Source organism: Dreissena polymorpha, chromosome 4 (assembly GCF_020536995.1).
Source record: "Dreissena polymorpha isolate Duluth1 chromosome 4, UMN_Dpol_1.0, whole genome shotgun sequence".
NCBI lineage: Eukaryota > Metazoa > Mollusca > Bivalvia > Myida > Dreissenidae > Dreissena > Dreissena polymorpha.
Window position 1 is genome coordinate 34,721,255 of NC_068358.1, and position 72,089 is coordinate 34,793,343.

Sequence of the window (72,089 nt, forward strand, 5' to 3'; positions counted from 1 at the left end):
TTGACCTTAGCCGCTAGGATTATGGGTGTTGAATGTGAAGCAACCCCAGATGATTGAGAACAACTATGGCAAGTTTAATGGCTCTGTCTCAATCATGTGTTAATGGAGATTAAGCCCTAAAGCATTTTTTCAAGATTAAAACGGCCATAACTCCGTTATTAACAGATGGTGTACAATGCCATTTGGCGTGCATCATCCTCTTATCCATATATATATATATATATATAATCATACTAAGTTTCAATGAAATCCGCCAAAGCACTTCCAAGATATGGCTCTGGACAGACTGACGGAAAGGCTGACAACGTCAAAACAATGTCCCTCCGCCTATGGCGGGAGATAAAAACACAAATATTTTAAAATTTAATCTAACTGGGCCCATTACACTGTTCAATATTTTTTTTTCTATCTTTGAGAGTTTGAGTCAGATTTTTGGCTTATTTATTTCTATGCGAAGACACAAATCTGATGGAAAAATATCAATTGAAAAATGGGAATAATTTATATACTTTTGCACTAAGTAAATGGGGCTGAATTTCTCTCTCCCAACTGAATAAATACTTAGAGCAGATTATCATTAAATCTCACAAGCAGGACTTGTTTTCCATTAGCTTCAATATTCTAAATTGTTACAAAACAAATATTTTTAACAAAGAACAAAACATGGACATAAATGTTCTTACCTGCATTACAGTTAAAATAAATTGCCGTTGAGTTTTTCAAAAACAAGTAACCTTCTTTTTTAATTAAAAACGACCATCTGATGACATTGCAATTCACAAACATTGCCTTATTTCCTTTGTTCCTATTGTTTCTAGATAGTTGACAGCATCATTAACAACATACAAATGATAAAAAAATGTTATGGAGACCTTGTAGTGAAAAGTGCACTTTTAACTAGAGGCATGTAGAGTCACCATGTTTTTCTTGTTAATTATGACATTGGTCCAGACAAGAATATAAGTTAACAAATGACAAGGAAAACAAGAGAGCCAGCACTGGCCTTGCTACACTCACCTGATTTAAAAAGTTAGAAAAGCGATATCTAAACACTACCATAGTAAAAGGTTGAATGAGGTAAATTGTTTTATAAAGCAGAAGATGCAATATAAAACAAGATTTTGTCACAGTAGTGCCAAATCCCAGCTGAAATGTGTTTGTTTGTATGACAACATTTTTTTAGAGAGTAGAATAATATTTGTAAAACATGGCACCTGAAAAGCTGAAATATTTACTATGAAATTAAATGAAAATAATAAAATTATAAAAAAATAAACAAGGGCTGTTTGTAAAACATGCATGCCTCCCATATGGGCTCTCAGTTGTAGTGGCAGCCATTGTGTGAATACTTTTTTGTCACTGTGACCTTGACCTTTGACCTTGTGACCTAAAAATCAATAGGGGTCATCTGCCAGTCATGATCAATGTACCTATGAAGTTTCATGATCCTAGGCGTAAGCTTTCTTGAGTTATCATCCGGAAACCATTTACTGTGTCGAGTCACCGTGACCTTGACGTTTTGACCTGAAAATCAATAGGGGTCATCTGCGAGTCATGATCCATGTACCTATGAAGTTTCTTGATCCTAGGCATAAGCTTTCTTGAGTTATCATCCGGAAACCATTTTACTGTGTCAAGTCACCGTGACCTTTGACCTAGTGACCTGAAAATCTATAGAGGTCATCTGCGAGTCATGATCATTGTACCTATGAAGTTTCATGATCCTAGGCGTAAGCGTTCTTGAGTTATCATCCGGAAACCATTTTCTGTGTTGAGTCACCGTGACCTTGACCTTTGACCTAGTGACCTGAAAATCAATAGGGGTCATCTGCTAGTCATGATCAATGTACCTATGAAGTTTCATGATCCTAGGCGTTAGCATTCTTGAGTTATCATCCGGAAACCATTTTACAGGTTCTAGTCACCGTGACCTTGACCTTTGACCTGAAAATCAAAAGCGGTCATCTGCAAGTCATGATCAATGTACCTATGAAGTTTCATGATCCTAGGCATAAGCGTTCTTGAGTTATTATCCGGAAACCATTCGGTGGACGGACCGACGGACATGTGCAAAACAATATACCCCATAATAATTTTTTTTTTAAGGAAGATAATTCAAAAAGTACAGCCAAAACATTAATGGTTCATGTTCACTGCACTTCTCCTAGTTGCCATCTATTTATATTTCTAGTTTCAAGTAAATCCCTTCAGTAGATATAGAGTAATGCTTCGGATATAAAAATACTTTGAAATTAAATAAAGGGAGATAATTAAAAAACAAAGATAGAGTTATAGTTCTTAGTCACTGCACTTCTCCTACTTCCAGCTGTTTATATTTCTAGTTTCAAGTAAATCCCTTCAGAAGATTTAGAGTTATGCTCCGGACAAAAATTAACTTTGAAATTAAATAAAGGGAGATAATTAAAAATTAAGGTAGATAGAGTTATGGTTCTTAGTCGCTACACTTCTCCTACTTGCCAACTGTTTATATTTCAAATTTCAAGTAAATCCCTTCAGTAGATATAGTTATGCTCTGGACAAAAATTTACTTTGAAAATAAAGGGAGATAATTAAAAAACTAAGGTAGATAGAGTTATGGTTCTTAGTCACTGCACTTCTCCTACTTGCCATCTGTTTATATTTTAAGTTTCAAGTAAATCCCTTCAGTACATTTAGAGTTATGCTCTGGACAAAAATTTACTTTGAAATAATTAAAAAACTATGGTAGATAGAGTTATGGTTCTTGGTCTCTGTGCTTCTCCTAGTTGCCATCTGTTAATATTCTAAGTTTAAAGTAAATCCATTGAATAGATTTGGAATTATGCTCTGGACAAAGTTTCGAGGGACGCACAGACGGACGGACACACGCACAGACGGAGAGGACCAATTACTATATCCCCTCCGAAAAGATTTTCAGCGGGGATAATAAACAGTGTCAAGTTCCAACAATTTATCTGCCTTGTCACATTTCGCTGTGCTAAACTGATGTTTTGATTTAAAAACAATTAAGGAAAAGTTGTTAACCTCAAATAAGACAGATTCACGTATTGGCCATAATGCATCAACATCTAGTTGAAGTCAAATTACCTTTCTAAAAAATTATCCACACATTTTGTTCATGAAAAATTGAGTGAAATCAATTAAGCTGTAAGAGGAGTTTAAAACATACCAAACTTTGGGACTATATATATATAAGGTCTTTCAACACAGTCTGAGTGTGATCCACCAAGTAATTACAGAAGACTTGAAAGCACAGGGACTTTTGTTTAGACAGAGGTGCAATTCTTGATGACTCTGACTTCTTGGGGGCATAAAACAACAACAGCATTGTAAGGGGAAATTTATAAGTATTCGGAAACAACATCAACAACAATATCTTCACTAAATTTTGAACACAAAATATTGCAGTCAACAATTAATAATTAGAACTGTTATATTAAAGAGCATACAAGTTGTGATTAAAAAGCAAAACTTAAACTTAAGAGCTTAAATATTAAAGATGGATTCTACAAGTTGTCTCTCTGGATTAAAATATTTCATCCTAATTGTGTTTACCATATTTTTAATGTAAAAGCGTTCAACATAAATTTCTTGACTTTTGCATGAGATTCTGTTCTAAACACTAATACAATGTTTCAAATATATACTACATGTATGTTTCAAACATGTATGAAACATTACTAATTACTGCTAAAACACATACAAAATTCATTGCTTCTAAATACTTAATGCCAAACTGGATAAATCGGTGAACCTTTAACATAACAATAGGGTTAAAAGCATACTAAGTTTAATTAAATGCACGCTTATTCTGATTCTTTGAGTCGCCGACAAATTTCCTCAGTGAATTGCGAGCATTTGGATTTCCCTCCCAGATCACCAGTCAGGGTCTGAAATGAAATAAGATATATGTATGCATTAATCAAACTAATCAAGTTGAAAATGTCTGAAAACCTGAAAAAATTGCTGGGGGTCCATTTTTTATGTTGAAGTTATTTTAAAATCCTTCAATATTTGGCGATGTCATGACCAAGACATGAATTTTCATGTTGTTTTGAACAAATTGACCTTTGAAGGGCAATAACTCTAAAAAGCCTGGTTATTGTACTGAGTCTTGTGTTATATACATTTTCAAAACATTTGATGACCAAAAATTAGTTAGAGTTAAAGAACAGAAATCAACAAACGGTCATATTTTGAGAAATTACAGGACCATAAGTGACTGGTGAGATTAGGCTGTGTATTTAACAAAAAGTTTGGTTATGATCAGATGAAAACTTGTTGAGTCAGAGAGCAGAAGACAGGGCTTGGGGACTGAAAGATTAAACGACAGTACAGAAATTATATGCCTCCCAGGTCCCTTCGAGAGCAAAACAATTTAGGGTGTAGATGTGAATCACATGCAGATTTTTAATAGCTTTACTTGTATGATAAATTATTCTGTGTATGTCTTTGGCAGCAAAATGGCAACAGTATGCTTACACGAAATAAATAGCAAGCTGAAGGGTAAACTGAGCAAAAAACCCTCATGGCTGGTTGATGAGATATGTTAAGATGACGATGGCATATGACCATTTGTATGACAGTAAACATTCATAATCAAAGTACTGACAGTACTGGTGTGACAATGCTTTTGAAGAGGATTGACATATTGATCAATTCGTATTGATTGGTACGAAAATTTCGGATACAAAAATTATGCCAAAAAAATTGGGTACGAAAAAAAATTTGGTTACAATATATTCGAAGCACAATTTTGGTAGGAAAACAATAATAAATTTGTGTACGGGCAAAAATTTGGGTACGAAAACAAATTGGTTGTGAAAAAAAAGTTGGGTACGAAAAACGTAGGGTAGGAAAAAAATGTGGGTACGGGGAAGTAGTACCCGTGGAGAACTTGATCCATTCAGCGAAACTGGAGGCGGGTTACATTCTCGATCAAATATAACAAGAAATATCTTTAAAAAGATATTCAATGTGTATTTTCTCTACCACTTATCTTAAAAAAACGTTCTGTTACAGTAAAACGTGTGTGGGTTATAACATTATGTTTCAGCATATAAATTCAAAACTTGACATGCTCTTTAATTCCACCATGCTCTTTAATTTCACATGTATATCATACCAAACTTTATATTTCGTTGTTTCCTTTCCTAAGTTACTGATGCTATGTGTATGGACGTGATTTCACATGCCCATGTGCATGGACATATAATTTTTCACTTTTGATTATTGTTTTTTTTCTTTAATTCGATAAGCTTAGACATGTTTGCTCGTTAAGTACGGCAATAATTTCATGATGATTCCCGAAAGGAGGTATGAGCATATAGTCGTAAGAGCACTTGAATACGTGAGTTCGCCCATGAACACATGGTAAGGTTAACTAAATCTCCGCGATATGACCTAATATGTGTTTAAAACAGCAAACAATTTCCAACATACAAATGAATTATCAAACATAGTATGTGCACTGATGTGGCTCTGTAATTTCTGTTTGAAAAGTTTATTAAATATGCAAAATGAGAAAGCACGCATAAGAGCGAGTTTCACAAATGTTATACGGCTATTATGCTGTTTATATACCATAGTCGCTACAACGTTTACAAATGGCAGGTTCGAAATAATTCGTTTTCTTTACACTCATGATCGCGTTGAAAATTAATTATACACGTTTTAATTCGCAATGTATTTACTGAATCACGACAATGTCAAATACAATACAGAACATGCATAGTTGTTTCATTGATCTATTAACATATAATGGATTGAATATAACTGATTTAAAATTAACGTTTTCAAACTATTATTAAATCTTTTTCCCAGAATATCTGTCCTATTTATAGCTGAGCTTCCTATACCTTTATGAATGATAATCAGCGAGGTATACCAATTAGAAAAATCGAGCTATCTCAATTGGACTAGCTTGATCTTTTACATAGGTTGCCGTTGTGAAGAATTTTTTCTTGGTACGATAACTTAGACGAGCTGCTTCGCAGCATCGTCAAAAATTGTATTCAATATCTGCACGCATATGACAGATTTTTTGTTACTGTTATCGTTTGTAAGTTATACCTCTAATGAAACATAAACACAATAAACAATCATTTTTATGAAAACAAAAAAGATGATGAAAATAGAGGCTTGGAGAATAAATTAAGTGAATAAGTTTCGTTCGATATTATTTACTAAATTTCTACACATTCACATTTTTTTTCATGCAAAAATTCCAAAAATACTTAAACTAAACGCAAGCGTGTTGCTTAACAAAGCATAACTTGAGCATGATCATAAAAAGAATGCAACAAGATACTGAAATAATTGTGTAATCCCAAGCTAGGTCCGCATGTTTGCTTCATGCACAAACAAATTCTGCACAATATCACCACCCAAACTCAAAATATTGAGCAGCAAATATTTTTCTATTTTAAGTAACAGTGACATTGATTCAACTGCTCCAAAATGCAAATCTAAACTAGGTCTGCATGCAAACACAATTTCAAAACAATAACCACATAAACAAGAGCACCGCATAACAGGTGCCTGCTCGGCTGCAGGTGCAGTTGTGAATAAATGAAAGCTTGTCAGATTTTTTTTTTTTTTTAGAGGTCACAGTGACCTTGACCTTTGACCTAGTGACCCAAAAATGGGTGTGCAATGTAGAACTAATCAAGGTGCAGCTGCATACCAAGTTTCAAAGTTGTAGGTTGAAGTACTTCGATTTTAGAGCCAATGTTCAAAACCTTGACAAAATGTAAAGGTTTTAGCACGACGTGGACGACACGACACAACGAGCTGGCTATGACAATACCTTGGGTTTTATCCGAAAACAGTCAAGCTTAAAATCAAGCTATTGAGAGAAAAAAGCTTTTTTGAAGGTTTTCTCATTGCCAGTAAGGGAAACTACCTAGGTCACTAGCTGCCATGTTTTTCATATGGACAAACATTTTATGAAGGTTTCATGAGGACTGGGCCAGCAATGTGATGTCTTGTGTTCACAAGCCTTTTCTTTAATTTGACCTTGTGACAATATTTTTTACTTACCAGACCCATTTTCCAACAAGATATCTGTTGGAGATAGGTTGTTACCAAATTTCATCAGCATGGGAAATAAATGTGACCTCTAGAATGTTAACAAGACAAAAAATAAAATTCCGCGAAAAATGCCAGACAAAATATGATCACAAACATCATGCTCAGGTGAGCTTAGAGCACAAACATCATGCTCAGGTGAGCTTAGAGCACAAACATCATGCTCAGGTGAGCTTAGAGATCAATACAATTAAGCAGTTCTCAGCCCACTTAGTTTTTTATATAATAAAGAAATCTCCACTAAATAATGGAAACAAGAAACCGTCGGAGATGAAAGATGCTCCCCAAATGTTTTTTGTGTCACAATATTGCATTTTATATTCAGATAAAAGGAAACGTCTTGAGGGGCATAACTTTGGACGATATAATACAATGGATGGTTTAGAAACTTAAAAATTTCAAAGGGCCATAACTCTCTAAATAAATAATCTAACCAGAACCCATAAATAACATGCGCATCTCCTCAAGGTAGTTAAGCTTCCAATAAAGCTTCATTGAATTCCAGTCAGTAGTTGGGGAGAAATAGCCCGGACAAGAATTGCACTATATGTACAGTTTATAGAAAATTTCAAAGGGTCATAACTGTGTGAAAATTTATGCGACCATAACCGGCTGATAATATGCACATCTCCTGTTGGTAGTGAAGCTTCCCATAAAGTTTCATTGAATTCCCGTAATATGTTGCTGAGAAATAGCTCGGACAAGAATTGCACTATATGTACAATGGAAAATTTCAAAGGACCATAACTCTGTGAACAATCATCCGACGAGAACAGGATGATAATATGCACATCTCCTCTTGGTAGTGAAGCTTCCCATAAAGTTTCATTGAATTCCTGTAATAAGTTGCTGAGAAATAGCTCGGACAAGAATTGCAATATATGTACAATGGAAAATTTCAAAGGGCCATAACTCTGTGAAAAAGCATCCGACTAGATAATATGCACATCCCCTGTTGGTAGTGAAGCTTCCCATAAAGTTTCATTGATTTCCGGTCATTAGTTGCTGAGAAATAGCCCGGACAAGAATTGCACTTTATGTATAGTTAATGAAAAATTTCAAAGGGCCATAACTGTGTGAAAAATCATCCGACCAGAACCGGCTGATAATATGCACATCTCCTCTTGGTAGTGAAGCTTCCCATAAAGTTTAATTGAATGCGGTCATTAATTGCTGAAAAATAGCCCGGACAAGAATTGCACTATATGTAGAGTTAAGAAAAAAATTCAAAGAGCCATAACTCTGTGAAAAATCATCCGACCGGAACCCGCTGATAATATGCACATCTCTTGGTAGTTTTGCTTCCCATAAAGTTTCATTGAATTCTGGTCATTAGTTTTTGAGAAATAGCCCGGACAAAAATTGTGCACGGACTGACACACGGACAGACGAAGCGGCGACTATATGCTCCCCCCAAATATTTTGGGGGAGCATAAAAACTAAGGCAACTCCTTCCAAACTCCCTTTCATTTTATAATATTTTGGGGATACAATTTCATTTTTTATAAATGCTATAAATTTGGGTTCTGCATAATTACCGCTTTAAAGAACATAATTTTTGTTGAATCCACCACTTATATGAGAGAACATATGATAACAACAAAAATTCAATAAACAATTAAAACATTTAATTGCGTTATATCTGCCTTAATTTATTCATATTAAGTGGCATTTATAATAATTTCATAGTGTACTTTTAAATGTTAAAGTTTGAGTTTCATAAGGTTCCCTTTAAACAATGCATTTATTGAGGACATTCAAACCATATTTTGCATTCTTGTCAGGTCTGAAAAATGATGTTGAGCCACAAAGTGACACATGTTGTGTTTCATATGGTCACAGAATACCACAACTGTCATTTCAATTACAAATAAATGGATTGTTGTTGCCTAAAAGGCATTCTTTTCAACATTCCATTATGCAAATTATAAATTAATACATGGAGGATAAGAAAAGATACTCTTAACTGCAAAAACAAATAGAACTATACAAACACATGCCCTAACTGTTCAAGATAAACAGTCACACAACAGATGGACAAAACAGCAGCTAAATGTATGTGCGCTCATTGGAAAACAACATTTGAACTGCGTTATTCGACGATGGGTCTTATGCTATATGCATCAAGCATATCATCAGATCAGCCTGCCCAACCTTGCGTGACTTTATAGCTGCCAGGGTTGCTCCAGAGATTGCCCTGACACTGGTTAGGAGATTTGGTTGTGGGCAGTGCTTTCTACAGGCCATATCTGCGCTTGAATATTGAAATCAGAGTCTCTAGAGTGCTTGAGATTTTCACATCAATTTATTTTTTCAGTAACTGCAACTAGACATTCTGGCAATTCTGCAAGCTCTGTGGATGCCTATCTTCTCATGTATCAATGTGCTGCTGTTGAGGTAGTTTCAGCATCATTATTGCTCAAATCAACAAGGTCGATTCAGTTGGAAGTACCCCAGGCATCTTATCCACCAATTTATACATAAATCAGCTTCTTTGTTTTCATTGCCTAATCAAGCCCCAAACATCCAAGGCCCAGTGCATTATACCTTTTACAATTTGGCAAAGTGTGTGTCATCTGTCAAAAGTTCTCAAAACAATGATTTTGTATGTAAGTAAATATATTGCAATAACTTAAACAGTTTGCCGAAGATGTTTTTAGGAAAGGAGACTTACTTGAATAAATGAAAATATTGATACATGTTTGTATAAGAATTGATAAAATGCAATTAGAACCAAACCAATTTACACAGACAACACAAAATATAAATACTTTTGATCATTTAAATACAAACAAATGTTCATTTACAAAAACATTTATTTCACTTTTTCCTGATTTTAAGAAATGAATTGTATATGCACATGAAATGTAAATTAACGTTTAGTTTTTGCTTAGTCATTGTGATGGAATTTGAACTGTGCACAATGCGCTCATATCGCGTCAGGCGATCATTATCAGACGTCTATTTGATCAAAGCTTTAAATAGTAACATAAATTATGCCAAAATCCATCTAAAACTTGTGTTTATGACATTCTTGAGCACTATTATCGTCAACATTTACCACATTTGCTTTTATAAATGGAAGCCAAGATTTGACTGGATTATTGGATAATTAATAGATAACTCTAAAATGTGCCTCAGGGAATCGATTGAGTTGGTAATAATATATCTATGTGGAAAAGGGTTAAAACAAAGACCTATAGATAACACAGATTGGAAACTTCGCGCCTTATCAGGCTATCTCTCGGCGGGGTCACGTGGTCGAGAAACCGATAAGTACACTGAGGATCAGCAGACGATTTATTCCATGAATCAATCGGAGTAGTCCGGAGATAGCCGGTGTATCACGATTGCGATAAGATAGCGACGCGTCAGTAGCAACGGCTACGATTATCAAGCAAAGTTATGCGAAAATGTTACGGCGCTATGAAAGGCGGTTGTAACTTGGTCAATAATGATCCGATTTTTATAAAATAAAGTTTCATAGAAACATGAGTAATTATGTTTTTTTTTTTATAAAATCTCGATTTCATTTACCTACAATAAGAATTTATAATGCCGCGATCGTTAAAGAAAAAGCGCTAAGAACTTCCAAATCGCGGCGAGAATGCTGTTGAATAGTTTATTTGAAAGGCTTTTGTTGATAAAATATTCTTGTATAATTTGGTATTTCAAACAGTTAAAACCTTATAAAATATTATTATTTCAGAACGGATAGATATATGTGGACACATAGATCTAGGTCTCTGATTAAAACAACATTACAGTATAATAAATGCTTTGATCGACTTATTTCAATATTGATTGTGTAGATTTTTTCAATTGTTTAATTCTCTTTTAACATCTTGCCTCGCATAAAAATCTTTCTTCAACGATATGGGATGAGAAATAGAAAAGTTTGTCAAAAAGAAACAAACCACTTTGGCGACAGGTGTGAAAAATGATTGAATGGAATAACAGTATAAAATAGTACAAATTGTACAAAGGCAAAATCCTTTAAAATACCTCATTTTCGTCTACTTTTTATAAATCATACATAGATTAACATCTCACCTAGCATAAAAATCTTACGTTATCAGTATGTGATGCTTAATGAAGATGTTTAAAATAAAATGCTTCGGGCCTTTCAATTTTTCAAAAATTATCGAAAATGAACGAATCCAGTGTTCTCTTTCAAATTCCGATTAATTAATAATAAATTACATTAATAACTACCAAAACCTTAAGAATTATCAACACAGAAAATAAATACTTATATTAATTCACACAAAAAAATATTCAATATGTCTTTTTTCAGCGACCGACTTTGCTCACTACGCGAAGTTTGTAACGTTACGCTTTCAGACATTCATTGCTCTGCAAACTGACAACCGAGCGCTAAAAACACTAATTAACACATTAAGATTGTTAATAACAATATCAATATAATATAAACTACCAGATCATGCTCAGAATACCCTACGACAACAAATATTAACGACTAATTAGGAAGAATAATTGATTGCTTTATAACAAAATGGCCGACAGTAGCTGGAACAGGGAAGAATCTACAGGTACACCGGCATCTCCAAAATCAATGTCACGTGACCCGCGTCCGCTGTTAGATATTATCGCATATCGCTATCGCGAAGAGGAGAGTTTCCAATCTGTGTTATCTATAGGTCTTTGGTTAAAACAAAGAACACATTTATTGTTATTGATCACTTATTAGCTGTTTTGCTTTTAGAGTCATTACACACTAAATACCATTATTTTAAATGAAAAAGTGCAGTACACTTCACTAGCTATGTGCACAACTGGTTACTACCTGGACAGTTAAATGCTTAAATATTTAATATTTCTGGTAATTTTATTATAACTTTTTATGTTATTATTACCGTAATTACTCTATGTTTTCGGACACTTAAAAATAATTAATTTTTTTCGTGTCCGAAAACTTAGATACGAACAATATTAACAAAATACAGGTGTCCGAAAACTTAGAGTCGAAAATGGAAGTGTCCGAAAATAGCGTCAATTGTATCAACGACTACCGGTAATAGCACGCGCTTGTAAAATACCATGCCGTATAGTATAAATTACAGTTATACATGTTTGCACTGCATTTTAAATAATTGTAAATGCTTAATTTATTTGACAGAAAGTTACTTCAAGGTTGTACCTTGACCAACGAGTTCAAAAATGAGCATGTGATGTACCGATACACGCTTGTATGAACCTGTAATTAACGCAAATAAAAAAGCAAACTATGAATTCTTTGTTTGTTCATTTCCGATAGTTGTTGTGTAACACCTTCCATTGTTTGTAAAACTTGTAATAGGGTGCATCACAATTTGATATATTTAGTATTTGTCACAGTTATTTTACTGAGAAGGGGTAGTACCAATGCGGTAGATAATTGAACTGTTAATTGGCACTACCCATGGTAATTGTCATAACGCTTATGCTATCGGGCGAAACCATTGTTTAATACCGGTTTACAAGGTTATTTACACAATAACGCAAATGTAATCGTCCATTGCCCTCAGGCATGCACCCGCAATGCTTTATGATGTTAATCTGGTTGTAAAACCCCATGATCGAAGTGTCATTAGATATCGAAAACAGGTTCGAAATTTGGTAATATAGCGCTGTAAAATATACTGTCCGAAAACTTAGAGACATAAATAACGGACAAAAACTTGTGTGTCCTAAAATAGTCACGAAAAATACTTATTTTTGCTAAAAAAGGGGTGTCCGAAAACTTAGAGTGTCCGAAAACATAGAGCAATTACGGTACTTAATAAAGTCCTTCTGAATCCTTTTGTTTTATAAGCACCTAATTTTTCATTCTGACAAGAAACCTTCAAGAGACCTACACCAGTCAAAAAGGGAAGTTTTGAAAATTTATGAAAATTAAAAAAATGTTCAGCTTTAACATTTGCAAAATGACAGAATTATAACCTTCATGAAAAAAAAAGAGCAAAAAACTAAACAGCACTTGAATTTTTACATTTTTTTCTTTTATGACACTGACAGAATTTAAATCCACTGAAATTTATAATTAAATTGCATAAAATTTGCATATGGAAATAAAGATAAAAAACACAGCATGTTACTGTTATAAATAAAAACATGTAAATGCAAGAAACAAAACCTAAATGAACAAATGAAATGAATGTTACAAAACATGAAGCTCATCTGACTTTGAACTTTAACCTTATGTCCTCAAACTTAAGATGTGTCTCACTCCCTTTCACATAATTTGAATGATTTCAGGTCAAAACTTTTCCCAAATATCACAACACAATTTCCTGTTACAAGAGCTATTGATTCCAAACTTTGATCTGGTTACATAAAAATAAATGGACCTTTTCCCTTTCCCAGAAGTAACCACTGAACCAATTTTTATGATCTTAGGTCAAAGCATTTTGAAGACACAATCATATGGTGAAAACAAAGTCACTGTGATACTGTAAAACCATTAAATTTCGTGTGAAACGAATTTTCGTGGATTTCGTTGGTCCACTGAACCACGAATTCAAGTACCAACGATTATTTATACATTTTTAATCCTAAATCGGTCATTTCCGAATGTCATTTCCGACATTTTCTTGTGTTGTCAGTTATCCGAGATATTTGTTTTTGTAATAGTTACTTCACTTCAGTAGTTCACATTACACTTTTTCTTTTTTTTATTCATCATCGCTAATGTACGTTTTATTAATCATGGTAAATAAAGATAATAAATAGCATTACCGATTGTGAAGAAAAACAAATTTCTTTTACGTGACGTCGTAAAATTAACAGTTTGCAGATTTATCATATATGTCAATATGCGCAAATTAAATTTAAAAGAGACATAACCGTTTTCACACATGTATTTTGGGGATCTTATTACTCAAGTGTTTCTACTAGGGGACAGATTCCGCTGAGAAGTGCAAATATTGTCAAAACAACATCGATGGCAATTAGCGAGCTGGGACCTACAAGTGCGCCGCATTATCGCTCTTATCGACAATTATCGGCAACACTTTCATGCTTCAGTGCACATTAACCTCAAGTCTTGCTGTCAACACAGATTAGCAGATTATGCTTCGTTATTACTCTGGTTGTTTTAATAAAAGTATAATTATTATGGCGGTCAGTCTTCCCCGAAAATTTGAAATCCACGAAATTACGTGTCAACGTATTAGTTGTTTTTCATTAAACCACGAAATTTCATATTGACGAATTTCTATACGTTTACAGTAAGCCCAGATTTGACCTGTTGCTCTCAAAACCAATATTCTGCTTCCTTTCCTCCAAATAAACAATTATACCAATACAGTGCTCCAGCCAGGATTTGAAAGGAGCAGTAGGGCTATTTTATCAAAAGGGCACTTTCAACTGGCATAATTTGTCAAAAGGGCACTTTCGAGCGTGCGGTCGTATCTAGAATGTTCCCTGTTGCATATTAATATTTATGTTATTATTAATTGTTAGAATATATTCTTTCCATTATTATTAAACCATGCAAATTAAATGTCTACAATGCAATAAGAGATTTATAAATTATAATATGTCTTAAAAAAAAAAAAATAATAAAAAGGCAGGGCGGGAAGGGCAGGGTGGGGCTTCTGGAAAGCAGGACGGGGCGCCCTTCAAATAAGGACTAGGCTGGAGCAATGCAATTTGCATAGCTGAAGGTCAAAGAAGTTCTTCAGATATCGCGCTGAAATGAAGGTCTACGGACTGACAGAAGACAGAATGATAATTGCAAAGCAATATACCCTGACTTCTTCGTTGGGGAACATAATCCATAAGATTTTGCTAGAATCCAAACACCATTTTAAGTGTTTTTTTTAATTAGTCTCTATTTTGTTTTGCTTTCAACTAGTCTTCTGTTTGAAAGCTTTTATCCAGACTTGATCTTAACACAGATATAAGGCTTTGAAATCTATGGGACGCCAAATGTACAACACAGTATTGAACATTTGTTCATGTACTTTTGAAGTCAACCTTAACAGCAATATTGTGTTCCAGGAGACTGGCGTATTGCCATAATTTATTCATCACACAGCAGGCATCCTTTGATGCTGACATTTTTATTAGTAAAGGTCTTGTCAACAAAGGACTTTATTAACCATAGATATTCATTGTCCCGGATTCAGATGGCTCAAACAAAAGAATTTATCGCCAATGATAATGAACAGTTAATGTTCAATTAAGCAAAAATCTACTTGCAAGCAACGTCACATTTTATTTCTTATCTTTCGTTTTTATTTGTATGTATGAAAAATATGGCAACAGTGTAAATTCATGCACTATTTGCGTCAAATACAATGATACTGATGGAAAGCTATGGGCAGGCGCAGACAAAATTAAGAGGCATTTCATTACAATACATTGTACAAATTTCATTATCGATGACTAAACACTTGGAAAATGCATGATGCAGAAAGTAACAACAGTTTCACAATATCATTACATGTATCACAAAAAGGCATGTAAAAAAGCCTATGGCATGAGGGTTTCTATCAATTATATATCCGTTAAGATTATCTTTATAGCCAAACAAAATCATCCTGTCAATATGTCAAGCATGTGTACATTTGAGAAATATTGAACATTACCAATTTTATATACAGAGCAATAAAAAAATATTCAGTAGTTTTGTATAAAATACTCATTTTTTATAGTTTTACATGAGGCATAATTTAAATTAGCATTCAATTCAGAGATCCAGACAACTTAATATAGCAATACTTATTTAAATCCTTGATTAAAAGTTAATTGTTGAAAAAAAAATCGTCTATGTATTTCATTGTCTTATTCAAAAAGATATCCAACAGACCAAGAATTTAATTTAAATGGCCAATTAATTACCTTCATCACAAGAAACAGTGTTCTCCATCATTGTGATTTATGTTAATCCATTGAACAGCAGAAAACATGATCAAAAGTTGATGCCCGTAAAATAAGTTTTATTATATGAACATTTTCTTTTGAAATAGTTTTTTTATACGGTGCATTTTCTAAAACAATATTATTATATAAACAAAAACACTAAAACAATCATAACACTCAATTCCATAACATTAAACAACAGCAAAGATAAGACACAACATTGTCCACCATTTTCTAAAAGCCTATTTTACACTTTTTATAATGACTTTCATTTTAAGTATTTAAAGCCCATATATGATGTCATGAATTATCTTCTGAGGAATTTTTACTACCCATGACTTAGGCTGTAAGTGAAAATGGGCACATAGACAATTTAGCCAATACTTACTGGTCAGCAACAGGCCACATTTGGACTATCTTACATTTTCAAGTTACAAGCATTATTAGAATAACTTTTTTTTCAATTAATATTTTTGTACACAGAGATTTTATAACTAAAAACCTTCTCTTTTTAAATTTAATTTAATTAAAGCCTTTACATACAATTGTTGATTGGATCTCTGATAAAACTACAGATTATGGCTGTGAGGAGCAATAAACTTAGCTGTGAGGAGCAATAAACTTGGCTGTGAGGAGCAATACACATGACTGTGAGGAGCAATAAACTTGGCTGTGAGGGGCAAAAAACTTTGCTGTGAGGGGTAATTAACTTGGCTATGAGCAGTAATTAGTTTAAACCTCTTTATTTTAGCTTGATAGCATTGAAAGCCTTAGGCTTAATTGAAACGCTATCAAGTCTGTTTCCTGGGAATAGAACAAGTACTTAGTGTCTATGGGGGAGATCTCAAGAACGCTCTTTAAGTCTGGGTGTGCAAACAATATCATGACAAGAACATACCTTCCCATCTCTGATAACTGACAATGCAGCGGTTTCAATCCTGCTGGCGTAGGTGCCCATCTCCATGTAGCGCAGCATCATCACAGCACTCAGCAGCAGGGCCGTAGGGTTGGCGAGGTCCTTGCCTGCGATGTCTGGGGCTGTTCCATGTACCTGGAACATGGCAAGTGGTCACATGTGCCAACAGTGACTATGACCATGACTTTGAAAAACATAATGAATAATGGTACAGTGATAAAACAAATGGGACGTCATTGAAAGGCCTTTTTTGTTATTGTTGAAAGGTTAGTGCAAAAATGTTTATAAGTGCATTTGTGTACTGGTTTTTATCTGTCAAACCTCTCTGCTATTTTTAAATATCACTATTTTAAACCCATTTATCAGGTACCATCTTGAGTTTTCATATATATTCATTAAGTGATCTTTCAAATTGATCATTTGCATGTTCGATGTATTTCCACACCTATACTGCTAAAAAAATTACTCTTGAATATTGATCATTCTTGATTCTTTATTAATTTAAGCATGACAGTGGATTGTGTTTAGCAGCTTGCCAAGTATACATTGTTGACAAAATACTTCTAAATGTTTAACATTTTATAAAATTAAAAAAATAAATGACATATTAATTATATAATGATAATATTAAACATGTTGTGTTTACAGAAAAAGTTAAAATTGCCTGATCACATTTTGTTGAGAGGTCCCTATAACAACTGTTTTCATTTCATGTATATGAATGGCTATCAATCTAATTAAGATTACATATACATGTTTAATTCAATAATTGACATTTCTCTTGGTCGTGACAACTTGGGAATCATGGGGTTTTACTGTATTTCTTTTCATTAACTGTTCATGTACTATGTTGCAAGATTTTGCAATTTTGTGCTAACTATGCTTCTTTCATTTTTTTTAATGAATCACTTTAAATCAAACTGAATTCTAAATTTATTAAGATTACTATAGCAAGCTGTATTTTGAAGAAAAATTGCAAATGATGGAATAACTTGCATGTCTTGATGGATAACAGATTGATTTTAACAATCAATCACTTTGAACCTTGTGCCCTACAGACAGAAACAAAAAAGTATCACTTGGATTATGCATAATGCATTTAGATGTGCGCATTAGTATTTTCAATAAATGCTGGATAGGCTAACTGACAACATTGTTTTATTTTGCACCAATCATTATGTGATAATTTCGTAATTGTTTCTAAACAGCAAAACCAAAGCTTTGACTGTAAATAAATGCAGTCATACATTATTTAGTCAAATAAAACATATGCATATATCAAGCTTAATTTATTGAAAAGTTTGGTATTCATATGTATTAAAGTATTTTCATTTATCAAAACATGCCTAGACATTTACTTTGTTTCTTAAGCTCAATCTTCTAAACAAATCATCATTAGACATTCATTTCGAGTGGTGATAGGAGCAGGAGACCATTTGAAATCCAATAAAACAAAAACGTGATATCATTTACAGCCACATCAAGAACATACATAAATGCTTGTTTCTCTTGTCATTAATAATGATCACATTTGATTAGGCTGACAAATCAATGCAAGATATGATACTGACAAAATAAATCAAGAACTATTACAGTACAGTATTTCCAATAAGTTCTTATCTCGTTTGTAAAATATGACCAATGGCAAGTCTTCTGTCAATCACTGTTACACCTGTGTGAAGATGATTTCCTTGTGCCTGATGATGGATCAGTTGTCAATTATCTATCAATAGAGCCTTTTGTAATATGGCAAAGTCGAGCATTTTGTGGGAATCAACTGAAGATTATTATTATGGAACCATTATTTTAATAATTAAGATGTTATAACGATTCTAAAATTCTAATAATGGCTTTTAAAAATTGTTTCAGTTCTTCTTTATGAAAGCTAAACTACAATAAATGTGCATACAATTTAATGTTAAATGGAATTATGTAACTGATAACAGTGGAGCCTGTGTCTGAACATGATATAAATGTAGTTCTGATTATAATTGCAAAATATATTGCCATCTAAACAACTTTTAATCATTTAGAACTCATTGGATCCTGCATATACATGTATATACAGTACAGCACAACTCTAAATTGTTGTAACTACACTGATTAATAAATATTATAAAAAAAGTATTAAGTGTACAGATTCATTAGATTATAGTTTATATAGACTGCAAATTGTGTGTCTGGCACAGCTTTTAAATATTATTAAGAAAGAGAATGTAAGTTTGTTTACATATGTATCTACTGCAAATACGCAAACACAAACCCTAGTCAATGGCTGAAACCTGAACATTTTTATACAAACAACAATCTTGGATTAAATATTAATCACAATTTAAACTTTAAAAAGATATGTGACAACAGTTATAAGAGTGCAATTTTACAAGCCAATGTTAATTCTGCACAATTAATTATTAAACCACAACCATGTACAAAAACAAAGCTCAAGCAAAACAGCAAATAACTTTCCAATTATCATAAATTAATATCACAATATAAAAATAACATAATGTATTTGTCCTACTTGGGATAGCTATCATAAATGCTCATTATTTATGAATATATTCAAATTCTGCAATTAAAATCAGCTTTAAATTAATGAACCCTTAAAGATATACTTTGACACTTAACCAGTATTTATGGTTTCATACTGATCAGTGGTAATACATATTCAAACCAGAGTGTAAAAATCTGAAGTCAGAAAACATTTATTTATGACCATATTTATGTACATATTCAATGCTATATCAATAACATTAATGATTCAAAAATATTAACATTAAAATATTGCAAAACATTTGCATATTAAGACTGAGTAAAACAGGCCTTCATTTAGTTTTTATTACCACGGAACTAAGACGTATATTAGTTCATAATCACCCACGACCTGTTCGGAATATATCTAAATCTCATGCAACATTAATGTCACTGTAAATGCTAATTTAATCATCATTGTATGCATTCTTTATTGAACAAGAAATTGTCAACATTTGCAATTAATTATTTCATTTTAATGTTTTATAGTTCTATCAAACATTCCATTAACAGACATTTCACCAAAAATAGAAGTAAACAGGGCTTTGAACTAGTGATCCAAAGGAGTCATCTACTGCCCAAGGCCTATGCACATGTGAAGTATCAAGCCAATTGGTCAATTTGTTGACAAGTTATTGAACAATGTTCACACTTTTTGTGACAGTGACCTTGACATTTGAACTAGTGACCCCAATTTCAATAGGGGTCATATACTGGCAAAGGCCAATGCACATGGGAAGTAACAAGCCAATTGGTTAATTTGTTCACAAGTTATTGATCGGAAACAAACTGGTCTGCCGACAGACCAACCGACATCCAGCAAAACAATATATCTTCTAAGAGGGGCATAATGACTACAAAATAAAGCATAATTTTATTTCTGCGAAAGCAAAGAATTCTGAAAATGCTGAAATCAGTCTTCAACTTTCTCTTTTTATTACGATACTGTAATGACTTTCCCCCTAGGGGTTCGCCCCTCATTTATTACAAATTGCCTTCAATTTTGTAGTGACTAGCCCTGTTATTAACTACTTGGCCCCTCACTATTATAAGTGTGAAAGTATGTGAACATATAATTGAATACCATGCAACATTAATTTTGTAAACATCGTTTTACCTTTTTTTTTTATACTAACACACAATTGAAAGAAAATTATATACATTTTAATTATGCTGCAAATATACACACATCTACACTGTATAATACATATCTACACTTGTCCATTTTTTTCTTAATGTACAAACCCTTATGTAATTATGACTCACCCGAGCAAATACTTTGATAGGAATATGTTGTTAAGTCATGAATTAGATCCAATCAGAGTTATATAGTGTTATTTGTTATTGTTTTGCATGGGCTTTACTGGGTTTGTTGAAACTTGTGTCTTAAAAAAAGACTCAGAATGGTGGGCGTTTGTTGTTTAGGAGTGTCTTGTGATCTAGTACTGAATTGTGATCGAGAACAATACATCTCAATTGATGTGAGAGCCGAAACTTTAAAACTTAAAATTCAAACCATTTTAACTGTATATAAGTTTACTCAATTGCGGTCCTTTTATCTTGAAGAAATAAACAATTACCATTTCAAATGCTTAAACTCTAGCTATGAAAAACATTTTTATTGGTTCTTTAATTGAGATAAAAATATGTTTAGATAAACAAGCATATATGGTTAACTATCATTAACTTGTATCATCATACAATGTTAAATCAAGCCTGTCCCTAGGTGTATATTTTGTTTAAGACAAGTGTAACACATGTGATAACTGCTCACGTTGACAACACAAGTATGGAAAAAAAGACTTGTTGGCCTACAATGACTGAAGCAATTGTGTTGTTTTTATTTATATAAATCATGTGGTATGCTCTGCTCTGCATTAATAAGCTGTTCAAAATCCAGCCGGATTTACTCAATGTTTACATTATTGGTGTTCTTTGAAAGCTTGCCAGTTATGACATCTATTTCCTTTTGACACGCTAGTTATTACCTTTTGACTAGACATTATGACACCCATATGGTTTTATATTATGGTCGACGGGTCTAGATCATAGCTAACTGATAAAATCTGTTCAAATTAGTGAGATGGCTTTAAATTGATAAATTATCATACTTAATTTATATATATAAATATTTTGTTATCCCACTATGGTAGACATATTCTTATTATTTGCCGTTTCACAATAATAAGGGAATGAAACAATTGTATTTTATAGAATTTGTACACATGTCTCTGACATAGCAATATTTGGCTATGCTTGGTAAACTCTCTGCTGCATCAGTATTTTAGGTTATTAGACGTTTTCACTGTACAATACGGAGATATATTTGGACAAGCACGCAGTTTGAAGTCATATTAGATGAGCCATTAGGCGAGTCCAATATGACTTCAAACTGTTTGCGAGTCCAAATATATTACGTATTGTACAGTTTAAATGTCTAATAAGCTTTTTATTCTATATCCCTTCTTAAGCTCTTTGTTTGATTTTAATTTTAATTTTGATTTTAAAATCCTTTAATTGCATCTATGCTATTTTTAAGACAAGTGCCTGTGTGAATGGATCATTGTACATTCAGTACTTTTTCTTGGTAACGGATTTTATCGTTATAAAAAAATTGCGTAGAGTAGTACTCAAATGTCCAATATGGAAAAAATACAGACTTTTTGGATCCAATACCGGAAAATATTGGACGGTCACTTGGTACATATGAAGAATGCCCATTGGATGAATTTATTGGATATAGAATAAAACAAATTATGTGCATGTTTGTTGAATGTGTGATGTAACAAGTTAAATATTATATTGAATATTAGTATACAAAATATTATACGCATTTGAAAATTGTAAACAGCAGAAATTCTTTTGGCAAAAATTCCTACATATGTTTTGGAGCAGTGTCAATATTGAATCAATACCAATCTCATTATGAAATGGCTATGCTAATTGATGATACATGTTGGACTGCGATGCCAGTTGATAATACATAAGAACACACAAAGTTAATTACTCACTGCTTATCTCACTAATAAGACATGTCTCGAATGTTGTATGATTTCATGTAAATAGCGGACTACCATCCGTATTTGTCTTTTGCATATCATGTTACTTAGCTACATTTGGGCATGTAGTTGTGCACAAGATCCCATCGGAAATCAACACGTCAGCATTGGGTGTTCCAATCTATATATCAATACACTGTTCCTCAGTAGAGGGAGGTTAGTTAGAGAGCGAGAGACCACCGAACATAACGGTCACACAATTTGTTATTGTCATGGGGCCAAAAGGCCATTACATTTAACTTACACTTTAGATTATTTTACAAACATTGGAAATGTCGTGATGAAATTAAATCAATATAAACAAGAGCACCGCATAACCGGTGCCAACGCTCGGCTGCGGGTGCAGTTTTGAATTAAAGAAAGATTTTCAGATTATTTTTTTTTAGAGGTCACAGTGACCTTGACCTTTGACTTAGTGACCCCAAAAATGGGTGTGGCATGTAGATCTCATCAAGGTGCACCTACATATGAAGTTTCAAAGTTGTAGGTGGAAGCACTTTGATTTTAGAGACAAATGTCAAGGTTTTAGCACGACGCATACGGCAGACGGCGGATGCCGGACGACGAGCTGGCTATGACAATACCTCTGGTTTTCTCCGAAAACAGCCGAGCTAATAAAAAAATATGAACATTGAAAAGGACTTAAGTATATTTATTATTATGTGTGTCAAAGATTATGTCACAAATGATAATTAAACAGCCTCCAACACGTACATGCTTTTATACTTTGAACTCCATTATAATGAGTACACTGCATTTTATTTGCAGTTCCATAAACAATTTCTATATTATTGCAAAATACAATTTGTATGAATGCTTTATAATATAGTGAATAGTTTGAAGACAATATCTTGAGTACAAACAAAGTATTATGCTAAGATATATATCCTTAACCAGGGACCACAATAGAAATGTATGATGCTGCTGGTGCTGAGGGTTTACAACTGCAATTTTTCTGCATATGTCGTCACGAAAACACCGTAAAATATGCGAAAATGGAGACATGTTGCATGAGAGGATAAGCTACAGCAAAGGGAGGCAATTCGTTAAATATTCACACCCTTGCTTTTGAGAGAAAGTTGTAGGCCCCATCCAAATTCTACATGTAGCTATGCCACTGTGGGAGTTGAAAAGGGGCCAATACCTGTCTATAATTTATATGAAGGTGTTTGTTATAAAATACCACATCATCGTAACGTTAGTACATTATAATTTAAGAGAAACAAGCTACAATTCATATGCACAATATAAGACAAATGATAATTAATTTTGCGATTAAAGGGAAGCTACTCTCATTTGCAGACAACTGAACAAGTTAACAAGTCAACGTCTTGATGAAATTATTACCAGATAATGTGCTTTCTTTTCAAGTTATTATTTATGGTTATGGCTCACCATCCTGGTGGCAACACTTTTAATGAAATAAAGATCTTCTGAAGCAATTTAGTACATGTTTCAAAATTTTCAAAAAGGGGTGTGATTCTAGACAAGACAATTTTCATTGAAGTGAAGAATTGATTTGTAAGCTTTGTAAGTGTTTTCGGTTGTAAATTCAGATGAATTGGAAAACTATTGTTTGAAAAAACAATTTTAAGTTAAATTCAAAACAGTTTCAGAGGTGAAGCTGTTAATACAAATCTTTGAGGACAACGTTTATCAAAACGGCTCAGCATGCAGCCCTCTTGAATGAACTTAAAACTTAAATTTTAAAAATCATTTCTTAAAACCTGAAGTTAAATATTTATAACCAGAAAGTTCGAAGAAAAGATGGCAGGGGATCTTCAATTTAATTAAGGAGTTAATTTTAGACGCAGGGAATACAAAACGACACTTACAGATTCAAAGATGGCACCAGTTTCCCCAATATTTCCGCTCGGAGTGACACCAAGGCCTCCTATTAAACCCGCACACAGATCACTGAAAATCAGAGAACATTTTAAGAAACTTTTTCACAGATATTCTTATTTAAAAAAAAATATAACGTAATTTGCTAGCCAAAGTATAATGTCTTAAAAAACAGTAATCTAAAGAAATGAACTTCTATGGAAAGTCATTAAATTATATCTCATTCAATAAAGGAATATATTTTTCAAAAATGCAAAACACAAGAATAAATGCTAAAATTGAAATCTAAGTTGTAATCACAAAACGAATTATTATCAATAAATAGAATTAAAACATGATAAAAACATTATATCATTAGCCTTAGTCAATCATGAAAATTTCAAGATGTTAATCCGAGCATTATGGTTAACGGTAGCACAGGCTAATCAGGAACGACACTTTCCACCTAAACTGGATTTTTGCTAAGAAGAGACATTCTTTAAAAAAAAATACTTAAAAACGGAAAGTGTCATCCCTGATTAGCCTGTGTGGACTGCACACATGCATTTAACCCCTTTTTCACAGAGCACGGCTCATACACATTATAAACTTATTGGCTAGAGTATGATAAAACCATGTTTCAATCCTGAGTCCTCTCACACAGAAGTAAAACTCTGCATGTTATTATTTTTAGGACTTTTTTGTGCACGAACCTTAAAATATCTCCATACAAGTTTGGCATCACTAGCACATCAAACTGTGTAGGATCTTGTACCATCTGTAAACAGGGCAATACATACAGAGAATTAGAATAAGACTTATTGATAACTTTAATACATACTAAAAATAACAAGACTATTGCCAAGCAATAAAAGTCCCCTACCGGCTCCACCATTGTCAGAAATTCCACCATAGTCAGAATATTTTTTTGTTGTTGCCATAGCAACCAGAATTTTTGACGTAGGAACAAAATGAAATGACATGCATAATGTCCATATTGCCATCTATCCATGTTGGAAGTAATATTAAAAAAATATGAAAAACTTTTAAAGTTATCGCAGGATCCAGAAAACCACCATTTTTAGCAGTATTTCTAGTCTATATGTTGCCATAGCAACCAGAATTTTTGACGTAGGAACAAAATGAAATGACGTGCATAATGTCCATATTGCCATCTATCCATGTTTCAAGTTTGATGAAAAATATGAAGAACTTTTAAAGTTATCGCAGGATCCAGAAAAGTGTGACAGACTCACAGACTGACGGACACACAGAGCGTAAACCATATGTCCCCTTCGGTGAAACCGGTAGGGGACTAATAAACAAACATAAGCATTAGAAAATAGTACAAAGATTAATCAGGTTCATCACTTTAGGGCATTCAAAAAGGGTTTTTCCAAAGGCTCACAATTGACAGTGTGAATAAGGAGAGGGGGACTGAAAAATGGCAGCACCTGCAATCTTGCTTTGGATTAATTGTTCAGACCACGACTTACATTGAGACACACTGTGTCTAGGTACATCTCACGAAACTTTATGTCCTTATTATTCTCTGCCACATGCCGACAGCATTTCAGGAAAAGACCATCTGACATTCGCCTATAATTATATAGTCAAAACAATTTCTTCAGCACACATTGCTCAGAAAATTAATCTGACAATTATTAATGAATATTTTAAAACAGCATTGAAATTAATTTAGTTGGTTTTCATACTACTGTCTTCATGTTTCATCAATAGGGCAGCTCGCTGAAAAATACTTGAGTCATCAACACATAATATTATCAAGTTATTGTTAACTTAAAATTAGGGATGAGAAATAATTATGAAATCATATTGATTATTTGTTTTTACTTATTAAAAAATATTCGATTAAACAATTTATATACATTAAAATTTCATTATTGGGACAAACTTCATCTCCACGGAACACAAACCAACACTTTCCTAGCCAAATACCTTGATTCTATTGTGTGAACTAAGGGAGTTTTGTACAATGGTCTTGTAATTGATGACAATTTGACTTATACATGACAGTCATCTCCAAAAAACCTTAAATGTAAGGTTGTAGTTGTACCAATCTAAGTTTTTATGCGAAAACATTAATTTGTTTCTTTACAAAAAACTAACATTTGAACCATTATTTCAGATTTAAATATTTTGCCTTTATTTTTATTGGAATATTGGTTCCTTTCTCTACTTTAAATACAGAACTAAATATATTTGGTTTAAAGTAATCAGTATATAATGATAATTATCCATTTTTTGCATTTGTGTGTGCTGGATCTAAAATTATGTCCATGCTTGTGTGACAGTATCCAACTACATTCAATGTCTCACAATACTAAATCAACACCTCCAACTCTGACCTAGCCAAATAAACAAAAATATCAGTGAAACTGATGGATGCTCCCCGATGATGCGCTTTGTCAATCTATGTGTTAATAACCACCTAAAAAAATCTATTATTAGCCTCGGTGACCTTGACCCCAGTGACCTCAAACCTCATCAAAAGGTGGAGGTCCATGCAAGGTATGTACATGCCAAATATGTAAGAGATCTGTAAAGTATTGAAGGTGCTATGAGAAACTGTAACAAAAGTGTGAAGGAAAAATCTATTATTAGCCTCGGTGACCTTGACCCCAAACCTCATCAAAAGGAAGAGGTCCATGCAAGGTACCTACATGCCAAATATGAAAGAGATCGGTAAAGTATTGAAGGTGCTATGAGAAACTGTAACAAAAGCGTGACAAAAAATCTATTATTAGCCTCAGTGACCTTGACCTTGACACCAGTGACCTCAAACTTCATCAAAAGGTAGAGGTCCATGCAAGGTACCTACATGCCAAATATGAAAGAGATTGGTAAAGTATTGAAGGCGCTATGAGAAACGGTAGCAAACGTGTGACGGAAGGAAGTATAGAAGTAAGGAAGGACAAACTGGCAACTATATGCTCCGCCAAAATTTTATATCGGGGAAGGACAAACTGGCAACTATATGCTCCGCCAACATTTTATATCGGGAAGCATAAAAAGAAACAGATTCTGCTCACTCACATGATGTTGGCCTTGTGTACAGCAGTGACTGTGGATCTGTTGTTATCTCGGGCATACTTGAATGCATACTCTGCCACCCTCATGGAGGCTTGCTCAGTGATCAGCTTAATACTTTGTACTACACCATCAACAATCTGTAACCAATCAACAAGTAGGACATAATGAAAGCTATTAAGAGGCTGTCTGGTTAACGCAATGATAGGTACACGCACAAGGCGATCTGTTTTCAATCCCCGTTTCTGAAAAGCCTGTGAGTTTAGTTGGATGTCACCATGTCAAGCAGGTGGGGTTTCTCCCAGGTAATCTGGCTTTCCCCTGACAGCACAAGACCACACCAGAATTCAAATCTTTCAGTAGCAACTTAATAACTGGAAATTGCTGCTATCAGTCAAAATTCTTCAAACTTCAGTGAGTCTAGAAAGTTAATTAGGAACCAGTGCAGGGACACACTTCGGGTTCATACATAATGCAGCCTCAGACGAGGAAGGACCTAATTTACTTCAAAATACACACATGCACGCACACAAACTATTAAGAAAAGAATGACAAAATGATAACAGCTATCACTGTGTTGTGGGATGCAACCATCAGTCGTCAGATCAGGGTTTTTTCTAGCCATTTTGAGAAAAGGAGTTTGGCCAAATGGGATTTTTTACATCAATAAAATGGCAAATTTGGGAATTTTATATTGACCAAATCGGGATTTTTTTATCAACAAATATTGATACCTCAGGCCTTTTCCTGACCATTTTGGAAAACAAGAGGGCCAAGATGGCCCTAGTTTGCTCACCTTTTTTTACCAGGAATTCTTCATTGCTTACAGGTTGTTGAAAATTCAGTACTTTAGAGTATATTAGATTGGTTCTCTTCTGTTTACTTTTGCAGTGTGAGCATATGATTAACTCTGATTGAGTACTGTCCATTTGCATGTCTTTTTGCAATGCAAACATATGCAAGTAATGCTAATTCTACATGTGTTTACAAGTTTTTTGTAAGAATTGGACCTAGAAATGTGGCTTCTAGAGGGTTCACAAGTCTATAGCCAAATAAGGAATACTGCCCCGCCCACTGGCGGCCATGTTTTTGAACGGACCGGAACCACTTTTGAACTCAACCAACATATCATCAAGATAATTTTGACAAAGTTACATTAAGATTGGGCATGAAATGTGACTTCAACAGTGTTTACAAGGTTTTTCTTTTTTTTGACCTAGTTTTTGACCCAGCATTACCCAGTTTCGAACTCCATCGAGGTATCATTGGGACAAATCTTCTGTCCAAGTTTAATGAAGACCGGACAAGAAATGTGGCCTCTAGAGTGTTTACAAGGTTTCTCTATTACTAAATAAGGAAAACTGCCCTGCCCACTGGTGGCCATGTTTTTCAACGGACCAGAACCACTTTTGAACTCAACCAACATATCATAAAGATAAACATTTTGACAAAGTTACATGCAGATTGGGCATAAAATGTGACTTCTACAGTGTTTACATGGTTTTTCTTTTTTTTGACCTAGTGACCTAGTTTTGACCCAGCATGACCCAGTTTCAAACTCCATCGAGGTATCATTGGGACAAATCTTATGACCAAGTTTCATGAAGATCGGACAAGAAATGTGGCCTCTAGAGCGTTTACAAGTTTTTTCTATAGCCAAATAAGGAAAACTGCCCCGACCACTGGCGGGGCCATGTTTTTCAACAGACCAGAACCACTTTTGAACTCAACCAAGATATCATTAAGACAAACATTTTGACAAAGTTACATGAAGATTGGGCATGAAATGTGACTTCTACAGTGTTTACAAGGTTTTTCTTTTTTTTTTACCTAGTGACCTAGTTTTTGACCCAGCATGACCCAGTTTCGAACTCGATCGAGGTATAATTGGGACAAATCTCCTGACTAAGTTTCATGAAGATCGGACAAGAAATGTGAGTTTTTACAAACCAAAGGCGGACGACTGATGGACGGACAGACGACAAAGACCGATCACAAAAGCTCACCTGAGCAATCAGTTGAGCTAAAAAATCATATAAATTATAGTCATATACTTGAGATGTGAGATGTTAATAAAATAACATTCAGATATAATTATCCTTAGACACTTCTTTCTTTTTTTTATATAAATTCCATTTGGGATCGGGTTCGTTTGCTTTGGTATTGGGTCTGTTTACGGCCTTTTTTACATAGCAGAAAAAACCCTGCAGATGGGAAGTGTTTGTTTTTTGTTCAAATTGGATTCAGTAGGGGGCCCATTCTCCATCATAAAAAGTATATATTTTTCCCCAATGAGACCTACAAAATCCCACTTGAAGGTTTAATTAATTTATTTTTTATTAAGTCTTAACATGTCATTCATTTCAAAATCCGGCTCTATATGTTGAACCTTAGAAAATATTATATTGAAATCACTTTTATTATCAATTTTAAGGTATTTGTAAGCATAAAATCATCAACATTAATTTCCCAATTTTAGTCAAATTTTAGTCGAAAGGACACGACATTTCCCAATCCAAAAGAACCCGCCCCAATTCCCAAAATGGTGAAAATAAACACTGATGGGGGATTTTTGTGCATACTTTTCTATTTAAAGGGATAGTTTTTAAAATATTGAATACTTTAAATGTTTGTTTTACTATTACAAGCTGTTTTAAGATACATGCTCACTAGTTGCAGTGGAAAAAAACGTACATCTTATTTATTGGAAATAACAACACGGCCCTTTGTCCAGATGCCTCAATCTGAAATTTTAACAGCCAAAATAAATGTTTTGGACAAATGGGCCCTGGACAACAAAACATAAAAAAACTACAAGAATAAAGAAATCAGCTAATGAGAAAAAGAAATATTCTTTTTGCCATATGTGAATATGAAAATAATGTATAGCAACTTACAGTGTGTTCAATGCCACTGTATTCTCCTTCAGTATTCTCTCTAATTGTAACCAGATCTACATCTTCATAAGGTGTTTTAAATCCTTCAATTGATCTGCATGGTCGAACATTGGCATACAGGTTGAATGCTCTGGAAGTATAGAAACAATGTAAGGAAACTTAACTAAATCTACATTTATTATAAGCATGTCATGTATGTATTATATTTTGTGTATTCATTTTTTTTTATTGACGTGAAAGCTACCTGCAATCAAAACTAGAGATTTGTCACAGACGTGACATATACCCCCACATGCTGCATTGACACAGACTATTTTGCATGCTGTCGTCACAAAACAAGAGAAGCTTATTTATGGCGCTTTTTAAGAATTCTTATGCCACAATCATTTAGGGCAATTTTTGACCTTTGAACTCAAAGTGTGACCTTGACCTTGGAGATATCAACGTAATTCTTTTGCGCGACACACCGTCCAACGATGGTGAACAAATGTGCCAAATGATTTTAAAATCTCACAATGAACGACATAGTTAATTTATGGCTCGGACAAGCTCATTAATGGCCATTTTGGACCTTTGAACTCCAAGTGTGACCTTGACCTTGGAGATATCGACGTAATTCTTTGGCGCAACACACCGTTCAATGACTGTGAACAAATGTGCCAAATGTTTTTAAAATCTCACAATGAACGACATAGTTATGGCCTGGACAAGCTCATTTATGGCCATTTTTTACCTTTGAACTCAAAGTGTGACCTTGACCTTGGAGATGTCGACGTAATTCTTTTGTGCAACTCACCGTCAAATTTTGGTGAACAAATGTGCCAAATGATTTTAAATCTCACAATGAACGACATAGCTACATGTATGGCCCGAACAAGCTTATATATGGCCAATTTTGACCTTTGAACTCAAAGTGTGACCTTGACCTTGGAGATATTGACGTAATTCTTTCGCACGTCACACCGTCCAATGATGGTGAACAAATGTGCAAAATGATTTTTAAATCTCACAATGAACAACATAGTTATGGCCTGGACAAGCTCATTTATGGCCATTTTCGACCTTTGAATTCAAAGTGTGACCTTGACCTTTGAGATATTAACATAATTCTTTCGCGCGACACACCGTCCAACAATGGTGAACAAATGTACCAAATGATTTAAAAAATCTCACAATGAACGACATAGTTATGGCCCAGACAAGCTCATTTATGGCCATTTTTGACCTTTGAACTCAAAGTGTGACCTTGATTTTTGAGATATCGACGTAATTCTTTCGCGTGACACACTGTCCAACGATGGTGAACAAATGTGCCAAATGATTTCAAAATCTCACGATGAACGACAGAGTTATGGCCCGGACAAGCATTTTACCTTTGAACTCCAAGTGTGACCTTGATTTTTGAGATATCGACGTAATTCTTTCGCGTGACACACTGTCTCATGAATGTGAACAAATGTACCAAGTCATTTTAAAATCTAACGATAAATGACATAGTTATGGTCCAGACAAACTTTCGGTTTCAAACGCACTAAGTGACCATGTGACCTTGTTTTTTACCCGGCATGACCCGTATTCAAACTTGACCTAGACATCATCTAGATACAACTTCTGACCGAGTTTGGCAAAGATCGGATTAAATTTTTGGGACAGACAGACGGACAGACAGACAGACCGACAAAGTGACTCTTATATAGCCCCAATTACCAGTAATGGGGGTATAATTACAGCACAATACCTCAAACTGATCTTACATTATTGAGAAGAAAACATTGTTCTAACTTAAGTCAGAATGACCTTGACCCAACTGGTCCCAAATGCAATCCCACCTTAGGTGTGCATATAAGCTACCTTGAAACAAAATAACAGTCCAATACCGCCATCCTTGCAAAAGTCAACGAGCTATAACACTTGTATCTATTTTAAGTAACAGTGACCTTGAACCCATTTGCCCCAAATGCAATTCCCTGTAAGATCAGCATGTAACCTTCATACACTCACATGATGATAACAAAAACCTGTGTAGTATAAATTGAATATCTATAGTAGTGACAGAGATATGTTTGTCAGAGTTTGTAGCATGCAAACTTTCAATAAATTTGAACTGGCACATAAACCCTGACCTGACTGTTTTAAGTAGAAAATGGGGAAAAATCATGCTGAAAGGCAAGCCAAAGTTATAGGTCTTTGTCAGCAAATGTTAACTAAGACCCTGAACACACATGTAAGTCTGTAGTCAACAGAGATATGGACTTGATGAACGCAGAACTCAATCTGAGTTTTCTTAGCACCAAAGGGGAATAATTCTGCTTAATTTAAGGTCAGAGTAAGGGCCTTCATGAGAGACCTCGCATGATGATCTCCATGTGAAATTTCAATTGAATAGCTGCAGAGGTTACACAGATATGTACTTGTTGAATGCCTACTTTAACATGAATTTCAATGTTCACTTAATATGAACAAGGACTAATACAAGTACAAAGGGGGCATACTTTTGCTTAATAACTGGTAACAGTTATTGGTATTGGCCAGTTAAGATTCATAAAGATCCTGAACACATATGCAAAGTTTTATTTCAATATCTGTAGTAAATATTGAGAAATAAAGAAGTTGCACATTTTTAGATTACAAAGAAGAAAACAAATTGCAGGTCAGAGTTATGGAACTTGGTTATTTACTTCAGACAATGACTCAAACACATGTGAAGCTCCAATCGAATACCTGTAGTAGAAACAATAATATGGAGATATAACAAGTAACCTTTACAAAATGCCTATGCAAAAAAGGGGGAAAATTCTGCTAAATTTCTGGTCAAATATTTGGATCTTGTTCAGTGTCCACATTGGCTCATAATACATGTGTGACCTGTAAATTGAAAAACTGTAGTAGAAACAGTGGAATTGCACAATTACCTTTTCCGGAGCATTATGCAGACTGGACATTTCAGTGCTAAGTATAGCTTGAACTATCAGATGATTAGTCCTGCTTAATCCCCAAATTGATACTTGCTTAAGAAACTTTTGGTTTAAGATGGTTTTAAAATAGTTTTCACTCACTTTCTCAAGGCAAGATTCAAAGAACGATGACCTTTGCCCACGGGTGTTGCCAGGGGTCCTTTAAGTCCCACTTTTGTGACTGCCATTGAATCAAAAACCTTCTTTGGTAGGTGAAAATTTCCATCTGCCCCTTTCACTGGAGTAACATCTACTTCTTCCCAGTCAATGGGTGCCTAGAAACAGTATTGGAATAGGTCATAGTTGAAACCAATCAAAACTGTATGTTATTCATTAAAAAGGGCATTCCTTGATATGAAATATTTTTTATCTATTTGTGAAAACCAAAAAATAAACAAGATATCACAGAATATGACGAATGTTTTTTTTTAGAAAGTGTAAGTACATTCTTATTACTCTAAACAAATTAACAGTATTTCACGAGTCAAATTCTTTGCAGAAGAACAAAACAATACATTACTATTCAAGTGTATAATGTACATATTTCATTTCAAAGCTGAATCATAAATGGAATTTTAATGTTGTATAAATAGAGAATAATAGGTTAGTGTTGATTATAGATCAGGGGCCGTATTCCAGTAGCTTCTTAAGTTTTCACTTAAGTTAAGAAATTTCTTAAATAAATTTCTTAAGTTAAATTTGAAATGTCAAAAACAAAACATGAGACGCTTAGTATTTCTCTTTAAGAAATTCCTTTAAGAGTTTAAGGAAGTTAACTTAATTTTAAATATATGAGAAAAAATACACAGAGTAAAGAAATTTATTAAGTTTATGAAGCTACCAGAATTTAACTTAAGTGAAATCATATTTTTTAAGAAAAAATGGTGGAGATAAGAAAATATATTGCGCAATATTTCAACTTAAGAGTTGTTCACTACCCCTGAAGCTGCAAAGATTTTCTGAACTGCAGCCGAGATCTCAGGCCCAATCCCATCTCCTGGAATCAATGTCACCAACCTCCGCTGTAAAATTAATTATATGGATAAGCGTAATATCAAATACCATTCATTAAGCTGAATGCTTTATTTGTGATGTACACAGGTAAAACTGCACATGTTGGCCTTAAAGTTCCCTAGCCAGGAATAATACAGAAATGTGCTTGCTACCTTGTCTATTTTGATGAGACTTATCTACTTTTCCAAACAATACTAAACTGAATTATACTTTTAAATGTAAAAACCTGTCATGCTTCAAGTGATATACTATATATTATTTTAAGTTGCATAATTAGTAAGATCATTCCCGCTCAGTTAACAGTCTACAAGAAAGAAGTTACAGATCCTTTACTTACTCCATCTGAACTGTACTGTCTTCCAGGCAATATCAATGAACCTGCTTTCTGTAATGACATTAAAACATGAAAAAATAAGGATCCTTTTACTTGCAAAAAGGGAACTCAAATAGACTCTGATTGAACTCAAAATAAATATTATCCAGAGTGATTTTGCAATCTACTCATAAAAAGAAAGGAGTACAATCAAGAAACAAATATAATACTGAGTAAATTTTACTAAGTTGATGATGATACACATTTGGAACATTATACCAAAGTAACAGAGCAAGTTTTCTGAAATTATATTTTACAATAGAAACACCACACAAGCCAATCAAAGCTTTTGATCTGTGCACACATTTTTTCTTTGCATTTGAAAATTATTGAAGTCATCTGGAGTTTATTGCTCATTAATGTTTTAATGTCAGAACCTAATTACTTTAAATTTTAGGTAACCTGTATTACACAAATTCATTTTTAATTGTGACTATAATTTTGGCTGGGTGGTAAAAAAGAAGACATTTTTACTGGTTGCATATTTGTGCATTTACATATAAATGTATACGGCACATTAAAGTGAGTTAGAAACTCTCAAAGGTAACCAATTATGGTTACTAACTGATTTAAAATAGTAGTATTTGGCAATATATGAATATTTAGGGGGATTACCAGTGCATATAGTCAAATTTCAAGGAAACTAGTAATTCATGTAAATCTGTAATCTTGCTTAATATGCCTTATCATTGCATTTAAGTAAATGTGTGTTGCCATTCACAAAAGCCTGCGTGTTGACTTTATTGATTTTACTAGCTGCATTCTTCTGTGTTTTTAGATATTGAATCGAGCAATATGAGTATATATATATATATATATATATATATATATATATATATATATATATATATATATATATATATATATATATATATATATATATATATATCTATATATATGTTTCCCCCAAATAAAATCTCTAACAAGTTTTAACACTTAACACAAGAGATGTGTTTGTCAGAAACACAATGCCCTTTTTGTTTTTTTGTTTTTGTTTTTTGTAAATCAGAGTTTATTTACAGGTCCTACCAGCCTCTGAGGTCCGACCTGAAACACAATGCCCCCTATTGCACTGCTTTGAAATAAAATTTTAATATATCATTTGGCAGGTTTAGAAATTATCTCCCTTTTAAAGCTTATTACTTCCCTTGGATTGTATTTTTTGACTTTTGACCTTGAAGGATGACCTTGACCTTTCACCACTCAAAATGTGCAGCTTCATGAGATACATATGCATGCCAAAAATAAAGTTGCTATCTTCAATATTGCAAAAGATATTGCAAAACTTTAACCAAGGTTAAAGTTTTGGGACAGAATGACAGACAGACAGGTCACAGTCAAAATTATGACTTCCCACTCTCATTTAATTAGCGATCCAACTATTTAACCAATGCTATTCACAATCACTACGTCATTGCCCAAGAATAGTCACACCACAGTTATTAACCAATGAGAGTACAGCTTTGACTTTGTTGAAAACTATTTTGAACTTGAAATGGTGTGGCAATTACGAAAGGCATTGGTTGAAAAATAGGAAAGCTGATTCTCGCAACAGATTGGAGTTAAAGGGATATCTAAGTTAGTAAGCAATAACTTTGTTTAATTTTGATAGTATTTGATTGCATGAGATGTGCAATTACAATGTGAATGACAGTCCAACCAAATTATGTACCCTTGTCATGTATTTTCGTGGTAGCCAGATAAATTCTAGGAAATGTTTTTGAAAGTTTGCTGTTTGATTACTGCTTTACTGCACAGGTGAAAGTTATGTACCCTGGATAGTATATGGGCCCAGGAGCCCAATATATTCAAATAAATATATAAAATCATGTTTAATGAGAGAAAAATTGACAAAGAGCCATGAAAAAAAATCCCCACCCTCTGATATTGGAATCATAACAAGGTCATTAACTAGAATTGATCATAGACCTGTCTTCGTTGGCCGCAAAAATGTCAAAGCTTTAATCCAAAGCATCCCTTGGTCCTCTTATGGGCAATCGGACAACCTTTAAAAATAAATTACTTCAAAGACGTTGGCTGTCCAGCCGTTTACTCACATTGGCCGATAACCAAGCAAGATTTCGAGCCCGTTTGTTCATGAGAATTAATCTTGGACATACTTTTAAACAATATTTTTTAGTTTAAATTCTCCCCGTAAATGAAAGCTGCTATTCCTTTAAAACAATGAGGCATATCACATAATGCATGTGTGGCTCCCCGCTTTCTATGAACGATCATCACAAGGATTGAAATCAGTACAATTCAATTCAACACCTCAAAATCTTGTAGTGTCACCTGTGTCACAAAACAAGGTGCAATATTTAACTGGTTCTAAGAATCATGCTTGGAGTTTGTTTTGTCAATAGCGAAGATAGCCAGTTTGACTGGGCGGTAAAATCCATGTTATTTTAAAGTCAAATAATCTATGGATGTAAAATAAACATAAATAAGACCGTTCTTTGTCTTTACAAATTCCTTCTTTCGTATTCTTTCTTTACCTAATTTTCTTGTTGGACACGATGTCCGACAGTTTCGGAAATATTATCTGACCCCAGCAAATTCATCGGATATGTCCGAGGTCCGACGTCTTTCCCATGGGTTTCTTAAAGTGTAGATATAAGAATTATCTTTCATCCAAGCTCTTCTTGAGTGCACTGAGCTTTTATGAGTACATACGTACAGCTCAGAGCTTTTATTAATTAGACCAAATTCAATGTCAAAAAAATAATTTCTCACATATGCCTATAAAATCGATTTCAATAAACCTAATACATCATGACAAACAAAATACCTGTTATCATCCACATCAATTGGCGAGTCATTTGTGGAAAAAAACTAAAAACTAGAATTTGCGCGGCAGAGGCCGACGCATATCCCCAAGCCGCATGTTTGACCCAGGGGGGCGCCCCAGGGTTGGTAATGGGGCCAGGCATAGTTGAAATTGACCATATTGTCATAAGAGATGTTCAGTATCAATTTGACGTAAATCGGTGTAGAAATGAAGAAGTAAAATAACATAAAAAATGAGTGAAAATCTCTGACCCCATCCCAACCATAGAAATCATTTTTTAAAGTACCATTTTTTAAAATAAATAATGAATTAAATTAATTTATTGTTAATATATATATATATATTTCAATGTGTACTGCATTGTCATCTCCACCAAGCTTTGAAACTACAACATGTACATGTAACTTCATTTTTTAACTGATTAATTGATATATTAATTAGGAACATCGATGTGTAGAATACAGATACTATTGCACAAACCACTGAATTATCAGCTGGGAACCGCCCATCAACAAGTATTTCTATCCTTTAATCACAGGACACTCTCCGGGCAGCAGATCTGCAGTGTTGGCCAAACACTATGGGTCAAAGGTTTAGCGTCCAGCTCTTCTCCTCTCTCATCATCCACAGCCAGTTGGATGCCCTTACTACAGCTTGTCAAAGTCTGCCTACAGCCCTTTTCCTGTCACCTCCTTTGATCTCATTAAGGTTGCTGAGCATTCTCCATACAGATTGGGCTGGGAATCCTCTGAACCTTATTTCCACGGGGAACAGCCAGGTACATGTACTCCAACCACGCCTTCTACACTGTTCTTGTAGCTCAGTGTACTTTCCCATCTTCCGCTCGTATGCCTCATCACACCTAGTCTCCCAGGGTATAGTGAGTTCTATCATCACCAGTTTCTTGTCCTTTGGAGGCCATATAACTATGTCTGGTCTCTGTGTGGTGAGGACTATGTGTGGAAATACCAGCTGTTTTCCTAGGTCAACCTTCATCTCCCAATGTTCTGATTCATCAAGGATAGCTATTGCTGCGGTTCTTGCCTTCTTGGCAGTCTGTCCTTCCATGACGAATGTGATCGTTGGTAATGCCTTCTTGTTGGTTGGTCTTGTCTTCCTTCTCTCCCGCTCTAGTATGTCTGCTAGCTCCTTGAGGACTGTGTTGTGCCGTCATCTGTAGTGGCCTTGTGTTAGCGCTGTCTGGCAAGATGAGAGGGTGTGCTGCACGGTTCCTGGTTTGTCGCACAGCTGACACTTTGGGTCTTCCACTAACCCCCATCTGTGTAAATTGACTGGAGATGGCAGCAGATCATATATGGTTCGCAGTAGGAATTTGAGTCGTATTGGTTTGAAGTACCAAATGTCTGTCCATGTAAGGTGTTTTATTGTGGTCTGCCATTGTGTCCATGCACACTGTCTTCCCATCCCCACTACTCTGGCACGCCTGTCTTCCTCTTTTGAAAGCCTGATCTCCTGCTTGACCATTTTGCTTCTTTCTTTCTTACCGGCTGAGATACAGCTTTGTGGTTTTGTACTGCCAAGGCCTTGTCTTCCAACAGCTGTGGTTCCTATGATGTCTTTGTCTCAAAATAAGGCAAACATGTCGAATTTTAATCAGCTTTATTTTTCTATTTTGACAAGTTATATAAAAAACAAGAGATGTGTTTGTCAGAAACATTATGCCCCCTTTGCGCCGCTTTGAAATAAAATTTCAATACATCATTTGGCAGGTTTAGAAATTATCTCCCTTTTAAAGCTTATTACTTCCCTTGGATTGTATTTTTTTACTTTTGACCTTGAAGGATAACCTTGACCTTTCACAACTCAAAATGTGCAGCTTCATGAGATGCATGGTTGCTATCTTCAATATTGCAAAAGTTATGGCAAAACTTTAACCAAGGTTAAGGTTTTGGGACAGAATGACAGACAGGCCAAAAACCATATGCCCCGATCATTCGATCCGGGGGGCATAAAAACATACATGGCAAACATTGATAAAAATTGACATGGCCAAACAAATATAATTCATCACCAGAAGCAGCTGGGCTGTACATGTTGGTACACTCTCTGAAAAGATGTGAGGCGGAGATCTCTCTCTCTCTCTCGGAACATATCTCTCCCACAGATTAAACAGTAAAATTACGGTGGTCGTGAAAGTAGAAACAATCAAGTTTAGTTTAGTTTAAAATCAAGTTTAAACATAATATTATCCAAACTTACATATATTTTACTAAAACTTTGAAATAATTGAACAATTAAATCGTCACTTTAAGGTTGATTTTAAAATAGAGTCACACTTTTCAACTATTTCCCTAAATACTCCAACATTGCAAAGGATATTTCAGTACTGATGGTCTATATTTTAGGATCAACTGATGGTTCAATAGATAAAAAATACCTGCTACATCTAATTTGGTGGTTATTATGCCATGAGCAGCGTTAGTTAAAAGAGTCATGTGGACAGTAATTAACAAAGTCTGTTGATAATACAACAATGGTTCACACCCTAATTCCAAAAGGGGCAAAATAAAATATTCTTACCGACAGATATATTTAAAAGAAATCCAGTTACTGAAAAACGTACCAAGATTTTATTGCAAAGTTCTTGTTTTATTGTGAAAAATTGACCGAAAATCGCCTTCCGTCATAACATGGTGGATTTTAATCAAATAAACAGTGTTTAATCATAGATGGATGCTTCCTGCTGGCAACCACAACGACATATGTGTGCATTATTTGATCTTTGATGCTGTGCGCCAAAGATAAGAAGCTGGATTGATGGGTAAGATAAGATAAGATTTATTTTGAGTCGGCAAGAGTGAATAAAAAACAATAAATATAAGCTTATGCAGGTTGTACAACCGACTATAAAACATGAAGAATAATTCAATCGAAACGTCAATTTTCATTGTTAAAATATCATACTAACAAGCCGGTTTAAGATGAATCGTTAAGACCGAATTAAATTTATCGTAATGGTTCTGTAAACAATTCATTCAAAAGACGAGTATTGTTTAAAAGACGTACATTGTAAACTTGACACAGCAGACGCTTGACATTGGACGCCATCTTGTCCATAAATTGTATGTAAAACAAATTATTTGTAATATTCAGTATATTTTAAGGATAACATCCACCATTAGTTATTGGGCTGATTTGCGCCTGGTTTGCATTGGAGATCTATCTATCTTTCAATACTGCCGAACTCCCCTTGCGGGTATTACTGGCAGATATGGACACTGTCGAGTCCGTTTCCCGGGAAGACCAAGTACTTGGTGTCTATGGAGGAGAGAGTGAGAACGCTCCCCGAGTATATGGACACCTCATCCACTACACCATCGCGACTTTATGCGATGCTCTACTTCGTTATTAATTTCCCTCGCACATTTTTTGTTCTAAAAATGAAGGTTATTTGGGTTCCTGTATTCACCTTCTTCTGGCCGAGGTCTATTCGTGTACTTGAGGAGACGTAGCCATTGGGGACATCCATATGTTGTTGTTTTCGTTTGTATAAGATTATTTTATGCACAATTTAATGAGCGGAAAGGCGTCGTCTCGAAGCGGCTCTGTTTAGGACCTGCTATCTATATTGCCCTCTTCCGAATATTCACAAGAAGAAACGTAAAGGTGCACAATTTCTTTTGAAAAAAGTACTATTTTTGGTTTATAGAATTTATTGAATTTAACAGTATCATCTGGGTATAAACCTTACATACATGAAAATCGAAACAATATTAAGTGCAACGACTATTCGTATTAAATGTTATTTTGTTTAGTATGAGTCTGGTAAACTTTCCAACTTCCCACACTCACGGTGCAAAACACAAAAAGCAACAGCTAAATATATCAACATAGCAAAACAGCTCAAGTGGGTTAATTTCAGCCCCATATATACTTGTACTTTTTCAGTGCGGTTTGTATGAACATTAAGTACCGAGTAATTATAATTCATCGGCTCCATACCGTCTTCATATTGTAACATGATAAAACATGCATCTGAATGAAGTCAAGTCCGTAAATTGAAATTTCATTGTTTCCATGTCTTTCACAATATTGTTTCACTGACACCACCCTTATATGCGGTGTCATTTAAAACTTTTCATTTAAATATCGGAGAGAATATGAAATAGTTCACATGAAATATATTTTTCTTCTCAGAAAAGTTGTATATAAGACTCGGATATGCTTTTGAATTGGTGCTTTTAAACCGTTTCAAAATTACAAGTCTGGCTTTAAATTTGTAGTTGTTTTTCATTTATTTATTTGAAAAATAATATTTGCCGATTTGCAATTATATTTTATGTTTTGTTTGAGCTAGAGCGGTTGTATCTCGTACATCATTACAATGGTGTTTTCTACCAAAAGCGCTTATTGCCAAACAAACATTTCTCATCAAAAGCTGTCACGACACACTGTCTTGCATTATATAGTAGACACTTCTCATCAATTGTTGTATTATCTTAGATTTTGAATTTATATCGTGACAATTTTTTTCGGACTGTACAAAGGTTAATTCCGATTTCAATATTATAAAAGCTCAAATGGATCTTCTGATATCAATATGAAGTACACAGTCAGACTATGTTTAAATTATTTCATTGGACGTTCTATTAAAGTGTAACATTTTGTTTATCGCATTTCACATTTAAACATTTATTTATAGGTGAAAACATAAGGGTGTGGTAATTTGGGGCTAATATAAATTCTGGTCAAGGCGGAATTTGATCAAGGGACATTGCGATCCCTTTTCTAACGTCCTATCAATACAGCCCCTGTTGGTATGTTAAGCATTATTTTGAAAGCTTAATAAAATGATGGGGTTGCATTTTTTCAAGAAGAAAACAAGCAAACAAGCAATGCACTGCACACCAATGACATGAAGTATTTACAAGATATTTCAATAAAATATATTTGTTCATGTTCATCGAAGCTCAAACGGGTATATGAAAACAAACAAATATCATAATTGAAAAATATACATGCATAAAACACGTCACAAATACATGTTAAAATGACAGAATTCAAAAAAGTATTTTTTAATTTAAATGATAAAACTGGGTTGCTATTGTTCGTACATTTGTACTTTCTGAAATGTAACTATTACAATAAATTAAATACTTATTAATAAATTTTAAATAAGAATTTTAAATGCGCTTCTTAAAAAAGTAAATGTATTGATAATGTTTAGGTGACTCAACTTTTCTACAACTGATTGACCAAAAATACTACAAAGACTTAAATCGATCTTCAACAAAAAAATATATACACATAAAAATGACAAATATAAGTGAATCATAAAACAAATCAAAGCGACACATAATTACTTTTTTGTCATGCTCTTCATACATGAAAGCTACATTTTCATTAATTATCATTGAATTTCTAAACAGGAATTTCAGATACATTTTGTCTACGCAATAAATTTTAAGTCTGACAAAAATCCTCGAAGCCGCATGTCCTGGCAAAAGGCACATCTCTTACTTGTGTTCGAGAACTGTTTTGCCATATTTCAGTAGCTGATGAGAAATATAAACAGTCAAGTAGGACATCTGAGACTTTCACAACGTTTTGAAGTCCCATACTTTAAGACATGTAATTAAAGCAGACCACCCTGGAAGTATGCACACTTCATTTTGGAAATGAAGCTTCCTTTAACATGTGCATAGAAAAAGAAAGATTTGACAACATTAAGTAATATAAAGGTTGATCATTCCAACCAGAAGGTTGTGAGAAATAGCCCGGTCGAGTATGTAAAGAATGATTCATTGTATACTTATTCCACCGATCGCCTAGTCACATTACTGTAACGCAAATCATTATAGAAGAAAGTTTTTGAACGGATACATAATTCTGATCAAATATTTACATTTCCTGTCTCCGAAAGTATAGCCAGTAAAACAATCAAAGCGCTGTAGGCGCTGAAGGCCTGTGGCTAGATTTAGTGAGCTTGGGAAGAAGAATCGGCCGTATTTCTCCCTTTGTCCGAATTTATACGGATTGATCCTAGCGGTCGAGTGCAGAAGCTCAGAGACTGTAAGAAAAGACAATATTTGTGTATATACTACAGTGTACATAGTCGGTGGAGGACTACAAGATACTGGTGGTGGGAACGATAACCTTTTGTTCAACTCTACAGATCTGGTAGAGGTTCGTCTACATAAGCGGTGAAGATATACAACATCAACAACATGGCTGCACAAAACTGTTATTGTTGGCGTCAAATAAATTACTTTCAATAGCCTAAAATAGCTTTTTATTACATAGTTAACAGATCAGGAAAACACTCATACTTCCTTTGTAATGTGTATACAAAAGAAAATCCACGTACCCTGATAAAGAACGTTGTACACATTGTGTACTTTATCTCACGTAGAACTTTTCGCGCTCGATTTGTGCGCTCGATCTGCGCAGTGAAATACCATATCCGGTTACTTCGTCTATTTCCGAGAATGATCGTGGATATTTGTTGTTGGTTATTCATTTTCTTTTTGTTTTGGAATGACTTGTTAACGCAAAATAAAATGACAATATTTTAAAATATGTTTAAATACCAAATATAAGGTCTTCAAAAATGTCTCAGAAAAAATTCTTTTTACTGTCTCCCTAAACACTCGCATCTTTTCGGCCTAGACCGTCAAGTGAGGAACTTCTCGCATGAATATGTAAACAATAAAAACTATGTCGTAGCAAATGCTTAGCAATTTTGCTTCAATAATATTTTGTTACACTTTGTATGACACTGTCATGTTATAATGTGATGTTCTGTATTTATAAGGCGGGTTATTGAGATTTGCGATGAACTACTTTTATTGCGCATGAATTAAGTGGTAAATCGGAGTTTTGGGAGTTTTGATTTTGGCAGCCAGCAAATGCGGATAGGCTCATAAGTTTGTATCTTTACTATGGCCTTGGGGCTAAAAAACAAACAAACAACACATGAATAAATGCAAAAGCTTTCTCGTGCATGATTGTTAAACATACTGTCAAAAGTTCGTCTTTTTGCAAAGCTCTATGTTATTCGCATGCAGCTTGTAACTTATTTTATGTCGTCGAATTTCAATTAAATAGAAAACGGAACATTCCAGCAAATATATACAAACATTTACTTGCTTGTGCTATAAGTGTCATCAAAAGTTGGTCGACGAATTTATGCCGGATGTGCTTATGCCAGAAGCAGGAGGTCAATTAAAATGTTATTGACCTACGTCATTTCAATGTTTAGACGTGCAACTATTATTTATGTATTGTTCCTAAAATGCGAGTCATATAGGTCCGATTGAAACTAGTATGGCATGAAGTAAACAACAAACACATTATTGTGATTGAAAAAAGGCATTTATTACAAATGCCATAAAAGTGAGGGCATTTAAAACTGGATGCCCTAGGACAATGAATGTAATACAAACACAATAGTGTATAAAATATGTACATTCATATAAAAACAGAACATATTGGCAAATGTAAACATACAAGTAATGTACAGAATGCCATAATGGGCGATAGAGAACCGCCTGTACATTCATATCAAACAAAACATAGTAAATGTAAACATACAAGTTATGTACAGAATGCCATAATGGGCGAGAGAACCGCCTGTAAACATACATAATAAAATGATAAGTGGCGGAGGTTGGGGAGGTGGTGGTTTTGAAGCGTGAGCTTGGCGGTGTAACTGCACACGCCGAAATATTACTTGAAAGAATTTGGGAGCATTCTGATTGGATAAACATATCACATGACTTTGAAATATAATGATTGGCTGATACCTAAGCGTGCAAGGTAACACTGCACTAGTTTAGCATGTTAACAAAGGTATTGAAGAGAACTTCTACTAAACAAGAAAAATTATCAAAATGACATAAAAAACTTTGTGTGCATAAACTTGGTTTTATGTATTGTTCCTAAATTGCGAGTCATATAGGTCCGATTGAAACAAGTATGGCATGAAGTAAACAACCAACACAGATTGAAAAAAGGCATTTATTACAAATGCCATACAAGTGAGGGCATTTAAAACTGGATGCCCTAGAACAATACATGTAAAACAAACACAATAGTGTATATAATATGTACATTCATATAAAAAACATATTGGTAAATGTAAACATACAAGTAATGTACAGAATGCTATAATGGGCGGTAGAGAACCGCCACAAGGGTAAACAATGATTACCCACCGAAGGGTAACAATGGTTTCCTACCGCCCACGCCGGAGAATCCAGAGTATTGAACTAACGGGTGTCCTTCTAGATTTAAGTCAAAACGTAGAGTGTTGTCATCCCGTATGAAATCCTTAAGGTGCCTCACAAACGAATGACCAAACAGCTGTACTTTTAGAGCGCTGGGCGAGCCATGTTTGATCACGCGATGTCGTCACTAGATTGCGCGTGGGTTTCATTGTTTAACAGAAAAGAATGTGCATGAATTATGGTCTTAAAATCCACCATAGAGCAAGGTCTCCGCCGATGAAATGAAACGAATTACTTATAACTAAAGAAGGCTTAGCCTGAAAGCATAATGCTTCACCTTGTAATTTAATCCAGAATAATAGAAAATATTGTCTTTGAAGCGTAAGCTTGGCGGTGTAACTGCACACGCCGAAATATTACTGGAAAGAATTTGGGAGCATTCTGATTGGATAAACATAGCACATGACTTCGAAATATACAATGATTGGCTGATACCCAAGCGTTCAATGTAACACTGCACTAGTTTAGCATGTTAACAAAGGTATTGAAGAGAACTTCTACTAAACAAGAAGAATTATCACAATGACATACACAACTTTATGTGTGCATAAACTTGGTTTTATTGAAATGGTTTATGCATCATCGTAACAAATTAAGACATTTAATTGTATATAGTCGATACAATATTTTTTACAGAAGGATATAATTTATATCGGGGACTACATCTGTCCGATATCGGACAAGCAACACCGCTCGATGTGGGTCCGACAATGCCATATTTGCATTTTTGAGTAATTAAACCACACGATGTACCTTTTAAATAGTGATTGTCTAATTATTGTGGAAAATGTTTTTACGTTGAATGTATATATTTATAAATACTACTATCTTGGGTTTCCCTTTTCCCGAAAATGTCTGTTTCCAATGCTCCCTTTGCTCGGATATATTAATTAGCTTAAATGAGCACAACAAACTTGCGCTTGTCATATGCCACACCATGTCAGTATGTTTACTTCAAGAGCATTAAACAAAAGCAACCACGAACATGGTAATTTATTGGTCGAACGTGCAGAAGATGCTTTTAGAAAGAATTTCATGAAATCACATATTAATAACCATTTTATTGACTTAAAGGCGAGTGAAGGACTCTTATTTTGTTAAGTTCTTGAACAGGGGCTTAAGAGCAAGATATTATACATAATGCCGTGTGGTAGTTAGAATTTTCATAAGGTTTCGCTGGCGAATACTGTTTGGGAACACACATGCGATGATAAATAATATACGTTTTTAAATAGCGTTATGTGTCTGCTCGATATAATTGTGTTTCATTAGTTAAATTTTCTGTTCGAATAAAGTTTTTTTGTGTATCTTGATCTTTTCTTGAAGTGCGCGAGGCTTCGTGTATTCGCCAGTAGTGTCTTTCCTTGAGTTGGTCACGTTCCTATAGAGGACATGCCTGTTTTTAATTTGATCCTACATGAAGGGGTATTTTTCAAAAGGAGGTTTTGTAGACGCATGCAGGCATTAATCTTCACTGTCTTTGTGTTGTGCTGCATAGTGGTCGTCTGGGCTTTCGTTTGCAAGGACAAGGCAACAAATTGGAGATTGTGTAGTTCTGGACTGTCGAAACTTAGAGGCAGGATTCTCTTTCACGGGCTTTAATATTAGTTGATTGAACCCAACAAAGTGTGTCTTCTTAGGATTAATGTCTCTCCTAAGGGTTATTAGGAGTATAATCGTAATACTATCGCTCAAATCGCTGCTAAAACCTACACCCTCGCTATTTCATTGCTTAGTCCGCGCCACTCACCCGCTTCAAATTCACTTCATACGGATATAGCTCGCCAACATTCACCACATACGTGTGAACCTTATTAGCAAAAATCGCATGTTTTCCCCCAAATTTTGATTTGTTTATGCACACTTTTAACAAAACAAATAACAGCATTATCAAGAATAGTGGTATATTTTTATGCTCCCCCAAAATTTTTGGGGGCAGCATATAGTCGCCGCTTTGTCTGTCCGTGCGTGTGTCCGTCCGTCCGTGCACAATTTTTGTCCGGGCTATTTCTCGGCAATTATTGACCGGAATTCAATTAAACTTTATGGGAAGCTTCACAACCAAGAGGAGATGTGCATATTATCAGCCGGTTCTGGTCGGATGATTTTTCACACAGTTATGGCCCTTTGAAATTTTCCATTAACTGTACATATAGTGCAATTCTTGTCCGGGCTATTTCTCAGCAACTAATGACCGGAATTCAATGAAACTTTATGGGAAGCTTCACTATCAAGAGGAGATGTGCATATTATCAGCCGGTTTTGGTCGAATGATTTTTCACAAATTTTCTATAAACTGTACATATAAAACAATTCTTGTCCGGGCTATTTCTCCCCAACTACTGACTGGAATTCAATGAAGCTTTATGGGAAGCTTAACTACCTTGAGGAGATGCGCATGTTATTTGTGGGTTCTGGTTAGATGATTAATTTAGAGAGTTATGGCCCTTTGAAAATTTTAAGTTGCTAAACCATCCATCGTATTATTTTGTCCAAAGTTATGCCCCTCAAAACGTTTCCTTTTATCTGAATATATAGTGCAATATTGTGACAAAAAAACCTTTGGGGAGCATCACCCGTCTCCGACGGTTTCTTGTTTATTTATATTTCGCTCGATTGTTGTACGTCAGTTTATGCACCAATAATAACATTGTGTACATTGAGTAGTGTACGCAGTGATTGACAAACGGCCAAGAATCATTTCAAACGCTAAGTGACAATTTTCAGCAAAAAAACACAACAACCGCAGTGTTAGAGAGTGATGAACCGCGTAAACAAGTACGAAATTATTTTACCCGTTCACAATTGTCGTTTCTGAATCATTTCACATGTGCATCAATCCGTTTCTCTTTACTCACAAAGGTTTGGACTGACTTTTTTTTACAGTTAACCGATTATTGAGTAAAACAAGAGGCAATATGAACGTGAGTACACGCAGGGTTGTGATTATTTACTAGACAAAGGTATAACAGGTATACACATATTATTCATATAATGAACTGTGGTTCTTTATTTATGACATGAAACATTTGCCAAATAATGTGTTACAAGATTTATAACTTAAATTTTGAAATGCCACTGATACAATTTGCAATGAAATAATCATATAATTACTACATAAGCTTCTCGTAAGTGATAACAAAATGTGGATTTTCTTGCAGAACGCTCTGCAGAACTTACAAAATCGCATGTTTAAAACTTTGAATTTAAATCTCTAGTATAAAACGGTTAAGAGCGACTACGAAAACATTTTACAACAATATAACTACACAAAATAGAATAAACCAAACCTAGAAATACAGCGCAAAACATCGGATGTAAATCAACTCCTTTATAAAACAAAACTTGCACACAGTTTCATCAAAATGTTGACATTTTTATATTTCGAAACACAAACCTTTACAACAAGCAAGGATTTGTGTGGTTTCATCATAGCACACACTACCATGTTATATTTTTATACATTGGATCACTCAATACTATCACAATTTATGTTTTATTGACGTGAATAAGGATTTTGGAACCTCGCTGATAAATTATCGTTGGAAAAAGGATATATTGTCGAATACATGACACAACCTTCATTTATATATACTATTTCTCCATAGTATATTTCTTGTAACACAAGTACGTAAGTATTTATAAGTGCGCGCATATGGTAAGCAAGTATTCATCAATGCGAGAAACCCGACGGAATGTTACTGGCTCGATATTTCAAAGAATGTTATTGTATATCTTTCGTACTTTTTCATATAGGTTTCGCCTAAAATGGCAGATTTCGAAACCATCACTATTTTCTTATCTTGTTCGTCATACGCCATATACTGGTCTGAAACTGAATTAAAATGAAGTACTAGTGAAACATATAATACACACGCACGCACGCGCACAATCACGCACGCACTCCCACATAAACAGACAAACGCGAGGAAACGGAGGAAGTGATAGAACAAATTTGTGCAAAAGATCATAGTTATGATAAAAATTACGCGTTTACCGTTCTTATAAATAGTTCGACAGTTACTTGTTCATGAAGTATGATTATACAAACCTTTATATTCAAATTTGACATCGTTCCCATTTTTTATAAGATGAAAAGGAGTTGCTTCAGCCTGAAATCAACACAAATGCATGTTTTAAGTAGTCTTTGTGGTATGAAGCATAAATATTTTTTTATAAATTTGTTTTTGCTGATACTTCATTTTTTGTAGAATAGTTTAAATGCCCTTGTCTGTTTCGCATCAAATTTATTTCGTAACCAGAACAAACTGTGTCAAATACAGTCAACATCATCGAACTCCAATATTGTTCAATGAAACAATAGGATCGTGGAAGGATAGATACATGAGCGTGATCTGATCTGAGTGACAAAAATGTATACTATTTGTGTATATCAAACATGTGTCTAACTTGCATAACTTCAATTTAAATGAAAAAGGCAAAACATATAGAATTGGTCTTCATTACGTATTATTGCAGTTATCTATTCAATAGTTACAGAAATATTTTTAAAGTGGCCGAAATAAAAATTAAGCCATGTTATGTACCGCCAACATTGTTTCATTCCCAACGACTTTGATCCAAGAGCTTTTGTTTCGACCAATATTCACTGTACATGTCAAAAAATTGTCCACAATGACTCTTTTTATGACAAAGAAGCCGTCTATAATAAAGATCACAAAACAACAACAAGGCGTATTATGTATGGTACGTATAACACAATTTGTATTTTGAAACATCAATACATATCGATTGTGATTTGCTTGATTGGATTGTCGATATGAATACTAGCCGATTTCTACCGATTATTAGTGTATTGCAAATAATGAAAATGTATCCGCAACAATATACGATATATTATGCATTATATTCATCTGGGGGTAATTTAAAATCGGAATCGAAGTAAGTTTTAGTTTATCATAAATTCCGATTACGAAGTGAAAAAAATCAGTTTAAACAAATTAATATGTCTCCAATTATATTTTAATTAGTTTTATTTCAAAATGTCTATTTCTTAATTATTTGATGTAGTAGACTGATTGCTAATCCATCATCCGAAAAAGACAACAATGAATTTGTCATGTCTATTGGTTTACATTTATAAACAAAATAAAATCGATTAACTGAAGCGAAAAAGAGTATGATACCGTATTCAAAATTTAACGTTTGCTACTTACTGTCTTGGTCGTTATTACGAGGCTTTGCGGTGATCTTTGCGCCCGTTAAATCGAGAAAGAGAATCTTTCCACTTACTTCCTACACCATGTATGCTTCAAGCGATTTTATTTCCTCTCCCTTTTCTTTCAGCCAAATATCATATTCAATGATTTTAAACATACTTTGTTCAAGTAATGAAAAGTATTGATGCTTAAAATGCTGCAATCAGACATGGTTCAGACCGAAATACAACCGTTATTAATAAAATATGCTGTTGTCGATTTAACGTATTTTTTTAATAAGCATGTGCTCAATCAACGTGCAACGTGTACAGCTTCAAGCACGAGTTAATCAATTGAGAAATAATGACAATTGAAATATTTTTATTGTAATTACCCAAAAGCGATTTTTTTATATATTTATCGCAGGTTCTATGTTGGAATATATGATCAATATTATTTAGTGACGTAGAGTACTTTTATGTTGTTAACATAAATATTTGATACATTGTTTACAAAAATGTTTTTTAATCCATTAACTGCCATGTGCTTATTGTTTTTCTTTACAACAGTACACATATACAGCAGGAGTACATATTATTTGTGTAATTACTGTTAAAATAAGATATCTATTTCATGACAGAGTTGTTCATAAAACTGTTTGAATAGCATGAGAAGACTTACATACCAGGTATTGCGGTTCTTTGGGTGTAACGGGTATAATCGACATTCAACAACGGATGTTTACGATTAGCACTACTGCCTGGTACTAAATACACCCATTTTTCACTTTACCTATAATGAACGTATACGCGCACATTCGTACCATAAACAAACATCGTATTTTCAAAGACCATTTGCAGCACCCAATAGATACATTTGTCTTAGTTTACTTAGTTTTGATGTCTATTTTTTAAAGTTAAATATGTAAAACCGAAAGTGGATAATGGTTGTCTTCATTATTGGCTGAGTTTCATTCTGATTTTATAGGACATTTCACGTCTTTAAATACAAAATGATATATATGTTTTGACAAAACTCACCATACGCGCATTCCATTTTATTGATTGGATTCTGTAAAGCAGCATTACGTGACAGACAAACTCCTTCATCTTCGCCTACGTAACACCCATTTACAATTGCACCTGTGATATAGAATAAGAATAATTCGTCAAATCGAAAAACCACATTAAAATAATTTTAATTTTTTGTTTACTCCTTATGCGAATAATTCTAACAGAGAATGTATACGGTTCTTAACGAAGGTGACTTTTCATGTGCAAGTTGCAACCAAGTTAAAATCAATTTTAGAATACCAATCATGCAGTGTGTGCATAAAGTCGTACGAATTCGCGCGTATTTAAGAAGCAAAACGACCCTGGGCAAAAGCCCATGCAAATGTAATATTTTTCCTTATATGTACGGGTTTTTGTGATGTACATAAATTCGTTCGAACGGGATTCGTACAGACAGAAAAAACAAACAATTATGCGTTGTGTAAGCGGTACTGTAGACTTTGACATTCTCTGATTTTACAAAGCAACTGCTAACCGTGTTTTCAGTCTCCGACAGCAACTGCACAACCTTTCTGTTTTTAATGTTTTCCCGTAAAAACGCTCATATGACCCACATTGGAAAGATGCATGCACGGTATAAACAAATCTGTGAAAAAAAGAAGGAGTAAAGGCGAATCTCTTGAAAGGTATAATTTTTGCATCGAAATTGAAGGGGACTCGTTGCTCAACAGAATAGTGCCTCCTGATGAGACATGGTCGCGTATTTTTTTATCCTGAAACGAAAAGCTCAGTAAGCTGTTGGAGAAGACATCACGTGGATCACTTTCATGCGCTTAAAATGGCATAAGGCACGTTAACTGATGACGGCCGAGGTAAAGGGCAAAAGCCCCTTAATACAGCCGACCCCGTTAAACACCCCTGTTGGGCCAGCATTAAACATATTTTCAGTAAAACTTTTGTCATACTGCTTTGTTTTAGCTGAAATTCTGTTAAATATGGACGGCCACGGTTTTCAAACTTAATAAAATCATTCCCTTAAAAATAAATAAATAAATAAAAGATTTGAACCAAAACCAGTTACATTTTTTTTCTACAAATCCGCATTAATACAAAATAAATGTTCAACTTGCGCACCATCATTATCGACTGCTGTCGACTGGATGAAAATAATATACATACCTATCTTCAAAGAGCGAAACATACAAACACGTTCTGTTTGTAACTTATATGCCGTAAGGAGACTTCGTTTGACACCACACTTATATGTCTTTAAAGATTGGCCGTGTTTTAATAGCGCATATAAGCGGTATATACTTATGAAGGGCGAGGAGGTGCTAACTTATGATAGGTGCACATTTTAGGACAATGAATTTCGTTATAACAATGCATTTCAAGAAAAAAGTGATTATGTTTTAAATATAGTTTTGGTCGGCATGGTCGGATGGATAACGACGTAATTATTTTACATAAAACGCATTTCGCATAGATTAAACCAACCCATTTAAAAAGAAGCCACATAAATGACATTTGGCCACCTTAAGGTCAGTAGAATATGTACTTTTTTCAGAGAATATGAATGTATACCATCCACATTATTCGGATGCAAACCGCTTCTCGTGTTACTTCATTGGCCACAGTGGAGTTTGCTTACAAACTGTTTTCACCCGACATTGCTTTCAGATAAAACATACGTAAGCCGTTGAAAACATTTCACGACCAATCCCGAATAAGTTGTTTGGCCGGACCGGGTATCGAAATTCGCGATCTTCGGATTTGTATTCCAGCGCTCTTATAATGACATTAAGGCATCCACATAAAACAAATCGGAAGGGTCGATTGCTGATGTTAATAAAACTTAAAACCTAACCAATTTTCTTTTTTACAAATGATTTTGCTCTGTGGAACATACTGTTTTTCATGTATTTAAAAGCAAATTATACTAGAAAAATCAAAATTCCAAATAGTGAGCTGTCGCACATATGCTCATAGCTACCATGTGTTTAAGTTTCAAGGTTCAAGTGCTAATAGTGAAGAAGAAGATAGTGGCCAGGACGGACGGACAGACGGCTGAGATAACCACATAATCTCCCCGCAATTTGGAGCGTGGGGATAATAAAATGTGTTGATAGGTATTCACAAAATTGGAACTGAATTGTTACACGCGTTTTAACCAAAAGTGACGAATATTTGTTGAAGCAGTTTTCCACGCAGATTGATTTGTGTGGTAGTATTTATAATTGAAGAAATTCATATATATACTAGTAGTATACTAATGTTTCTTCTGATTGATTTCTTTTTATATATATAGATTTTGTTTTTATTGTTCCAATTCTTTTTCTTTCCATGCAAACATGTCAAAACCTTCAGCAAAAGATCAAACCTGCCCTAAATAGAAGCATCTGTCTACATACAGTTCAGCAGGAAAGAAATTTTCTTTTGTTATGGTGTCCCTGTTTAGAGGGTAATTGCCAGCTCTCTTAAATCCTGCCTGGAGATTGTCAGGTCTTAAAGCTTGATAGACGATCTACCCTGTGTAATTCTGAATAAATATTTGCCAAAGGACGGCTGTTATTTGTAAAATTTACATCTTCCCGTTAGACTTGTCAGAAAATTTGAAGACATTAAACCTATATATGCAAATATAATATATGCAATGTTTTATTTAACCATACAAAGAATGTTTTACTTAAATCTGAAATTTTTGTTCGTCGCTATTGAAAAATATCTCCGATATAATTTATTTTAATGATGTTTAAATTAAAGTCTTATACGTTATTTTAACCTGGTTCTTATTTAATTATTGCTCATAATTCGACATTGGCCGTAGATTTCAGTGGTCCAGTTGTATTACTACACATTCAAGCGATATCGAAGCCTATATTCAGATCACACAAATATTTAAGATACTACTCAAGTTAGTAAGAACAATCACATTATACGGATTTTATAAGTTTTTTTTCGTTCGAAGTTAACTTATTTAATGGCGCGAAATCATAATATAATAATCATGCTGTTATACTTAACACCCTATGTTTAGTATTAACGGAACGTTAATTATTTTGAATTGTCTGGTCAAATGCATCAAACAATAACGACATAACATTAATCACGTGCCACGCGGAGTGATTAAATTTCTGGATGAAGGATATAATAAATCGTGTAATATAGGTCCACACGTATTGTTAACGAATGCGCTGTTCTTTACTACATATTGTGCCCATGACAATAGATAGAAGCTATTGTAATCCAATTGTACATGTATTTTTTTTTTGCTTTAACGCGACCTGTGTGTTTGCAGTTGTTTGCTGAAGCAGGCATAAAAATCTGCTCAGGAGAAAAGGTATATGAACGAACCCAGAATTCTGAAATAATCGGACTTTTCTTCGTCTCATAAAGCGACTGTCAATCAAATCTATCAAATATTTGTGCCTGGTGACGACGCCAAACTCTATATATCATTTTTATTGAATTTGTCCGTAGCTCGTCCTTTTCGTGACTGGTTTTATGCAGTGTGAGATAATGTAGCCTCGACGTATTTCGAACTTAAAGAAAATGGAGAATGTTCGATGACATTAAATAGTTATAAACTTACCCATTTGCTACAATCATCACCTAAAAGCGACAGCGAAAGTAGGAATATTTTATTTATATGAACAACTGGATATCAATAAGAATTTAATTACACATTTAAAATGTAAAGCGTATTAAATGTTGCACATTTATCATATCTTGTTAAAATACAACATTATTATTTATGGTTTATAATACGCATTTGCGTTAAGATACGCCAAAGTGTGTGAACATTATAACGGCTTGTGCAATTTATATATTATTATTAGAGTTATATGCGATCCTTTAATCGTTGTTAAATTGGGTTACAAAAGACACGCGCACATTCATTATAATATTTACACATAAGAATGGCGCATTTTAATAATTATAGTGTTATCATACATATATATTTTTTTCTATAATGCACATTTTTCGGACAAACGGAAGGTATTGCATTGGTTTATGCAACCTTGCTGTATATTACCGATAAAATTTTACTTTGTACAGTCTATCAAATTAATTGATTTGCATTTAACATGCTTATTTTAAAATAGTTTTAAATGTATGCTCTTTTATTTTCAATCATTAATTATATATAGGTTTCTTCTTCAGCGATATTTTATTGAACGCAGGTTATTACTTGACATTTACTTGAACGGGTATAATATAAAAAAATTAATCGATTCTCGTTACAATTTTGGTTGTTTGAAATAGTCTAGCTATTATTTAATAATTGAATTCAAACTTTTTGCTTCGATAAAACATGTAGGTATTATAATTCGATGAATGTACCTTTGCTCAAATTAACTGTACAATTCTTGATCTGGAGGTCTTAACAACCGTATTATCGTAATATTGTACACAATTTCAGGAGTAACACACAAACATTGAGCATTTGCTTCCTCTGTGTATGGTTTTAGACAAAATAGGAATTCCCTATGTCATGTCAAGTCCATGGCCGGGATGTTTGTATATATACAATCATTAATTAATTATGTAGTATTATGTGACCGTTTCTACGATTTTTAGAGAAACATTCACACAGATTAATGAATCAGTTTTCGCCATGCATTGTTCAAAGTCTTCTGAAAATATAAAATATACCTTTATATGGAAACTTGACATAAGTTGATGTTCTGTTATACATACTATTTTAAACGATATTTAGTAAAGTGGTCTTGCTAAACATCATTAGTAATCAAGTTGTGTGCACGCTTATTGATCTCATTTCTTGAGATGTTAATAACAATACAAATCGTGATTTGCTATTCCACTTATAGTAGTTTCCTTTTGCTATTATTTCAGTGGTGATTTAGTATTTACATGTAACAGTTTTATCTGAATTTCACCATTCTATGTATATCCATAATTTGTAAACTTAAGTTTAACAATGAAATAAAACGCAAATGCATATGCATATGATTGCATTGTACGTCAAGTTAAATAGTTGTGTTATGCTCGTGTGCTGTGAAGACATTTAATACGGACTGGGAAGTTCCTCATCTTAACAAGGTGAGTGTCCAGAACAGAAACTCTGATGTCAATAGTTCGCAAATGACGTCCCTTTTCCTCCAAAACCAGTTAAGTAAATTACATTAAAGCACAGCCTTCAGTTGGTACCGAGATGCTACTTATACTTTTATGGTATTGTATCATTTAAATCCATCATTTTCTCTTTGGCTTAAAACAATATAAATGGTTATTTCGTTGAATAACTATATATAGATGGCATGTTCCATCACAGAGGTGCATGCGAAAACGAAAAATGTTTCTTAAAAAAAACGCGTTACCTGAAACGTATGTAAAAATGTAAAAAGTTATCAATAATGGCAACATATTTGGCTTCAACAATTATATGCTTGGGACTATCACACAATAAATTACACGCGCATCGCATGGCCATATTTTTCTACATTTATGATGTACGCAACCAGGTATCAATAATAATTGAAACCTACGTAGTTGCTCAAGCGAATTCAGCTTTATTAATTTTATTACTTTGGCAAACGTCGATAACGTTTGTCAATCTTTTGTAAACCAGACATCGAGGACATCAATCAGTCTGGAGAATCATGCGTATTGTTATCTTAGGAAAGAATGTCCATGAGTGGTTTTGTGTTTGGACTGTTTGTACCAGCACAAAGAGTATATTTGCCAAATGACAATATGAGCATGTGTGGCTTGTATATTCCGACGTTTGTTATAAACACAATCACGTTAAATACAAAGTTATTCAAAGTGTTCACATACAAATCTAGTACTCGTACTGGGATGCAACTGGCTTTGCAGTTAATTCGATTGCATTGTTACCCGATGCAAACAAACAGTAAAAACATATTGATGCCGGAACGATGATAGTGAAGTTGTAGAATTTTTATGACAGTGATGCCAATTATAGCATTCCTCTGTTTAATGTCTGAAAGTTGCAGCACACTTTAAACATTATATATACTGACTGTTGCGTGTTTAAATATTACGTCCATGAACACTGCCATATAGTTTCGTTCACAAAACGCGTTCAATGTCCATCAGTTTCTGATGGTATTTATAATGGGGGAACAATATGGATGACTGATTAAATAACAAGAACTTGAGAATTAAGTTTTGATCACCATCATAGACATTTACAACCCAATAATAAAATCATCTTTGCGCTAAGTTTTCGTGTTCTTATTACTATATTGTTTTGTTAGTTCCTCAGCTATGACAATCTTAATGTCACTTAAGCCGACATAAACATATTATATCAACAATACAATGTTTCCAGGTTCAACTGTTATCTAACTTAATAAAACACTCCCGATCAAGGACTCTCAAATACGTGAAATGATATTTTAAATAAAACATATTAGCTATTTAAAACGCGGTGATGTTTCAATTTCGTAAGCAAAAGTTTAACAAATTTGCATAATTTGATCCATTAATTGTTCTTAATTTATCACAAACAATGACGCTGTTATTGTAAAGACACATCTTTTGTCCGAAACTACAATGATGTTATGATGTGTTTTGTGCACAAGAACGTATTTAGAAAATCCGTTTAAGTTTGCCATGCCCCTGAACGTGTCTTCTGTTCGGGTAAAGTTATCCTTGTAATTTATAGAGGCAATCAGACCTGATTTTTGTCATTGATATTGATAATAGTTAAATAAGCATCATTTTCATTCACATGCTCTTTGATTTGGAACATCGTCAGTTAACATTTGCTTGTCACAAACACATAAGATGTTTCTCATCACAATCTTTTAATGCAAGTTTTCAATGCATGTCGATGAATATTGGCAGTGAGTAGAATGCCGCGGATTCAAAAGGCACATGTTCGCACCTCGATGTGATCGTTTGTAACTACCAAATGCACAACTTTCATACGCATAATAGTATTACGTAATTTAATTACGACAGGATCATTGTAATATTTTACAATGCGGGTATGCATTTGAGATGTACATATCTTTATTTGCATAGTATTTCAAAAGGCCACAAGAGGCAAACACGTTTATGCGTGATATTTACTTATAAGTCTAATACGGGTTACCAAAACTGTTATCTGAATACGTGTATTCAATTAAGAAATACTTAACGATACTGTGGTGTAAATACATGTAAATTAGACACAATTATTATTCGTATGACTCAAACCACGAGGGCGTAAGAAACAGAACAAAAATGTTTATACTCTATTTTTAGACGTAGATTATTCAAATCGTCAAATATGCTGTATATTTGCAACAGTTTTGTTATATATTTACAGTCTCTGCAATACTTTTTATAATAAATTTTGCAATCGACAATTATTCGTATACGTTTTAAGGTTACAACATTGTGTAAATGTAAATCATGGTTTTGAAAGTCATGTAATATTTTCTAGTCACGAAAACTATGAGCAAGAAATTACATAAGATCATTTCCGTGTTGATTGACTCTTTAGCCATGTCCAGCTATTAAATACAGATTTGTTTTTGCATTAAAAGTTAGCCGACGTTTTTAATGTTACAATTGTTTAATGCCTGTTTTGTATATTCATTAATAGACATACATAAGAAAATAATCAGTCAAATATTAACTGTTATGTCGTAATGGATGTTGTCATATAGTATCAAGTGTTTTTCTGACATTTACCTTTTAGAACCGTTTATTCAGTACATAAACTTTATGTAAAAATGAATCGCTTCTATCAGAAAATTCGATTAACACTGCATGAAGTCGTAAAAACTGACATCTTAGCATGGCTCTCCTATTCGCATTTTCGCAAACAGGAGATAAGACTTTCCATTAACTTGTTAAGCCATAGAAGTTCTAATTAGGCTTGTATTCCAACAGAATAAACCCTTGCATACACTTTGATACTTATAAAGTACTATTCTTGCAAAATTTGTTGCAGAATACACTCTTTTTGCCAATATACGACTCTTCTTTGTGAAAATATCGTCAAACCGCTAACTTAGTAAACTTCTTTATGAAACTCGATCAGCGAATAAAAGCTCAATGATAACCGTTGACGTATTATCACTTCTTTAACGTTTGTGTTATGTTATAGTGTTTGTTTTAAGGAATTATCTTCGATAGAAAGATAAGGTTGTCAAAGATTATACGGTAAGGACTGTGTACAGGCTGATCCAGACCGCCACTATAGGCAGGTCTTCGCCACCGGATTGTTCATGACACGCCTAAAGTATATAAAACATAAGAATGAGAAAAAATACACCCCGTCTTACTGAAAATTTGTATTGATCATTTCCTTTTATCAACATTTGTGTAACATATGCAAACTTAACTACCAATCATATTGTTAATGTTTAATTTTTATTATATGACATCTATTGTATGACAACGAACATAAATACTGTTAAATCATGTGTTCCTATTTTTGTGTATGGGACGCGACGCCTTGGTTCACAGCAGCTGACGAAAGCAACCATAGCACCCTCTCTGGTGTTTTTGCCTAGGCGAACGATTACTTATGAGAATACAAGTACATGATTACGATGCATGAATTATGTAACTGTTCTTTCTCCAATGGTAAATGCGATGATCTTTCTGAAGCATTACAGTGACACGAACTACGATCGATGTTTATTTTCGTTTTTGTTAAGACAGTGCAAGTGAATGTAGGACCAAAATAAGATCATTTTACCAAGAAATTGATCCACCAGGAAAGCTGTGATGAAACTCTGTTGAGCTAAAGTATGGAAATGCCTCTTGTAAGTTTTGTTTAATATGAAAGTTTTGATATTTACATTTGTAAATCGATAAAATGTTAAAAATGTTGTTAACGAATGTAAATAAAGTAATGCTTTTTGAGCAGATGATATATATAAATAAGTTTGTCAAGTAATACAGGCTGGCACAACGTTTGTTATTATTATTTTTGTTACCAAAACGTAACTGAAAATAAAGCAATGTAAGATACTCTTATCATTATGAAAGTGGGTTATAGAGACAGGCGCACATTCATGACAACATGAAAAAAGATACCATCGGAAGTTATTGAATTGGTTCTCCTCCTCGCTGCACGAAACCGCTATAATCGCTATATAAGATAACATTATAAACAATATACGACCTTGTCCTGATCCTATGAGATGATGATTGTTAAGGTGCGTTACCAACTAATTCGTAAATGTTCCACGTGGTCCCTAGTCCATGCGGATAGGCAGCGATAGATCTAGTGACATGTAGGCTTTTGTGCATGGATTCCTCGTGCTCTTATCACTTGTCACCGTTCGTATCACTCTCAAATATGTTGCTTTGCGACATACGTTCTAAGTTTATGTTGTAGCGTTTGTAGTCATTCGGAAACTATCGGTACCTAGCCGATTTTCCATATTTATAAATCTAACGTCCATATGCATAACATATTGATTTATCGATATATTATTTAACGCCAGTTAAATAAATCATATACCAACTTCTATTACATTTTTTTAATAATCAAGATTGCATAAACTGTTTTGCATTTAGTATGTATGTTGTAATTATCATTTGCAAGATAGTTGTTCCGTTAATGATCTATTTTTTTAATTAAGAAAAATATTTCAATGTTTTTTTATCAGAACTTAAGTATTAACGTGATGGTAAATATTCATGACATAATTAAATGTAAGAAGTGACCTACCTGATTCACTTCACTTTAGGTTTTATTTACTTGTTAACATGTTGGGGCGCATATTAGTGCACACATTCACATCGATTTCAATCTAGATTGAATCAATAATAATATTATCACGTTCAAATACACCATTGTCAACTCATGTATAAAGGAATGATCAGCTACATATAGTTTTCATCCCCGAAACAAAACCGATACTGTCTATCTAAGCCAAACATCTTTGACCACAATACAAATGGCCTGTATTAAAATTATCGGTAAATTCTACACACTGTACAAAGCAGGCACCACGACGGCTAGTGACCTGCATTTATTTCCTTTGAGGCTCCTTGTGCAGCAATGGCTTTTCTGAGTTGTGAAAGGATTTCGAATACTCTGCTGTGTGGCTACTGGCTGGTTTTCTTAGTTAACCTAGGTATGTTTTTCACATTTCAATGTTGTGTTTCTGTTGTCGACTACATTTAAAGTTATAATGGAATAACTATTGTCATGTTTTAATGCTATTATGCCCAACATTTGCATTAATTATGTTATATAATTAATATCATTTCAAAATATTATATGGAGTAATCTTACTAAATAACCTTCTTTGAATATGGATATCGACCGTTCATTTCAATAATAACGTTGGTAACTACAACAAACCTTTACAGCTTTCAACATTTTATTCAATAGAGTATTATTTACGTTTCTTATTTTTGTAAAATTTGGGCAAACTAAGCTTTGTTTTATCTCAATATGAAATAGATCTAGGTCTTCAACTTTGCACACAGTTCGCCGTGGTGTAGTGGATATGGTGTCCGCCTAGTGATCTGGAGGTCACGGGTTCGATCCCGCCTGGGAGCGCTCCTTTGATCTCACCCAAAGACACAACTTGTGAGCGTTTCAATACGCATAAGGCTTTCGATGTAATCAAGCTAAAATATAAAGGTTTAACAAACTCTGCACACCAAACTAAAGTGACATTACGTTCTGTAAACACATCAAAGAACAATCTGCACGTTCATGATGATGATCTATCAAAATTGAGTGCGTATGACTGTTTTACAAGTCTGTGCAAACGAGATGTTATGCCGATGTGTATATCAGCTGGTTAACATTCGGTGGCTAATAGACAAAGCCCTTATGTATATGTTGTGCTATATCAAACATACTATTACTGATGAATCGTTTTCACATCTGTACAATGAATATGTCAATGTCACTAACCGAAAGGTCAACAGTTCTCAATCCATTCTAGTTTGTCCAATTCATTCCCTTAGTTTGAATAGGCTTTAATTCGGCATTCCTGGGTCGACTGATAATCAAACAGTTTGGGATTCAACAGTTTATAAAACATTCGAAACAATTATCCTCAATTGACTAAATTGTCAAATGTATTAATTATTTTTTTCATTGACCGATGAATGTCGTTTTTTTCTACAACCTGCTTCGTTAGTTATATGTTACACATCAGTATAATGTAAAGGCGGATACAAAGGACATTTTCATTACACACATAAGAAAACATTTTCATTACTGTTTTACGTAATTGATAAGGCTTATGCATCTTCGTTGCATATAGCTGATAAAACACAAGCATTATACGACTTTAATTACCCAGAAATATTATTATACTTTTTATGTATAGAATATGTACAACCTGAAATAATAATTGCAGGTCACAAATGACCAACTGTATTAAATCCACTTGTGGTTTCCATATTTGTTTGTGGTTTAGGTTTAAGTCAATTAAACCAGAATAACGGCTGACTTCAGTTAATTATTTTCTAAAAATAATGGACGACTATTGCATCCGTTTACGCTATATATGGAGGAAGGCTTAATTCATTGTTATAGCTTTGTCTTAATGCGTGAAGGCTGGATATTTCGGCAGTCTTTACGTCAATCCAATTAAAACATTTAAAACTATGAATACGCCTAACACATACTCACACTATTTTTGGGGAAATCATTTGATTTACAAACACATATACAATAATCAGATTTCGATTTGTATGAGAAACACAAATAAGTTACAAAATATTTTAAGAGAAACATTATATTTCAAACAATAATACGAACTCAAATGACAAAACAACTATATTAACAAGAGCAGTTCTTTCTAAAACCCACAAACATAATTTCATTAATTCTATTATTCAAATTATACCCATTCTATGTAGCTATGCGCCCAAACATTTAACCGGTCTTACGCAAGTGATCTGTCATCACATTATTGGAAATTGCTTAACATGGTTTATTGAGGTAGGCGCCACGAATAATTGTGACCTACACATTTTTCAGTCCAGGCATTATTTGTTGATTTTCTTATCTTTGAATGGATTTACATGTTCTTTTAAGTGGCGTGTCAAAATTCAAAGTTGTTTTGTAAAACGATTAGATTTCTGACTTATCAAATTATTAGGGGCTTTCTTGTCAACAATATCTAATGAATGTCAATATATTTTAGCAAGAAATAATTATCAAATCAAATAACTTATCTAAAGAAGAAACCCTAGAGAACGTGACTAATTTATTTTGATGATAATATATGCATAAAACATTATTTTGTTTTGTCAGTCTTGATGTCAGTCTTACTAAAAAGCACATGTGGTAAATTGATACGTTGATGAAGTTCATTCTTCTTTAATAACTCGCGATGATATTCAAGAAGAATGTGAACACGACTATTCGTTTTGTGAAGACAATACGCTGTCGAATATATATAACATCTGAGACGAGTTGTCATAACATACCATATTTTATTAAACGAGTTCATGAATTTTGTTAGTAAGCGAGCGTTTCGCGAGATAACGCGTCATATTTTTTATCGCATGCTTTTAAATGAGAAAATTAAATAAATAATGTTGTTTACATTTCGTGACGTCATTTGACGTTGAAACGTCATTTCATCAAAATAGCAAAATGCGATTGGTAAATCGAACGAAAACTAACCCAATGAAAACGCTTTAAAAGTATATTACACATGTGTAAGATAAAAATATTCGCAATTGTTATATTACATGGGAAACAGGGTATGGCATGTGATAAATTACATTATTGTTTGTCAAAGGTAACAATTATTTATATGTAAACAAAGCTTTAACAATAAGATTAAATCATATATCTAGCAATATATTATACTTGCATCCATATTTCCAATCAATTGTGGAAAAATGCTGCGAATATAAATGACTCTTCTGGGTGCAAACGTGTGTATTGTTATCTGAATCAAAACTACAAAGGCTTTTTGGTTATGGCTGTGATGCTGAAAAAATGATACGTGTCAACACAATGAAGTTACATGCTAATAATTTATTCATCAAATCTACGACGTTTGTAACAAAATCAAAATACAGTCTACTCTCGTTATCTCGCAGTCGGCGGGAACAAGAAAAAAATATTGAGATAACGAGAGTTCGAGATATCCGATTTGGCGTTTTTTCAAAGCAAAAATTAGACGGAAAATTTACATTGTCTTTAACATCTATATACCTTCAAAGTGGTCTAACTTCAGCCGTCACCGTGTGGCATAATACTCTCGACTACCCTATCTATTACTTTATATATACGCGTTTTTGCGAGGCACGATTAAATTTGCTATTAAAATGCTTAAAATGACGTTTTAAGTGTTACTGACTTGCATGAACACATGCGGTTATCATTTTCTAATAAACTGTGGTGTAAACATCCGTGAATGTTGCTATTTAAAGTTATGATGCAATTGACGTCCACTCAAGACGAGGGTTTTTCATCTGAACATGCATAAATCACGTTCCGCAATTCTGAACTGTACATGTAGATTTTGTAATTTGAAATGCAAAGTTCAATCGAATATTAGTACAGGATAAAATGAACCCACATGTTATAAAGTGACAGGCCTTACTTAAGTGTTCATGGCTAACAACTTTACACACGTGTGGTCATTGATGCAATTAACAGAACAATTAACTACCACACAGTATCGGGAGCAGCCGGGCGAAACAGGACGGTGAAGTATCAAAGAAAAAATGTCTCACCTTTGCCGACACTGTGACAGTTGTTCGCACCTCGAGATAAACCACAGTAAATGCATGTAAAATCAAATTTTTATATCGATATATCGAATTATTCGACATAACGAAAATCGAGATATGCGATGTTTATTAATAAAGATAAAGAAGGAAAAAAGTTGGGACATTCAGCTTACCTCGACATATCGAGAAAATCGAGATATCTGATGTCGAGATAACGAGAGTAGACTGTACTACAAATGGATGTTTAAATTTATAAAAACTTTTTTTTTCAGACTTAGGTGAACACGAGTTCTCATTGCAAGTTCGATAACAAACATTACGTATTCTAGTTGTTATTGTTCATACACGAACCATAACAGATGTAAATAGAGTTGCCATATTCAAATTGAAACACACTTGTACATGGTAACGTCCCTAAACACATGCATTTAAGTGTCTCCTCATACGGATTGAATGTTCCACTGACATGCATAGCAACGTTTACCTTTTTAATGAGCGCAATTTAAATAATTATATGTTATTCACTTATTATTGCATAAACTCTATCTATAATGCCCTCTGGCGCGTTGCAGAAACTTGGCAAAAGGAGGGCTTAACGGGAGAAATCGTGTATTAACGAGGCGATTCACGTGCCGTTCAAGCCTTGTTATGTGTTTTTCATATCCATAATCTTGTCCACGCGCAGTTACTTCCCTTCTCCAACCTTCGACGACTTTCCAAGCATACATGGGGAACTGAATAAGCACAAGTTTTCTCATGCATGTAGGGATAATGACTATTTCAATCCACTTTTCAAATTATACCATCTACACTCTCTTCACAACAGCTTTATTTTATTGGCAACGTCAATGAAGTTAAGGTTATTTACCCAACACTTTCAAAAGACTATGCTGTAAATGTAAGTGTTTATGTACCTTCAACGTTTCTGCTGTAAATTCCAAAATAATTCCTCATTTCTTACTTTGCGCGGCTGCATTTCAACTTTGCATTAATCCATTGTTTAAACACATTTTAAATCGAAAACTGCCTATCCGAAGGTAAAGCCTCGTCATTTCGGATGATGACCGAGTGAGGCATATGTAAAACACAACCTTGAACTGTATTGAAATAATCACATTATTTTGTCGATGTCGAATGGACAAGACCAATTGTTTTCAATGTTATTTTTATTTATTTTGGTATGTATGATTTGTTTTTGCAATAATAGCGAAAATACACATTTTCTCGGACATGATCATCTGCGGGCGCTCTCAAAATCCGTTCCTGCCCTCGTGATGCGCACTCGGACAGGAACGGATTTTTCGAGCGCCCGCAGATGATTATGCCCTCAAAAACGTGTATCATCCCTATATTGTTTAATAATACAAACACACGAGAAATATTATCCAACAATATACAAATAAATCAAATGAAACATCTGACTCGTTGATTAGTCATTATTTAAGAAAAGTGTTTAGAATAATCTATATGGTTAAAAAATACGTATCACGCATCGTCGTTAAGCAATAAACACAGTTCGGCGCCCAATCTCTCTGTTCTCAATGTTGATTATTTTTTTCCATATTATTGTTCATATTGCTGCATAAATGCAAAGATGTTAATGTCATTGAAAGTACGTTTATAAATAAATAATAAATCTGGAATGGAATAATGACTTAAAATAATGCATATGATATATTTGCAAACATTATTCTTTTGTAATTATTGCTATAAACAAAACGTCAATTCCCATTGTAATGTAAACATTATTTATTCTTTATTTTTCCGATAAATCAAGTGAATACTGCTGTGATAGCCTAAATACTATTTATGGTACTTGATGTCTGTCGAGAATATTGAGCCAATTGAAACCCACAAATGGTGAATAGACGATTTGTGTGATTGAAAGTGCTACATCCATCTTATATGCATTCATACAAATGCAAACACATGAGGTGATTCTTATCAAAATATTAAAATGAAACTTTTCTACAGAATTTTGTTGGAAAATGGATATTTAATATGATCCAAATGATTGAAAATGAAGACATTCTCACCAAGACGTGATTTTATGTTGTTTAAGAGGCATGCACAATCTCCCAAACGCAGAGTGGTCGAAAACGCGAGTCAAAAAACGCTCTTTATGTAATCATTCGAAACGTGTGTTCCTGACTATTTTGGGGCAAAACGTCTGTAAGAAACGCTTCATGCAAAACGTTACTATCATTTATAGTAACCAAATTTTATCATAATAATTATTTCAAAGTATTATGATATAAACGTTAAAGAATCTATATTTAAGTTGCAAACCAAACCTTTGAAGCCTATTTCATCACAATGTGCTACTGCATATATGGTTCAGTGAAATATCGAAATATTCAAAGAACTAAAGTAGATGCATGACTGTCCTTTCTTTATTTTGGCGGACAGGAAGATAAGACTTTCCATTAACAAGTTAAGCCCTAGAATTTCCAGTTCCGTTTGTATAACAGTGATCAGCATATGCGACTTTGCATACACGATGCTAATGATGCATTTCATTTGACTTCACGAACAAATGGAGGTTATATCTATAATTGATTGTTGTTCGGATATTTTTCTTCTTCTACTTAATGGACAATCTAATAAGGAAATAAAATGTTGCATTACACCGCACGTAACTTCTCCATGAAACATTTCCATTAATCCATATCATCACTTTAATATAACTTGACGCTGGATCTTTACAAACCCCGATCGGCTTTTGATGTTTAATTTATCCCTCGCGGTGACGTAAAACTTGTAACATTGGTTTTCCGAAAGTTCTCTGAAAGCGAACTGTAAGAAAATAATGTTCATGAGTGCTCACATGTAATAACCGATAAGGAAATACTTTAAATGTTGCCCCTATCCTCGAAGAGTAATGTCAACCTTGGATTTCGATCTATAAAGACCTCGCTTCCTCGGGATGCAATATTAACTGTACCTGTCAACTGCCTATGGTACTTTTACTATCTGCTTGCTATGATTTTGAAAACCACTGCGCGCCGCTCTTGCAACACTTTTTAATCATGTACATATCATAAGCATAATACTTATGGTCTTCGACGAATAATGTGTGATTCGGTGTTCGGGAATGGATAAACGCCATTCGGCATTCATGATATATATATTTTTTTATCTGACAAAGCTTTAACCTGTCATCCGCACAGTGAGTTACCATATGACATGTAATTTATACGAAGCAAGAAGACCGGTTCTTAATTTAACGAAATTATATATGAGATATGATGTTTAAAAAATAACGATTTTTACGATTTTACCGAAACTTTATATTTTAAGATGGTGGAACTTTGGAAGTTTTACTAAAGTGTAATATTGCTCTTTCAATAATATTTCATATGGCTGTTTATCAGTTTGAAAATAATTTTTATCACAAATAACATACTTTCATGTTATTCATATTCCATCATTTGGCGGAATCGGCAACAATTTTTTCTAAAACTGTGTATAATACTTAGACGACACAAACGCATAACAATTAAGAAAACTGTTTGTTCTTGGGAATTATTTAAGTTGCGAAAATGTTATCGTCTTTAGTCGACATTATGAGTTTTGATAAGTAATTTACTAACAAGAATACATTTCAGAGCGTTTACTAAAGAAGCAGCATGTGTTCAATGGTAATGTACAATGTGCAAGCTTCGTAGGCGTTTAGATATGCACAACTTGTTTTCTTGTGCAAATGACCTGCTTAGATGTATCTTAATTTTCTCTAGGTTTAATACATTTTACACTTTTTTTCCTGGTGGGTGTCAGTGGGTAAGGAGGCAGTCACATATTAATTTAGAAGACAATATAAATGAAATATGAGTATACTTTAAAACTAATCCTACGATTTAAATAGGATTGCGTCGAAATTACTTTAGCGCCTATATAGAGGATGTTTTCCAAAGTAAGTGTGATGTTTGGAGACGCAGATTGATTGGAGACTGCTTTTCTTCTTTGTAAATCAATAAATAGACTTGGTAAGCACAAGAATTAATACTTTGTTCATACAATAATAAACTGTTTGTGTTTTTTGCATACACCTTGTTCAGCGGTATTTGATATGGGGATAAAACATTACTCTCAAAATACTTAAAGACAATATATTTCAAACCACGCAACTATAGTTCAAACAAAGACACAATTCAACAATCACTACAATTATCAACACGTTTTAATTTAGGCTCGTCAAACCATGTTTAACCAAAATTATTATGCACTTCACATTTTTATTCTATATAAACCATTACCATATTATCTTGACGCAAATATATTGACCGTTATTATGATAATGCAAATGGAATGTCACGAAAAACTAACACATGCGCCACTGATATTATTGGAGTGTACATGTTTCTCTCGATGCTTCATGTGATGACATGGCTCTTCTGAACTATTTCAAATATGCTGCTTTATGACTAGTAATTATGAAAACAGTTGCCAAAGTGTTACATTTGTAACTTTGTCGCATTATTTTACATGTTACCTACATGTACCTATGTTGGTTTTAACAGTTTATGAAAGTTCAAGTTCTAGTTTCCTTCTGTTGTTATTTCAGAGTTTAAGCATGCACTTCGATATAATGCAAACTCTTAATCAATATATCTATATTTACACGATGACTTTAAATTCTGCAAAGTAAATGTGACGTCTCAATATTTTTCTGCAATGCAGTTAACATACTACCAAAGTTAATGCAAATATATAAACTTGTTTTGTCAATCATTTCAACGCATGTTGGATAGCTGCTCAACATGCACTTGCTCAAGTCCCTTCTCATATCGGGTGTCTTATAGAATCGATGCATTTATTAAAAATTCGAGTATAAGAACTTTATTAACCGTCGTTTATTAACAAGCGCAAGTTACAGAGTGTAAATAATAAAGATATCTGTATTGTATCGCTTTATGCTATGATTTAATAATTGGCTTAAAATCATTCGTTTTGTCTGTAATCATTTTAAGTTAGTTTCTTAAATGCACACTTTATTAATAGTCATTATTGTTGAAGAAGTATAAAGAACTTTAAATGGTTATTATATGTGCCGTCGCGTACAAAACACAGAAACGTTTATTTGATAACAAATATGTTGTCGAGTATATTTGACAATTTAAGTAAAAATAATTCAATTTTATAAAAATAAAGAATTTAAAAAATTATATTTAGATATCTATCAAAGGCTTTAGAGGGCATCACCTATCAATACATTTGCCATTTCTGGTAAGCATATACATGCAATTGTATATGCTATCAAACGTGGCAGCCAGCGTTTCTGTTTTAGCGACTTTATTTAATTTCGTTGGCACACGAGGAAAGCATATATCAATATGCTTTTAACCATACACGGTGGTGGGGGAGGGGGGGGGGGGGGGGGCATTTTTCACTCTTGTGCGGAAGTCATGCGAATTACTCTCCGACTCACACAATTTCGAGGAATTATTTTCTAGTTTGTTATATGTGTTTGCAAAGAAGGTATTTAGCAGATGAGGTTAACATAGTTTCATTTTCATTCTTTGTGAACCGTACGTACCCAATGTTTTGATAAATCCCAACCTAGTAACGGTCAAATGGCATTATTAATATTCGTAAATAATCCAGTATGACTAGGTTTGCACACAGCTGGACTTGAAATTTTAACATTAACAAAAGTTACATGATACGTTCGTATTTTATTAATACAAATACATGAATGCTACAACATGATGTTAATGTGTTTCAATACGACAAATAACATAATTATTCATCCATAAACGTGTTAAATTGATATAAGTGACAAAACGCCTTTCAACTTAATTGAAAACACCTTCTTACACATATACTATCAACTGTGTGATCAATTATTGTGATCATAGATAATAAAATTCCTTTGTTCATATTGACCTGTGAATTGTTCACGTAAAATGCTTGTGTTCCGATGATTTGCATGGTTAGTAGATAGTAATAAATGTCATATATTTATAATCATTCAATCAACAGGAGAGCAAAATTGTTCAACAAAAATGACCAATTAAATTTGTTTCCTGAAAATGTTTTGAAAACTTAAAGGGATCTTTTCACGCTTTGGTAAATTAACAAAATTGAAAAAAGTTGTTTCAGATTCGCAAATTTTCGTTTTAGTTATGATATTTGTGAGGAAACAGTAATACTGAACATTTACCATGGTCTAATATAGCCATTATATGCATCTTTTGACGATTTTAAAACCTAAAAGTTATAAAGCGTTGCAACGCGAAACGATTGAATAATTTGGAGAGTTCTGTTTTTGTCGTTAAATTTTGTGAAACTACGAAAATTGCTTATATAAGGTATAAAATACGTACAGTATGTGTACTCGGCGGAATAGCTCAGTAGGCTAAAGCGTTTTTACTTCAGGACTCTGGCAGGACTCCAGGGGTCACTGGTTCGAAACCTGGTCCGGGCAATGTTCTTTTCCTTTTTTTAATTTTATTCTTGATTTTTTTACTGGAGCTTTTACGATCCAATGTTTACATTTATCGATATAAAGCATTCAATGAATAAGTTAAAAAATGCAAAAATCTGAAAAGGCCCCTTTAATTAACGTGTATTGATTGGATTGTGAGTAAAGCAAAAGGTGCCGCCCATCAAATATATTTTGCGCCAAGCAACAAAAGTAT

At 33.9% G+C, this 72,089-nt stretch overlaps 1 protein-coding gene and 1 long non-coding RNA gene across 2 annotated transcripts; both read right to left on the bottom strand.

The window, feature by feature from the left end:
- Window positions 1-3,327: 3,327 nt before the first annotated feature.
- Window positions 3,328-40,457, bottom strand: LOC127879084 (isocitrate dehydrogenase [NAD] subunit alpha, mitochondrial-like). The gene is made up of 11 exons (XM_052425691.1): window positions 40,396-40,457; window positions 34,542-34,589; window positions 34,129-34,212; window positions 33,293-33,465; window positions 30,237-30,366; window positions 27,346-27,479; window positions 25,785-25,887; window positions 25,002-25,066; window positions 24,300-24,381; window positions 16,856-17,008; window positions 3,328-3,890 (listed from the first exon to the last, which is right to left on the bottom strand). The coding sequence occupies exons 1-11, from the start codon at window positions 40,444-40,446 to the stop codon at window positions 3,807-3,809; spliced, it is 1,107 nt and encodes a 368-aa protein (XP_052281651.1). The 5' UTR covers window positions 40,447-40,457; the 3' UTR covers window positions 3,328-3,806.
- An 8,616-nt stretch (window positions 40,458-49,073) lies between these two features.
- Window positions 49,074-50,280, bottom strand: LOC127876633 (uncharacterized). The gene is made up of 3 exons (XR_008047983.1): window positions 50,165-50,280; window positions 49,669-49,729; window positions 49,074-49,446 (listed from the first exon to the last, which is right to left on the bottom strand). It is a non-coding gene; the product is annotated as an uncharacterized LOC127876633 (long non-coding RNA).
- Window positions 50,281-72,089: the final 21,809 nt, after the last annotated feature.

Bases quoted from the DNA above. Each gene is read 5' to 3' on its own strand.
- LOC127879084 (XM_052425691.1), bottom strand. From the start codon at position 40,446: ATGGACAAGATGGCGTCCAATGTCAAGCGTCTGCTGTGTCAAGTTTAC. The intron at 34,590-40,395 runs GTACGTCTTTTA...ATGTCATTACAG, and splicing joins TGCTGTGTCAAGTTTACAAT to AAAGCAGGTTCATTGATATT. The intron at 17,009-24,299 runs GTAAGTGTCGTT...GCCATGTTCCAG, and splicing joins CTGGTGCCATCTTTGAATCT to GTACATGGAACAGCCCCAGA.